Here is a 72,089-nt window from a genome sequence, read left to right as displayed (position 1 = left end):
GCCTTAGCACCTATAACAGTGGGTCATATGATAGATGCTCAATATATATTTGTTGAATAAATACAAAAGGGGTTCACTAGGGGAGTTCCCTTCGTGACTTAGCTGTTAACAATCCTGACTAGGATCCATGAGGATGCAGGTTTAATCCCTGGCCTCACTCAGTGGGTTAAGGATCTGGCATTGCCATGAGCTGTGGTGTAGGTCACAGATGTGTCTTGGATCCTACGTTGCTGTGGCTATGGCTGTGGCTGGCAGCCACAGCTCCAATTCAGTGCCTACACTGGGAACTTCCATAGGCTATGGGTACAGCCCTAAAAAAAGCCAAAAAAAAAGTTTACTAAATAAATGATAATTTGGATATTAATATAAAACTTCACAGGTATTGAGAATCATGGGAAATACATTTCTAGTATAATATCAAGTGGTTACAAAACATTATTTGCAATATAATCCCATATATGTTCATATATACATATAAATGGACAGAATAGGATCCTAGAAAGATGTAATAATGCTAAAATATTGCACTATTCATTTTTGGTAGTAGTATTACAGATAATTTCCTTCTTTTCTGAATTTCTGCACTGAGCATGCATTTTATAATTTAGGAAAAAATTAATTATAAATGGAAACTGGAGCCATTTAAAAGCTTCTTCTGACTTGTTTGACAGAGGTTTCTTCCATACTCTTAATTGACTGTCACTTTTAATCCCATGTAGCATTTTTCTTTTCTTGATGGCCCAGTAGTTGGGTAAAAGGACTGCCTCTACTAGCAGCCAGTTGTACATGTAAAAATCCACTCTAAATTCTTTCTAGTTTACAAATAGTTTTGAATGTAAACATAAATTAGGATTGGGCATATGGGTATCCTGCCTACAAGACCAGTTTTATTTGGGGGATAACACAAGTGAAGGCTCAAACAGAGGGAGATTACGAGATCATGGCATCACTCAGGTATTTTAATGCTTCTTGGGTATTTTAGTTTTCAGGTTTCCTATGGAAAAAAAAAATCCTAAAAGTAAAAGCAACTGTCTCTCCACCTTTGTATTTTGTGCCCTTGTGTTGCTGTTTTTATAAAAATTACATTCTCACCATTTCTGAGAAGGATTTATACCCCCAAATGTCATTATTGTACAATTGTCCCCTGGTGGTTACTTTGTTTCCACATTGTAATTATGGATAGCATTAATTGTTCATGAAACTATCATTTTTCCTCTTTATTTTTTGTGTATATTTCAAATACGGATGATAACTTCTCCATCTTGTGTATAGTGACTCCATTTCATGGTGGTATGACAATGCATTTATCTTTTGCACTGCCCTGCACAGGGATGGTGCAATTTGTAAGGAATTCACATTATTATTTTGGACCAGAGCTGAATGTTGAGTTCAGTGTAAATCTCCTCAAAGCACTTCTTGCCATAATAGCAACATTTTTTTTTTTCCAGCGATGCCATAATTCTGGGGGTTGCATTTGTTGCTTCCTTTGGCAACCAAATGTCCCATCATTGCAAATTGATGGCAGTAAAATTGACCTTTATTATGGCCTTTTTATTCGCTTAACTCAGAAGGATTTACAGCATTATATTTTGTTACCACATTGACTGTTAATGGGAGCTGTAAAAGAATGAATTCTACATATCCTTTTTATTTTCTAATAGCCTTGGCATTATTTACCAACTAGACTTTCAGATTTTTCAGATTTCTCTCTTGGACAATTCAGGAAGGGTTTCGTAAAACCAAATCTGCTTCCTTGTGTGAGATGCACATTTTGCTGTATACTGTCAAAATAATTAAATGCTTGTTATAAATTTGGGCACTTAAAATGACAAAACCATTGCATGTAGAATAATGGAAGAAACAATTCTGGGAAAAAAAAACAAACCCACAACCCCAAACACCTACAAGGTAATTCAAACTGCTTCATCTGTAAATAATGAGAATTTAATGAGGCTTATAGTGCAAAATTTCTCTTTTCTAAGTGGATAATACATTTATTATCATATAAGTTGTCTTTCTCATTGTGTCCTTAGAACACATAGTGGTCACAGAGAATAGGTTACCTTCTTTGGCCTCAAAGTTATGGCCTATGGAGGCCCAGCTCAGAGCTGCTCAGGACTCCTTTCAAAAGGAAAGGAGGCTGGAGTTCCCATCCTGGTATGCAGCAGAAACGAATCTGCCTAGGAGCCATGAGGTTGTGGGTTCGATCCCCGACAGTGGGTTAGGGATCTGGCGTTGCCCTGAGCTGCAGCTGTAGCTTTGATTGGACCCCTAGCCTGGGGATCTCCGTATGTCATGGGTGTGGCCCTAAAAAACAATAAATAAATAAATAAATAAATAAATAAAATAAATAAATAAATAAATAAATAAATAAAGGGAAAGGAGGTGCCTCTGGATTTGAAAGCCTGGGCTATGAGGGCTTCATGCGTGGTTATCAGAGAAAAGGAGGATAATGGTTCTGGAAGGCATGGGAGTGATGTGAGGGCCTGGATAGCTGTAGGCTTTGCTGCCTCTGGTTAGAGAGGCCTGAGTGTGAGATGTTGCCCACAGGAAGGAAAACCATGCAGACTGAGTCTACAAGTGCTCTGCTAATAAATCTGTTTCTCTCATCTTGCTGCCATCCAAACCAGTAACTCTTTCTCCAGTTTCCAAAGAGGCAGTTTTTTTTTTTAATTTTTTAAAATGATTTTTATTTTTTCCTTTATATCTAGTCTTTGTGATGGAGTATGATGGAGGATAATGTGAGAAAAAAATGTAAATATGTATGTAGGCAAATGTTTTAAAAACTATCCACTCTCTTTTCCTCCACAATGGCATGTCATTGACTGAAAGTTTTTGTTTTAAAACAGAATCTGAAATGCTACTAGATTGATGCTGGTTTGTGCTTTTTAATTGGTTGGCACTTTTTAATTTGATTTTTTAGTTTGGAAAAAGTAAAACAATTGCGTAGTTTTTTTTTTTTTTTTTAAAACAGCCTGGCCTGAATTCTTCAGAAAGTCAATACGAAAATTTGTAAAAGTCTCAAAACACTTAAATAAAAATAAAAATCCAAGTAAATGATACTAAAAAATGATCAAGGCAGTATTACAGGAGAAGCATTATTCTCATCTCTACCCTTTCTATTTCATTTTCCAGTCCCACACACCCTAGAGATAATCAGTAGTTTGTATTTGTTCATGTGTATGCACCACAGTTAATTTAACTAGCTCCAGACTGAAAAACACTTTGGCAATTTCCAAATGTTTGTGATTATAACCAGTACCGCAGGAAATATGTTTGAATATACATCATTTGTTATGTGTGTTGTGGTATCTGTAAGATGAATTTCCATGATTAGAATTTCTGGGTCAAATGCTAAATATATTTATCATTTTGTTAAATATGCCGAAAACTTGCCCTCAAGAGGGCATTCCCACCAGCAATTCAGGGGAATGGCCTTTTCCCTATAGCCTTACCAGTGAAGCATTTGTCAACAAGTTGGTTTTGCAAAATTGATAGGTAAAAATGGTATGCCAGGGTAATTTTAATTTTGTACCCTCTTACTGTGAATAAGGTTGGGTATCTTTTCATACGTGTAAATTTTCTTTATATGTCTTTTTTTGGCTTTTGTTAACTCTTTATGACTTTTGTCCATATTTTTGTTGGGCTGCTGGTCCATTTCTTAATGATTTCTAGGGTCTCTTTAAATATTCGGAATACTTTCCCTTTTAATATCATATGAGTTTGCATTTTTCCACACAGCCTTAAGGATCTGGTGTTGTCTCTGCGGCAGTGTGAGTTTGATTCCTGGCCTGGCAGTGGGTTAAGAATTTGGTGTTGGAATTCCCATTGTGGTACAGTGGAAATGAATCCGACTAGGAACCCTGAGGTTGCGGGTTCGATCCTTGGCCTTGCAGTGGGTTAAGGATCTAGTGTTGCCATGAGCTGTTCTGTAGGTCACAGATGTGGCTTGGATATGGTGTTGCTGTGGCTGTGGTGTATGCCAGAGGCTGCAGCTCCAATTTGACCCCTAGCCTGGGAACCTCCATACGCCACCAGCGTGGTGCCAAAAAGGCAAAAAAAAGAAAAAAAAAAGAATTTGGTGTTGTGGCAGGTGCTGCATAGGTCATAGCTGTGGCTCAGATTCAATCCCTGGTCAGAGAACTTCCATATGCCACAGGTGCACCAAAAACAAATAAGTGAATAAATAAAAAAGAACCTGAATCTTAGAATTGTTGAGATTCAGTGTACTACTATATGTAAATGCTTAGATCCGTGCCCAGCACATAGTGTTTGCTCATTGCTCTGCAATGCTGAGCAAATGTAAATGAGTCCCATGGTTTCCTTCTGCCCTGCGTTGGTTGGCTCTCACTGATCACAGCACCTCTGCCTGGCCAAGGAGAATCCTGAGCTTCCTTGCTTCTTCACACTGTTGCAGGATACAGCCCTTGCCCACCAAAAGTAGCATCCCTTTTAGAAGGTATTTTTGAAGATTCTCTCAGATACCTGCCCCCAGTGGACGTGTTCTGGATTTTTCTTCCCTGTTTCCTTCCCTGAGAGTGTCCTGTGCAATCTCAATTCTTCTCACAGCAGCCCTGCTCAGGGGAGACCCTCTCCTTCTGAGAGATGCCTTTTGCTAGAACTTTCTGACCTCTACCACTGCTAGACCTCCTCCAAACTCCTTTTTTTTTGCCCCTCGATAACACTCACCTTCTGACATAGGCTTACTGATCAGATAAAACTTGAGCAGTACCAATTTACAACTTGGAGTTTGTGGATTTTATCTGAATCCCAGCTTCACTGAAAATTTTTAGTTTCTCCATTATCTTTATTTCTCTGGATGATATTTCCAAGGAGAAGAAAGTGGGAGATTCCAAACTAAGCTTCCACTATGTGGAATTGGTTTTAGTTGATTGGTTCCCCCCTCCCTTCCCCCCCCCCCACCATGTATTTCTTTCAAGAACCAGGATTAGAGTTTAGATTTTTGGCATTTCCAACAGCATCCAATAGTGTAAAATGAATCAGTGATTGAATGAAAGATTTCTCATGAAAATTTCTAACTGAGAACATGTCCTCCTCCAAGTTCAGATTTTCAGCAGCACAGAATTCCAAGGGTCTGGGCCCCCAACACTTTGCAGGGCATCCTCTCTGAACTTCATGTGCAAGAAGTCCTCTCCCCATGTGGCTCCCACAGAGCAGGAGCTCATGACCTGGAAGTGACCAGACATTTTCTCTCTCTGATTTATTCCAGTTTGGGGAAGGAAGGACTCCCAGGGCATCGTCTCATCTGGGAATTCAAATCAGGGTTTACATTTTTCATTTGTCTTTTTTCCCATCTAAAATTTTTGACTATTTACATTTTTCTAGGCACTAGGCTGAAGGGCTGAACCCTTTACATCATTAAACTGTTCTCTTCACAGCTGTCCTCTGAGAGGCAGCTATAGTTATACCCATTTTATAGGTGAGGAAGTTGGCACACAGAAAATTCATACACCTTTCCCAAAGACATATGGCTAACATTGCAAAACTGGGATCTCATCTTTGGCAGACTGACTCTAGAGGTGTGTGACCCACAAATGTTTTATTCTTCAGTATTATTGTTTGGACACTTAAGGGAACTTGGACTGTATGAATAATCTTGAAATTGCAATTTGCTTTGGACAAGTGGATAGGAGGGCAAGTAGGATTCTAGAAATCTCCAAAAAGTTCCATTTGACTTTGGAACAGCTGAGGTAAATGTCAGTTGGTGTGTAGTCAGGAAAGCTGGATTGGCAGTGGACCTGGACTCAGTGATAATAATAGCTAATAGGTTGTAAGGGCTTACTACATGCCTGGTACTTTTCTAAGCATTCATGCATTTCCTAACTTCACCCTGACAATACCTGTGCAGAATGGGCCATGCTATTTCGGCCTCATCAGATGAGAAATCTGAGGTCCGAGAGAGCAAGCACCTTGCCCAAGGGCACATGGTAATAAGTGGCAGAGCTCAGAGAATGACCCGGACCACAGGACTCTGGAGGGCACATGCACCTTGCCCTATGAGGGCAGATGAATGTGAATGAGTCCTTGAACCCAGTACTCCCCATCAACCGACAGTGGACTCTTACTGACTACAAGATCTGATTCATAGCCTTGACTGGGAAAAAAACACTCTTTTTTTTTTTTTTTTGCTCAAAAGAGAATTATAAACACTTAGAAAATCACAACCTGGAAATGCGTGTACTTTTATAGAGCATGAAGTAATCCTCAGGGGAATAGTATGACCATGATTTCAACTGGAGTTGTTTAGAAACTGCTTTCATTAAAGAGCATCTTCAACTTTCAAAGAGAATTACACATGTAGACGGCAGAGACACAGCCACTCATGGCACGATACATTATATACAAATATTTTTATGATCTTCAAATGTCCATGACCTTTACCTCTAAAGCATATTCTCAGGCTTTCAACCAGTAATGATTTTCTGTTTCCACAGCAATCATTTCAGAAAAAACAATATGCTTCCAGTAGGTGAGGTCAAGGATTATTAGTTTATTTTCACTTCAGTCTTATTCTTTGTTGGTTTAGTTTCTAGTGATTTGTCCACAATAACAACACGTGTAACTTGGGGACTATCTGAGGAAGAAAAGAACCTGAAGATGGTTAATTACGAAAACAACCTGTTTCTTTCCACATCGAAGAATTGTCACCTAGTGCAGGATAGCGAAGATTAGGAAAAAAAAAAACTATGAAGGCTGAACACATCTGTTTCTTTGTTTGCTTTAAGAATAGAAGCCTCTTGTTTGTCTGTGTGTGTGTGTGTGAGTGTGTGTGTTTTCTGTTGACTTCGCGAGGTAAGGCAGTGAAGGAGGAGACCTGGAGAGGCTTCATAAAGTAATTCAAAATACAACACATTTCCTCCCCATCCACTGTTGTTTTGTTCTCTATTCAGCCTGCAACAGTTAGAAAGAGGCTTTTATGTGATGAGCCCTCGGCTTGGCCTTTGTAGCTCTACATGAGAAATGAGGACTCTGTCCTAGAAGGCTTACTGTCCAAAGCTGTAAAAAGTTATATTATACTCAACCTAATTGAAATGAAAAAAAATTCAAAATACATCTTATAATTTTTGTTTGCGGAACAACCATCTTGGTGTGAAATTAAATTGGCTGATTTAAGCACAACAGGTATGCATATATATCTCTATGTATGTTGTATATTACTGAGCTGTCTAGCATATTATATAGGCTATGGATTCAGGGGAATCAATTTTGGGAAAAATATAATACTTGCATCATTATGTCTAATTTTTTAAACTACATTAATAGTTGCAAAGTGGTTATCTTTTACTTTGGCTGATATATAGAGTATAAGGGAGGGGGTATTTAATTGACAGAGGTTCACATAAACTGAGTTAAATCAAGTTAGATCTTGAATTTTGTATATAGTGCATTTTCTTTTTGGCGTGTTTGCTATAAATTATCCCTTTTTATCTGTAACCCTGTTGTAATGTTTAGGTAGGCTAGGCATTGATAAGATTTTCCAATTTGTTTTAAGTATGTAGTACACTTAGGAATTTGCTGGAAGATTCCACTTGGCTGCCAACTAGTGGAGCCATCTATGTATTCACATCTCTGACTGTCAATCATGTTATTTACACATTGAGGCCTCTCCCTCCTCCTTTTCAGTGCCCTTATTTTCTCCACTCCAGTTCAGAGTCTGAAGATGGCAACTAATGAAAATATTTGAGGAAAATCTCACCAACAAACTAACCCTAGGCTTACTCAAATAGTGGGGTATTAGGTACTACTGATACCACAGAGAAAATATGTGCAGACTTTTCCTGCTAAAAAATACCTAAACAAACAAAAGTAGTTGGAGAAACAATACTCTTTGCAGGTGAACAGGAGCCAGCAATCAAGATAAAGCTACAAAGTGCCAGCTGAGGTATAGACAAGGTGTGGGTGGGATCTGTTCAGAGGGGGCCAGAGCCCTGTGGATAGGGGACAGAAGGCCAGGGAGAGCTGCTCAGAGTAAGAGGGGCTCACACTGGGTCCCGAAGGAAGAGTGAGATTTCCATGAGAATCATTTTCATTTCATTTAGCCAAAAGATTAATTTATGATTTATACTTGTAGTCTTTTCCATCTCAATACAATTTCCAGTTCTTTACAAGTTCATTTTCATTCCTGGTCCAGCCACACCAGCCTCCAAACAATATTGAATCAAAAGAAAGTTTCAATCTTTCTGCTCTTGCATTATTGAACACTCTGAATATTCCCCAGGCCTGCTCTTTCTGAAAACACTTTCCTACCATATGCAACTGTCTTGGAAAATCTACTTGTATGCAGTAGATTGCTGTTATTCATTATTCATTACAACATTATTTAGTTGAACAACCTACCAAAGAAAACTTGGTTCTGTAGGGGGAAATGTACAAACTCAGAGAACTAAATTATTTTACTATAAATGCTTTAAAAAGAGCAAGCTTTATGGTCCTCATTATTTGGTCTGTGCTGAGGAAAACAAGTTTTCTCCAATGGAAAATAAGCCATAAAGGACAGAAGCTATGTGATCCAGTGTATTCAATAAAAGTTGCAGATGTAGCTTCTGCCAGCGACACACTAAGTGAACAAAGATCATGAAAGTGTTTACCATCCTCAATCAAGTGATAAGAGTTTTGGGGGTAGCCATTTTGTGCCGAAGACTTTTCATTTCAGGAAATACATTTTACGAGCCTGGTTGTCAGAGTGCATTGACTCTGACATTCCCTAGCTTGTGGGCATGAATGGATTTCTTAGTAATGACTGACCCTGAAAATTTGCTGTGGTTTGTTTTTCCTTACTTCACGAGGAAATCATGAGCTTTTGTAGTTAGTCTCTGGTAGTAAAATGCCCAGTTCTGTCTCTTACTCAAACTCTAAGCCATCAGCTCAAATAAAATGTCTCTTCTCCCTCAGCTCCCGTCACTCTTTCTCTTACCCTATCTTCTCTTCCACTTCCTGTGGTCTCTCTAATTTGGGTACCTTGGGAAGTCTACTGTTCTCTAAGATGCCCCAGTCTGACCCATGGGAAATTCACCATCCTTTGCATGGACAACTCAGAATGTCCATGTTCAGGACATCTCAAAGAAATCACTTTTCTTTGTTATAACATCTGAGCATCTTGAATATGTAAGCACCAGTTCCCGTGTTCCTCAAAGCCCTGGGAACCCATGTAAAGAGCTCTGAGGAGTTCTGCTGAAACATCCTCATTTGCCTTAAGAGCATCCCCTTTACTTTGCCCGGTGGTAGGGGACAGAGCCTTGTGAAACACTAACACTTCTTCCCGAAGACATCTCTTCTACTAGCCTCTTAGTTCCCCTCAAAAACTTTTTATCTTCCCTTATACGGTCCAATAGTAGGTAATGAACTGAGTGTTAGAGTTGGCTTCAGATCTCTTAGTGTGTATTTTATAAATGAGCTGGTACCTCAATTTAAGATCTGAGAGGTTTGGGGGATGTACTTTATTATTCTTGGTCTTCAGCACAGAATGCCAGTTTTGCATTTTCCTCTTAGATTAATGGATACTGTCTTAAAAGCTAACTCTTTATGATTCTTTGTTAATGAGATGGGGAAGAACCATGAAAATTTTGCACCAATGTTGACTCTTAGTCTTATAAAAAATACTTAAGCGTTGTCTGACTTAAATATGTTAGGCAGTTTTCCATTAGTACAAAGAGAAATATAGACCATATTGGTTATTGTTTGTGAAAAGTATCTGTCAGTAATTTATTACCCAGCAGATATTTTTAAAAAATTAGACAAACTCAATGTGTTTTCATGTTAAAAGTGACATGGTAACAATTACTAAGAAATTAACACTTTTGAAAGAAATCGAAGCTGTGGAAAGAACACTGAATATGACTTTTTTTCATTATGTTTTCATTTTTATTTGGTAATCATGTTGTATAATATTTTGTCAGAAGCAATATGTGTGCCATATTTAACAATTTTCATATCTATTTTAGAAATAGAATTTTCTAACTTGTTCTGAAAATCTTACAAAGAAATAGATTTTTTTGTGTGTCTGAATACCTTGGCTAAAAATGTACAAATGCTCTATCTTCTGATCAGTTTTCCAGTACAACTGGGTGACATTAGGGAAGAAAATTTACAAACTGAATTTCACAATAGGAAATAGGTGGTTGGGCTTGAAAAGTGATTGTATGATTCATTAAGCAGAGCCTAAGGTGGGCTTGTGTCTTGGCTCCATGTGTCTTTGTGAGGTTAAGAACCATTGTAGCTAAGCATCCAATTAGAGTGAATTTCAAATCAGACCTTGGAATCACTGCCTCCCAAAATGTTAAACTAATATTTTCAAATTAATAAAATATTGAATCACATATTTTCATTAAAATAATATTATTAATGATAATTTTTAAGTGGCTGCAAAGAGTTGTTCTATAATGAAATAACATTTAAAATGATAATTAATGGTATATCATTATTTTTAAAACTTTTAAATGTGTTTTTACATTGGCATATTATGGGTAGAGCCAATCGTGGATAAAATAAGTGTATGAGTAAATAAATGTATATGCAAGCACCAGTATGTCCCCTGTTGTCACTGATGGGGGCCGATAGTAAGACAATGTTTGGAGACCCGTGGTCTCCATTAGCTGCAGAGACTGCTCTGAAATGTAATCACGTCTCTCCACGTCACTGGTGACTTCTAACCCTTTGCGGTTCACCACTGCTTACAGGAGAGATTCCAGTTCTTTAACAGGGACTTTCGTGGTCTGACTTTTGCTTATTTTCTCCACTCTTGTCTCTGGCCATGTTCTCCCTGTACCCTTCCTTCTGGATACACTAGGGAACGAATTGGTAGTTCCCTAACTGGACAACACTCTCATATCTCTAGTCTCCACAGTTCTGCAAATGTCACCATATCAGCCTGGAACTTATATTGGTACCTTACCAGTACTTCCTTTCACCCGGGTCTCTTTCTGAATCTAATGGACTTTGACATATTCCTCAATATATGGCTCACATAATATGCTGTGTCTCTGTACCTCTGGGAGCTTGCCTACATATATCAATACTTTATCACAATAATAAAACATTTGCTGACTATTTACTATGGGCCAGGTACCTGACACAGGTTAGTTCATAAGTCTCACAATAGCTTTAAGACAAACATATTGTTAGTAACCCCATTTCACAGATGGGGAAACAGAAGCCCAGGAGGGATAAATAACTTACCCAGGGAAATAGTGATATTAAGTAGCAGAAGTGGGGATTTATTTGGGCAATTTAACTCTAGAATCATATGTTTATTAAGTCCAAGTATAGTTGGCTGAATAGTTTCCTCAAAAAGATCTTGTCTAAGCCCCAAGCCTTCATACCTGTGGATGTGACCTTCTTTGGAAATAGGGTCTCTGCAGATATAATTAATGTAAGGATCTGATACCGTTGTGGATTTTGGTTACCATCCTGGGTTATGGTGGGCCATAAACCTAATGATGGATGTCCTTAGACAAAAAGGAAGATATATATATAGAGAGAGACAGAGGGAAGAAGTCCATGTGAAGAGAGAGGTAGAGTCTGGAGCTATGCTTACAGAAGGCAAGGAACACCAGTAGTCATCAGAAGCTGGAAAAGGCAAGGAAAAAGTTCCCCTTGGATCTTCAGAGGGAGCATGGCTCTGCCAACACCTTGATTTCAGATATCTGGCCTCCATAATTCTGAAAGAATAATTTTCTGTTGTTTTAAGCCACCAAGTTTGTGAGAATTGATGGTAACCATAGGAAACTAGGAGACCAATCTATTTTGCTTTTTAGAACTATTCAGTAAATAGTTTTGAATGAATGAATGCGTTTATTGAACGTCTGTGTTCTTGGCACTGGGCTGAACCCTGGGAATAGGGAGATTATTAAAACCTACTTGCTTGTCCTCAAAGATCTCACCATCCAGTATCTTCAAAGTCTCTCTCTGACTATTGCTTCTCACCTGGTTGAGGTCTGTGAGCTTTTGCCTTGTCTAATACAAGAGCCTGCTAACATCTCTTTGTCTTTTCTTCTCTTCAAATTACCTTCAACATTTCTGCCAGAGTTCCTTTCCTAAAAATATTTAAACTTTGTAGAAAAAAAACACAAAACAACTATTAAATACCTAAACTCTATAGTTTCTTTCCATTTTTCAGGAAATAAAGTCGAAACTTCTTAGCATATCATTCAAAGCCTCCTTCATCTGGCTGTTTTCATGACCTCTCTTTGGGCATCCTTTAGTGTAACTACATGAATCTAGGGCTCACCTGGTCTAAGCCACCCTAACCTTCACCCTGGACCTGGGAAACCACTGCCTCCTAGTAGAACTCCTGCCGCGTGAAGACTACTTCAGAACAGGTTACTCAAGAGTAGAGCTCCAGTCCTTTTTATGGCCTATAAATGCCCACTCCCGCACAATCCCTTAGTTCCCTCTGCCCCTGTGCCCTGGCCCCCAGAGAGGTCACGTGACATTGTGGAGACCATGCTACCTCGGGGCCTTTTCACTTACTGTCTCATTGCCTGAATTGAGTTTCCTGAGAAAGCCCCCTGGTAACTTGCTTTTGTCCTTAGTGTCTTTACTCACATTTCACCATATTGGGGGGGGTTCCCCCGCCACCACCCACTCCATCCCCTGGCAGTTTATGTCCCCTGCCTCTGCTTATTTTTTTCTCCTTATCACCTGCCACTATCCAATACACTATGCGTTTTCCTTACTAATTGTTTTTGTTGTCTGTCTCTCCCACTAAAATGTCAGCTCCGTAAGGGAGGGATATGTATCTGTTTTGTTTTTGGTTGTCTCCCCAAAGCCCAAAATAGGACCTGGCACATGGCAGGGTGCAATGCCTCTTTATTGGATGACTTAGGTTCTTGATGTTTGGTAGATCAAGGTTCATGGCACCTCAGAGAATAGCTCAGCACAGCTCTGTGAACAAGAGCAGGATGGATCAAAAGAGGAAAAAGCTGAGTGCTAGGAATGGAGGTGCCCAGCAGAATTGGTCTACTCTGCTGGGATGGATTTGCTGTAGATGCTGAGGAGATTGAGACTGATGGATGGAATTCTTCACCCAAGCATCCACCAAGAAACAAAAGGAGGCAGTCCTGGCAAATGATAGGAAGTCCTGATGCCTGCTGAAGTACAGTGGCATTGTTGAGAGATTGAAGAGACTTACAGGCAGTTGGCATCAGGGAAATCTGTCAGCAGGTGGCAGCATTCACTTCATTAGCCTGGGGCTCAGGCAGATCCTCAGGCTGTAGGTGGAGAAGAGAAAAACAGAAGGCAAAACACTAGGGTCTAGGGTCTGAAGACTTTGTGTAACTGTGTGGTCTGGACTGGATGACTGGATTGTTACAAACCTCAGCATTAGTAATGCATTAGAAATTCTGTTCTGGAGTTCCTATTGTGGCTCAATGAGTTAAGAATCTGACATGCAGTTTTGATTCCTGGCCTTGCTCGGTGGGTTAAGGATCTGGCATTACTGTGAGCTGTGGTATAGGTCACAGATGCAGCTCATATCCTGTGTTGCTGTGGCTGTCATGTAGGCATGTGGCTGTGGCTCCAATTGGATCCTTAGCCTGGGAACTTCAGTATGCCACAGGTGCAGCTCTAAAAAAGAAAAATAAATAAATAAATTCTGTTCTAAAGTCTGCATTACTTTGAGGGGGGAATAGGTTTTTGAGGGGGAAATGGTCTTTTCCTAGGGGAGCCAGGCCAGAGCTAATAGGAAAGAAATCTGAATGATGGGTCCCAGGAATGGGAGGCTAAATTCTTCTAAATACCCATGACCTAGATCACAGAGGTTATTGGATTAAGATGAAAAGTGGGCTCAGAGAGGAAGGCTGGCTGTCAGAGAGCAGACATGTCCTCAGTGCTTGCCTCACTCTGCTTCTTTCTCCTGCAGTGCTTTCTGATGCTTTCTCAATCATTCTGTTTCCAACTAACGAAAGTGCATGTGACCAAGGAAAGCCAAATCAGACCCACAGCTATATTTTGATTTGTCAAGGAAGTTTTTAAATTGACTTTGAAATCTTTTCAGTGGGGCATTGATGGTACAGTTTTGCCGCTGGCTCTAACCCTCTAGTGTTCTTCAGATTTATGTTACCTGGCTGGCCCTGAAGGCATTTCTTTTTGCTACCTCTAATTGTTTTCCCTACCCTACAAGGGCTAGCCCAAGCCTTTTCTGACTTCCTTCCTCTCACAATTAGTTGCTCCCATTACTTATTATTGTGACTCTATTTCACATGTTGTGAGTTTTTTTTTTTTTTCATTATGAATACCTGTTTACATAGAAATTTTCTGTTTAAGATCCCAAACTTGAGGCCAGGATCTAGGTCTGAGTCATTGTGTGCTGCTTCAGTGCCTAATAGAGCAGCTTGAACTTAGAAATGTTTGATAAATATTTCAATTGGATTTATTACTCTGAGTAAAATTTGCTCATCTTGGAAAATAAGAATTTTTCAGAAAGTCACTGGTTTATCCATTTTTGTATCACATTTCTTATTTATGTCATCGTTAAAGTTAATCACAGAGAAAAAGATCAATTTGCAAATGCACAATCCTATCTGGCTGCTTCATGATTCAAATAACTGAATCATGCTGGTTAAGGTCAAATGATGAAACTAATTGGATTGAATGGCCAGTCTTAAGTGAGCAATCCCTTTCTCACCAGCCCTGTTTGAGTAGCTGATGCAATCAGTTGTGTGTACATGCAACATCATATGACTTCAAAATTCAGTGGTATTTTCAGACTTGTGTAGACAAAGTTCCAGATTTCTTTGTTATTTTCTGTTTTTTAAGGGGTTAGGTATATACGGTAAGGGTGAAAAAGAAAGGCATATTGGCAAAAAAGCTAGAAGCTATGTCCTGGTCCTGGATATCTTCTACCCAGTGCCAGAATGAGTATAAGAGAAGTTTTGAGAAAAAAAAACAAAAACAAAACCAATCTGTCTGCATCTGTCTGCACTGATAACAAGGTAAACCTGTAAATCAGAAGGAATGCCCGAGGGCAGCTTTGACCTGCTTTCTGATCTCCAATTGGGTGGGGATGACATGGGCTATGCTCCTGAGTCTTGCACTTACTGCTGCTTCGTTCTCTAAATATAGTCTTTACACCCACCCATATTATTCTGGTGACAACTGAATGGGCCACTCTATTAACAGCGAGAGTTAGTTACATGGAGGCAGAGGCTAACTTATTAGTTAGTATGATGGGGAACAGTGGTTAAATGTCATACAGTTACCTTCCAGATCCTTCGAGTTTAATTGCACCATGAATGACTCCTCTCCACCCCTCATTGGCTTCTTGAAGGAGGAAAAAAAAAATGAAACACCTTTATAAATGAGGTCATTGCACATAATATTTCATAGGACAAACTCTCAATTATTCATCCAAAGAATGGATATATTTCAAACATTTTTATTTTGGAGGGAAATGAATCATACCTTTTCTTGATGAAAGTTTTTCTATGTTTGGCTTAGAGTGGTGACCAAATCAAATTTCCTGAGATCATCCCAGTGGATGACAGTTGAAGACAATCTGACCATCATGTGCTCGGTGACAGGGGAACCAGCTTGGGTTAACATAAGGTGGAGAAGATCCCATAATAAAGTATAGGCAGTTGGTTTTGTGTGTTTCCTATTCAAATATGAATGGCGAGCTCTAATTTTTTTTTTCCTGTTCATATGTTTTATTGCTGTGGTGTTTCCGTACAAGGTTCAGTGTGGAGGCTTTCTTTATTCACTGGGGGAAAACTGTAGCTGCTCATTTAATTGACCTCTTGAAACATAAATTTTACTTTCCTGGCAAAAGCAAAAAAGGGCAACATATTCCATTTCACTTATTTCCTTTGGATTTATTGGCTCCCTTTTCTGCCTTCAGGGGTCTGCCTGAAACCTAGGCAACTGTAGTTATTACAAGACTTTGGGGAGAAATCAGCAGTTGCAATGGTGATAATCATACAGTAAATAAAAGTAGGTTTTGCCTTTTATGTAGATTTTTGATTGGTTGTGAATGAACAAAGCTTGAAGTAAGAGCCAAGATAGAAATCACTTTCAAGGTGACAGAAGCTACTGGGTCTTTTATTTTACTGGGGGTTAATTCCATGTCTTTTGTACCAAGTGTGTCGAAAATTGACGAAACACTACAAAAGTGTGCTCTTTTCATGTGTGTGTGGGGGGGTGGGAAATCTTCAGAATTTAAAGCTGTAACAGATTTTTAAAAATTTTTATTGAAGTATAGTTGATTTACAATGCTGTGTTAATTTCTGTTGTGTGGAAAAGTGATTCGGTTATACATATATAAATATTCTTTTTCCATTATGGTTTATCACAGGATACTGACTATCATTCCCTTTGCTATACAGTAGAACCCTGTTGTTAATGAAGTTACAATATATCTTAAAGATTGTCTGATCCAAGTAAAAATGTGTTTAAAATGACACTCAAAGTTGTTTCCCAAAGTTACATTCATTAGAGTGTCAAGACAACACTGGATGTCTTGACAACGAGTCCAGTTCTATTTCTTCCAGGCAATGTTTAGATATCCTGCTATATTTCTCCTCAAGGAGAAACTCATAGGATCCCAAAGTGGGTCACCTTTGAATAAGCAGCTATTAGAAGGGTGAAATGAAACACATGATGCCAGGAAACCAAGTGGTGAACTCAGAAGACCAGTCTGGCACACAATCCCTATCCATCCTTCACTCCCATCACTGTATCCCACGGCACTTAGCATCTTTCTGTGAGGCTAGTAATTTTCTTTCTCAGTGCAATAGAGGGTAGGTCCCTGTGCTCATGAACCTTCCCTTGAGGGAACTCTGTCCTGAGGAAGAAGATGGGGATACCAGGGAGGGAGTGGAGATGTTGCTGGTCTCGCAAACCTGGGGATCCTACGCTGGCCATTGCTGTGGCCATACTTTCTGCCATGCAGTCTCCTATGCCTATGGAATTAACATTATAAAACATTCACTTCTAAGAGTTTTAGAGATAGTATCTGGAAGGTTTGCAAACCTTCTCCTTCTGGACTGCTTATTCTGCCAACTTCCCTTAACTCTTTTGGCTGGTGTAGCCATTTGACTTTTCTGCTGGGCAGGTAGTAGTAATTTGGGGGGTCCCTAATTAGATTCCAGCAGCTCAATTCCCTGGTTCATTTACCCTGAACCACCTTCAAATTGAATTGGTTTTTTCTCACCGCCAACCCAAGCAGGAGAGGATCCTAGGGAGTTACACAGAAATACCAGCCTCCTTCTCCCCTTCCCCAGCCTCTGACTCATCTGCCTGCCCTTTTGTGCCTGTCTTCCATTATGCCTTCACAACCACATGCTCTGCGCCTTCTGCTTAAGCTGTCTGAGCTCGTTTCCTCCATGAACCATCGTGATGTACAACACGTACAGTCCCAGGGCCAGATGAATGGTTTTCCATTAGAAGTACACTGTGCCATCTGGGGCACCTGGGAAGATAATGCCACAAAGACGCCCCCATCTTTCAAACACTCGGAAGGGAAGATTTGTACCGCTCTGCCTAGCTCGCCTTGACTGCTGCAGTATAACGTGCTGCTCCTCCGTTCTGAAACCTGCATTTTTTTCTCTCCCATCCTCTTTGCAGTATCTCACTGCACCGTGTGGCTTGGGGCGGGTGGTTTTAGAATGCAATTCTGGGTGCACCAAAAAATAAAACACAATGACGATGTGAACTGTCAACACAGATAAAAGGATTCCCTCCATTAAAGCAATCAGGTGAAATACTTGCTTTTAAAAAGGAACTTAAAGAACAAGAGGACTCTTTTGTTTTAGAAGAGACAGGCCCTTCACTGGGCCACGAAATTAGTGTTCTCTTTTTTTTTTTTTTTATCATGTTTGTTAGTTCTTCTGTTATTGAAAGGGATTGGTGGGGAGAAATCTTGGTTGCAACATAAGCATCCTTTGCTGATTTTTTGTATGTGTGTGTGCCAGTGCACACACACACCTCTCTTTCTTTAAAGCCTGTTAAGACAATGCAGTTGCCTTAAAAAAAAAAAAAAAAACCCTGATTAGTATTCTGCATAAGGTACAGTCTTCATTGCAGTAGATATATAAAATCTATCTTCACTTTCACCACCTGTCACCTTAGAATTTTAGAATGATCTAGCTTTGAGATTGCAGGAAGCAGCCTTTTTGATTCTCATCTTTACTCGCCACCTCCCCCCACCTTTGTCATTGGCACTGCATCTATGGTGAACTCCAGTCCATTTTTATTCCTTTGTCAAATGCTTTTATTCATGGGAAACTGAAGGCACATGTTTACTAGGGGATAGAAATAGAAACACAATGAAAACCAGTTTGATAGATGATCTAGCCTATTCTTCACACTTCCCTGTTGTTTTATTGATTTACAGAACACAAAGACTAATCCGAATTTACATTGCTTGTATTTCCCCTGATCTCAGAGGACTTGTTCCCCTTTGCTCAGATTAACCAAGCCGATTTTTTTCTTTGTATCCAGTAGCCTCTGTGACAGTCAAATAGCCTGTCAACTAATCAATTTATGCGGCAAAAAATAATTTTTACTTTAAACAAACATCTGAACATTGTGTTGACACAATTAAATGATTTCTGCGTTCTACCATATATCTGACACATACCCCAGGGAGCAGGTAAGAGCTACAGCTGAAATCACACACACGTGCTCCTGCATCAAATTAAATATTTTCCCCTTAATCCTACTACCAGCAGCTGTTAGGTACCGTGGCTTATTGCATATGGCCTACATAATGAGACCGATCCAGGCGGTTCCAGCTTCTCCACTGAATACTGAGTAGCTCTTTTCCCCCTAAGGACAGGAAGAGTTACTGGTATCGAAAGAAGTTCTCATGCCGGCGAAGAGGCTCGGCATACATGTTTGGAGATGAGGGAAGAAAGCATTTAAAGCCAGAGCGTCCACCTTGATTAAAATAAAAGGGACTGGCACCCTGCAAGGACTTGAATGAAACTGGCAAAGTCCCCAGAGTCACAGCAGGATGAGGAGGGAGATGGGGTAGGTAAGGTGAGCGAGGCAATCTTCGCTCTTTTGGAAACTTGTCAAAAAATTAGGTCAACATGATTTTGGATTTTAATGAAATAACTTAAGGGTAAGCCTGAGACTTGGAGGCTGCTAAGACTTTTATGCTAGAGTGGCTTGTCATGCTTGACGTAATGTCTGGCTCTGTAGGAGAGGTATCGAAGCTAATGTTCTCCATGGCTAATCGGCCTTTAACTGCTCCTGTCCTTTTAAATTCTCAGTAGCTGGAGCGTCAATATGGATGCGCCTATCTCTAACAGTATAAACACGGGGTAGGCTGCACATCGTCATTTCAATTGTCAAAATAGATGAAAGGATTTCTGATACTCCAATTAAACTAACCTGGAAAAATCATTTTAAAATATGCTCCATAAAATAACCTGAATGTTAAAACACCAGAACCTTCCAACTGTTTCCTCAGGCTGCGTCATTAGTTCCCTCCCCCTACCCAACACACACATACAGTTCTTATCTGATTTGATTACTTTTAGAATGAATTTGGTTTTGAACATGAAAGCTGAGGAAGCTAAATTGGAAGAATAATGGCTTGGCATTTTATGTCATTTGGTTGAAATTGCAGGTGTGGGAGTCAGGCCTGCTCCTCCAACTCGTGCTTGGCTATTTCCCCCTTAATTTACCGAATTTAAAATGGATTGCTGGTTCCAAATTACACTACACTTAAGGGACTTGCAAAGAATGCCTGTGATTTAGGATCCTACATTATTGCCTTGATGAAAAATTATGCAGACACACTCACAGCCCTACAAGAAAACTATTTCTTGTAAAACAAGAGTATTTGACAAACACCAGGAAGCTGAAGATGATAAAACACATTCTAAGCTCCTTTTCTTATTAATCGAGAGGGGATACTGCATTAATGGCAGCCTGAGGTACTGAATGGGAGAGAATCAGGGCAAGAGGGTATATGACAGAGGATCAAGGTGGTCAGAAAGAGTAATAATTGTGGTCTGGATGACTATATTAAAATTCTCTCATTTGAAGCCACATAGATTAAGGGATGCTTTTCGAAATGCCAGGATTGCAATTGCTTTCAAGTTTCCAAAGTAATTTTCATTATGACTAACAGTAGTATTTCCAAGTGGGAGGGGCATCTTCAATGAATGAGTAGCACTCAATCTCTATCAGTATTACTTGCTTAAAAGAGATAATATTGATTCCAAAATTTTGCATTTTACTCTGGCTTTAGCTCATCCTTTTTTCTTTTTTTTCTTTTTTTTGTCTTTTGTACTTGTAGGGCTGCACCTATGGCACATGGAGGTTCGCAGGCCAGGGGTCTAATTGGAGCTGTGGCCGCTGGCCTACATCACAGCCACAGCAACACCAGGTCAGAGCCGTGTCTGCGACCTATACCACAGCTCACAGCAATGCCTGATTCTTAACCCACCGAGCGAGGCCAGGGCTCAAACCCGCAACCTCATGATTCCTAGTCAGATTCGTTTCCGCTGTGCCACGATGGGAACTCCAGCTCATCTATTTTAATATTAATTTGTACCTGTTAGACTGATACACTAGAAATATTATATATTTTAGATAGTTCAGAGACAAATGTGAGGTTAAATTTTTTTGTTTCAAATTACTAACTTAATCTTGAGCATCCTCTTTTAAGCATCCATGCTCACCCCTGCCACACATTATGTGCCAGAAACACACCAAAGAGAGAGGAAAATAAAGTATGTTGTTTAACTTCCAAATAGGGTCCAGAATATGGTCCATCTTGCTGATATGCCAGATACCTGAAAAGAGAGAATCTTTTATGGTTTGTTGGTAAAGTGTTCCATAAAGTTCACTAGGTTAAGTTTGACAATGTTTCTCTAGTCTCCTGTGGCTTAGCTGATTATTGACCTACTTGAAGTAACAGTTAGTATAAAACAACTCTTTAGATTTATTAGTAGAGAGTTGTGACATTATCTATTTTAATGCTATCAGTTTCTGCTTTATGTATTCTGAGCTTTTATTGGTAGGTGTGTACACATTTAGGTTTGTTAGGTCTTCTTAGTGAATTGACTCTTTTTTTTTTTTTTTGGCTTCTTTAGGGCCGCACCTGCAGTGTATGGAAGTTCCCAGGCTAGAGGTCAAACTGGAGCTACAACTTCTAGCCTACACCACAGCCACAGCAAGATAGGATCCACGCCGCTTCTGTGACCTACACCACAGTTCATGACAACGCCAGATGCTTAACCCACTGAGGAAGGCTAAGGGTCAAACCCGCAACCTCATGGTTCCTAGTTGGATTCATTTTGGCTGCAACATGATGGGAACTCCTGAACTGACTCTTTTATTAGTATGTAACGTACCACTTTACTCCTGACAATCTTCGTCATTTTGAAATCTACATTTTCTCATATGTATACAGCCAATGCAGCTTTAAAAAAAAAATCAGTGTTTGAATGATATTTCTTCTATATTTTAGTTTTACTATATCTTTATAAATAAAGTGGGTTTTTGTACATAGCATATGCATAGTTTTATCTTTTAAATCTAATCTGACAACCTCTATGTTTGAATTGGTGCCTTTAGTTCATTTATAATCAAAGTAGTTACTGATATCAGTATTCTTTTATTATTTTTTGGTTTAGTCCCTCTGAATTTTTTTTTTCTGTTCTCTCTTTTACACTCTCTTTTAAGTTACTGGAAAAATTTTATTATCCCATTTAATTCACTCATTAACATTTTGACTATCTGTTTGTATTAAGTTTTATTTGTTGCTCTAGGGATTATAATACACATACCTAGTTTTCTAGTCTACTTATAACTCATATTTTATCATTTCAAGTAAAATGTAGAAGAAGGCATACAATGATATATGCCCCATCTACCCTTTATGTTGTACTTTTTGCTCATGTTATATCATCTGCATACGTTAAACTTTCCCCCCAGATAATGTAATATATTTTTTCAAGAGTAACACATATCGTAAAGAACAAAGTAGGATAAAAATAGTCTTTATACAAATATTAATATTTCTGTTGCTCTTTCTTTACTCCTAAAGTTTCAGGTTTTCCCTCTGATACCATTTCTCTTCAATCTGATAAACTTCCTCTAGCATTTCTTTTATAGCAGGTTTGATGTGAAAATTATTCATTTTATGTTGTCTGAGAATGTTTTAATTTCTCCTTTACCCCTATACTCCTGAAGGATATTTTCATGGGATATGGAATTCTGGATTGATAGTTGTTTTGTCTACTTTTTGGGTTTAGCACTTGAAAGGTATTATTTCCACTGTTTTCTAGCCCCCTGGTTTCCGATGAGGAATCTGAAATTATTTCTATGTATATGTGTTGTTTCCTGTGGCTACTTTCAGGATATTTTCTTATATTTGGTTGTCCTCAGGTTGATTATGATGTGTTTGAATATGATTTTCTTGTGTTTATCCTGTTTGGAGTTCATCTTTTTTTCTTTTTTCTTTTCTTTTCTTTTTAGGGCCATACCTGTGATATATGGAAGTTCCCAGGCTAGGGGTCAAATCAGAGCTATAGCTTCCAGCCTACACCACAGCTCACTGCAATGCCAGATCCTTAACCCACTGAATGAGGCCAGGGATTTGAACCTGCATCCTCATGGATACTAGTTGGATTCTTAACCCACTGAGCCACAAAAGGAACTCCAGTGTTCGTCTTTCTGTTAATTCTGTATGGGCTTTATTGAATTTCTTGAATCTGTAGGTTTGTAACAGCAATTTACCTTCATATGATTCACTGGGAAACATTACCTTTACAAATGCTATAGGTTTTCAAGTCAGGGAGAAGGACAGTGTGTTTCAATATTAAATTTTAAAAAGTGGCATAGGTGAAAGCTATATTGAGGATGAGAGGTATAGTTTTCAATTTTTAAAAGATAAAGCAAGGTAAGAAGAAAGTATATAAACAAAATAATATGTCTTCAGTCTTAGATGAGTTTAAAAAACATGCTATAATGAAGATATTAGATATAGAGTTAAAAGGACCAACATGACTAGCATGAATTCACTGTGGAAAAATCATACCAGCTATATCCAGTTTCTTTTTTAGATAGACTTTATTAGGCTGTAAATTGGGGAATTGATTACAAGTAACATTTTTCAGTAGCAGGGCAGTAGGTCAGATCTTCCATGCTATTCCTTTGGGCAAAAGAGAGAAATTTGGAGAGAGTATTACCATCATTAAAAGTATCATAACTGGTTTGGCAGGGTACTAATTAATTTGGTTTCATCCCTAAAAATCTGTTTCTTATGCATCTGTCATGACTTCTATTTTAAATGTGATTTGGTGAAACTTTTGAAGCCAGAAATTATAGGAAATATTTTGGATGACTGAGTCAAGATTTTAAAATAACATTTACCACTTAATTGGGGCCTATAACACACCAGGCAGTGTTCTAGGTGCTGAAGGCTGGAACTAATATGTAAATTCTCAAATTACCCAACTTCTTAGCCAGGTTCAAGAGAGTATAGCAGCAATCAATTTTTCTTTCTTAAGACTCACTTCCAGGAAATTCCCCTCAGGATTTCCCTCCTATCGCTTTGATCACTCTTTTTTGGCCTCCATTACTGTTTTTTCACAATATTGGAGGAACTAAGGACATTCTTTTTTTTTCTTATGGCCTAGGAAAATTTCCAGGTTCCATGACTTATATACATCTATAGCTTGAGCTTCCAAAGTTAAATTACCAGTCTAGACCTTTCTCCTGAACTCCTGGCATCTTTTTTTACTGCCTACTTAACATCACCATTTCAATGTCTGATAGGCACTCCAACTTAACATATCTAAAACAGAATCCGAATGCCAAGCTTCTGCTTATTATCAAATTTCTCCTCCTGCCGTCTTCCTAATTCACTAAGTGGTACCTCCATTCTTTTAACTGTCCTTCAAAAGATAATTCCTAAATAATAGACACTCCATCCCCTATTAACAAAGGAAAGTGAGACTCAGAGAAGTGAAAGGTCTTTGTCATGATTACATAGTCGTTAATAAGAAGTGTCAGGGTCAAACATGAGCTGATCTGATGCTCACTGTAACCAGATGTTTCCAGTCTTTAATAAGATTACATTGAAATTTTGTGCTTGTGTCAACACAGTAATTTTTAAAAAAAATCAACAAGCGTAATTCTGAAAATCATAGGTCTGTGGCAGAAGCCCCTGGTAAAGGACTTGGTTAAATATCAATGTTTTTCTGTAGGAGGTAGCTGCTGACACAGAATACTTTAATTCTGTGCTGTATTTTTTGAAGAATAGCCTTTAGGCTGATGGGGTTGCCATATTTGCAAGAACAGATTTGCAATATTTGTATTATTCTGGAGACAACATAACTAAAGATAACAAAAGTCACTCAGTGAGAAGGGATCAATATGATAGGGAAATTCAAAATCATGACTAAAGAGCAATTCTTCACTTTCTGGAGAGAATATGGACTGGGAGACTCTATTTTTAGATCTGCATTTCAGTTCTATTCAATAAATACTGAATAGAATCCTACTACGTTTCAATTGGGCACTGTTACGAGAACTAAAGATACAAAGATTGAAAAGCATGGCCCTTGCTTTACATTATCAAAGAATAGGTGTAGAAATTACAGAGAGATAGAAAGATTTGTCCTTTAGATTGAGCCAAAATCTAATGGAATTATTCAAGGATGAAATGAGCTAGCCTTTCGCCATCACTAAAGATATTCAAGCACATGCTGGAAGTCTACTTGGTGTGGGAAGAAGGCTAAAGAATTAAATTAACCATCATATGAGTGATTGAACTACAGGACCTTAAGCACTTCCAACCCTGAGGTGCAATGATTCTTTCATCTGTGCTATCCCTGTCCTTTAATACCATAAATAATTGAGACATTACTGCAAAAAATTGCATTTACATGGCAAATGTAAATCATCCACTTGCTTGGGTAAGGCTTGTCCTTCCTATTTCAAGCTAAGATTTCTCCGTGGATCTTTCTTCTGTTCTAGAGAAAAGTATAGGAAACATAAGCTAAAATAGGCACACCCATCAAAGTTATGAATGAAAAGGTTTCAAACTTATGAATGTCTGTATATGTATATGTTTATTTTTGTATTCTAATTGTATCTAGTAGAACCAGATTTAAAAAATACATAGGGAAAAGATAAGACCAAGGTTCTCAGAAACTATCTTTTTTTAAATAGTAATTTTTATTGTTTCCATTATAGCTGATTTAGAGTGTTCTTTCAATTTTCTACTGTACAGCAAGGTGATCCAGTCACACATATATGCATACATTCTTTTTTCTCACATTCTCATCCTCCATCATAAGTGACTAGATATAGGTCCTAGTACTATACAGCAGGATCTCATTGCTTATCCATTCCAAAGGCAGTAGTTTGCATCTATTAACCCCAGATTCCCAATCATGGACATGGAGAACAGAAACTATCTTTTTTTTTTTTTTTTAGGTTTATGTGACAGTAAACTAGGGACCAGTATAATTTTAGCATTTAATTTCATGCCACTGAATGTTCACTTTGCTTTGATCATAGCCATCTCTAATGTTGTTATCACTTTAGCATCAGGTGAGTCCACTTCTTTTTATGAATTTTATAAGTTAAGACACTCTGTAAGTCAGCTTTAGCAGGTGGGAAAAAAGCATAACAGTGAACTGACAGAAGAGTTTTGAAAATAGTGTGGCAGAATTTGATCAGTTCCCATGGTTTTGCAAGAACAAAGGGAAATGCTCAGATTTGGAGTTTTGAGAAAAATGATAAAGGCAAGAAGAGAAGGGCAAAGACTTAGTAATTTGAGGTTTATCTTGAACTCTTTTGAATATGATCATTCTAATAAGCCACATATGTAGTTTCATATCCTAGCATGCATTGTTTCACAAGGCATTTTACAACAGCTGCATTACTTTTTAAATGGTCTCTTAGTTGAGGGAGATGACGCAGCTTCAATATAGATTCAGGCTGAGCTTCTTGAACAGTGATTCAAAATTGATCAATAGCCAATATAAGTACACACACTCACATTATTGAGCAACTTCTATATGCTGCTATTTTCAGTTTCATAGAATGCCAAGAATTATTCTTGGAAGTTAGTATTGCGATGGCAGTTTTTACACGTGAAAACATGTAATCTTAGATAGCAAGCCAAGCCTGGGTTTTCTGGTTCCAAGTCTGCTGCTCATTCCACAGAATCTGTGAATGCAAATTATGGCATAGACTGAGAGTCAGTTTAATTTAGTGCTTATAAGATTACTGGGGCATTTTACTGCTTCTGATAACATAAGCAAATGAAACTGACAGTATTCCTGGAAATATATAAAACAAATAAAAAAGTAACTAACAAGTCAAATTGCCTGTCCCTGAAGGAAATGTAAAGGGTCCGATGTGTGATCTGGATTTCAGTTGACAGGCTAACACTATACCTGGATTTGGGGTGGGGAGGTTTGGTTATTAGACAGGGGTATGAGCTAGTTTGGACTAGTGAGGAACAGGTTGCAACTAAACTGAGAGCTCCTTCAGAAAATCCAAAATTAGATTTGGATTCAGGCCAAAACGGACAAACCAGGATAGCTGCATACTTTTCAGAAAATGAAAATGCAGGGTCCCTTGTTAAAAAATCAGAAAGAAGAGCCATTAAAAGAATTAAATACAAAGATTTGCTCCTTTCTTCTGTGGTCAATCTCTGGACTTGTCGTGGTATTTTTTATTAGCTATTTAATGTCATTCTGAATTTTAAAAAATTGAAATGGTAAATGGTAGAATTCATACTAGTAATTTATATTGTGCAATGACAGTTTTAAATGCAACTATAAGGGCATTTATTTATTTATTTATTTTTTGTCTTTTTGTCTTTTTGTTGTTGTTGTTGTTGTTGTTGTTTTTGTTGCTATTTCTTGGGCCGCTCCCGCGGCATATGGAGGTTCCCAGGCTAGGGGTTGAATCGGAGCTGTAGCCACCAGCCTACGCCAGAGCCACAGCAACGCGGGATCCGAGCCGCGTCTGCAACCTACACCACAGCTCACGGCAACGCCAGATCGTTAACCCACTGAGCAAGGGCAGGGACCGAACCCGCAACCTCATGGTTCCTAGTCGGATTCGTTAACCACTGCGCCACGACGGGAACTCCATATAAGGGCACTTAATGCATATGCAGAATTACTGAAATTATACAGGTCATATATGCATGTCTATTTTGTTCTTATCAGAATAGTAGAAACAAATTCACCTGTTCTTATTTCACTTCTTTCTTTGCTCACCTTCTCCTACTCTCTAGTTTTCCCCCCTGATGAGTAAGGACTGAAGGGAAAAGGAGCTATTTTATAAAGGAAATGTTATCTTCCCCTTTTCTTCTAGGTCATCACTTTCAGTGTAAATTGTTGGCTAAGACAGGGACGTAACATGAGTAAGAAGGATATGATAGGTTTCCTTGGTCTTCTGTGTTTCTTAAAACACAACTATCTTCTATTTAAAGCAAGTTCTGGTTCTAATGGCAAGTATGGCTTCTTGGAGATGTCAGCACCCCTGCTTACTCAGCTGTAGATATAACATACTTACCTTGTACTTGCTTTTTTTTTTTTTTTGTCTTTTTGGGGCTACACCTGGTGGCATATGGAGGTTCCCAGGCTAGGGGTCAAATCAGAGCTGTAGCTGCTGGCCTATGCCACAGCCACAGCAACTTGGGATCCAAGCTGTGTCTATGACTTATACCATAGTTCACGGCAATGCCGGATCTTCAACCCACTGATCGAGGCCAGGGATTGAACCTGCATCCTCAGGGATGCTAGTTGGGTTCATTAACCACTGAGCCACAATGGGAACTCCTGTACTTGCTTTGAGATTCACTGGATTCCCATGCATTGTGGCTCTTCTGGAATCGTGTGCTCATGGAACATCATGAATGCTACATGCTAATGGAGGCAGTGAGCAAGTGGAATCCACACACATATGGTGCAGATCTCCTCTGTTCACGGATGTGCTCCATTATCCCATCAAACTTCACTCATACAAATTCAAAGATGAAATTATTAAGATTTCAAGAAGGCAACAAGAGCTCATTAACTCACAGATAGAGCCCTTCCAGGCACTGAGGTCCATGTGACTGCTCTGATGGCACAGTTAGGAAGCTGGCCTTTCTTGCTGAAAAGGTATAGAAAAAACTCTCAGGTTTCTGGTGCCTGCCAAGATGGTGTAGGGCCTGGAAAGTCTACCTCTTCCAGTGACCATATCTAAAGATTGGTTGAAATACCAGTACTAACTTCCTAAGAACAGAAATGTAAACAATAGCAGGTAGACTAAGGAGGAAAGTCAAACGAAGAATAACTGGGAAGGTAGCTTGCCCACCAAGTCCTTTATTTCCCAGCTTTCCCAAGAGCAGCCAAATCAGGGAACTGTGTAGTGCATGCTGGCAGCAAAATCTCAAGAGAAGCCAGTCTTTCTGACAAGAGGGCTGGCACAAAGGGCGCCTGTCCTGACAGCCTGGGTGATGGAGATCTATTTTTTCCCTCCTTTTTTCCTCTCCTGGGCCTGCCCCCATTCTACTGCAGCCACAGATCTGCACTGCTGTGGTGGCACCTAAAACCTGAAGGAATGCCCATCCTTCTGGATTGGATTAACTAGGAGAATGTACATTTGCAAATGAGGGTTTGTAGGAAATATACACCAAAGTATTTGAGGGTGACAGAGCATCATGTTGGCTGTGACTCAGTCTGTGTTTTTTTCTACATTTATCTATGTACTTGGAAAGTCTAAGTTCACATAGATACATCCAATTCCAATCCAATACCACATGGTTTATTCTGGTGTTCTCTTTTTATTTATCATGTCCTTCTTCATAGTGAGAAACCTGGTTCCCATTGGCCTGGATATAGTCACTCCTTTGATCACTTCCTCTGTTTGAAATGCCCTGCTTGCCCTGTTCAGTTCCTGGCATCCTCAACTGGCTGGCCCCTCACCACTCATACTCTGATACCCCATGACAACTGCCCTCTCAAAACTTCCCCTTTCTCATTCTCAAATCCCAGCTCTGGGAAATTGGGGCTCCCCCAACCACTAGCATGGCTGTTTCCACCAAATGGATTTTGGATTACATTTTCCAGAAAGGAGGAAACAGAAAGAAGTATTTTAATTTTTCAAATGCCCTAGCTTTCTTTCTGTCCCCAGGATATATCCTCACAAGCATATACTTTCTCTAGTTCCTTTATATAGTCTCATTGTATTTACTGCCATATCCCAAGTACCTAGCAAAAGGGCTGAACATGCAGGGCACTCAAAAAAAGTTGAGGATTCAGTCAATGTGGCCATGACCTGACTTTCATGTTAGTCTCTGTTTTGTGTTTAAACATCTAAGCTGTGTGATCTGTGCTGGTGGATAGCACTGATAGGAAATACATAGCTTGCTATGTGCCCTATATTCTCCTAAGCTCTCTCCATGAGTTAATTTATTTAATCCACACAACAATCTATGAGATATGGACTGTTAATATCCCTATTTTACAAATGAATTTGCAAGGCAAAGAGATGTTACATAAACTGCCCAATATTACCTATCTAGTAATTAGTGGGGCTAAAATTTTAACCCGGTCTGTCATAAGCATCTCTGTTCTTAACTAGTATGAGTATAATTATGGCTTTAGTTCTCCCTTTCACCACAAGTTGCTCCACTACTCTTTCTATTTACACAATATCTTTGGAATATTTATGTAAATCATGTAGTTGTTGATACTGGATATGAATTTCGCATGGCTTTAGAATCATGATCTTCTCGTCTGCGCTCAGGACCTAATGATAATACATTCTCTCTGGTTTGGTTAAAACCCTGGGACCAGTACTAGGTTTGCTGGGATGGCAGAATGCTTCTCACCAGCAATTTTTACTTACCCTGTCAACCCCTCTAGTAGCCACTAGAGAAGTGGGGTGGAGTAGATATCCCTTTTAGGACCATATTCAATAGGAATTACTAATACTTTCTTCTAATGGGTTTATTTATAATCAGTAGGGTGCACATTTCAAACTAGTGCTTTAACCACGAGTATCAGATCATCCAATCTTTGTGATATCTATTGTTCCTTTCTATTTATTGTCTCAATTTTGTCTTATATAACATTAATTGGGACTTCAGTATTGGTTGAAACTCCCTTTTCAGTATTTTTTTCATCTGAAATGATTGAATGTTTTTAACTCTATTGATCTCATTGGGACGCCATGCATAACCCTTTCCACAGTAACAGGTACGGAGGAAAATCTGGGAGTATTCCTCTCTATTTATCTTCAAGTTGGTTTGATTAGCTCAACTGAGAATTCCCATTCTCATATGAGATATAACCTCCTTAGCCCCAAACCTATTATTTATAATGCGTTTATTCTTCTTTCAGTCAAAACTGCAGACATCATTTGGAATTAGGAATGAATGGAACTCTTATTCCTCTAAGACTTTCATTTTCATGCCCAATACTTCCAAGTTCCTAGGTACTCATCCTATATCTTCCTTGGAAGTGTTCATTTCCATATAGGGTTTAGTACCGGACACATAGTGGAATATATCTCACAAAATTCTTTATTACATGCCAGATGCCTGTATAGACACTTAGTAAACTATCATATTCCTCAAAACTCAGTTTTCTTTAACAACTACCACAAGTTACTTCCATCTAGAGTTTTGAGTCATTTTGTCTTGCCACCCTTGAGAATTCTTATTGTTAGGAGCATCTTCTCTTACACATGAAAATATGCTTGTAGAGACACTCCTCTCTGCCCTGGGCCTGGTCTGGATGCAGTACATGAGTGTTCTCATCAAGTGTGAGCACATGGCCTAGAGGAGGGGAGCTGAGCGACAGCATCTTATAGAGATGAAATAAAAAGCGAAGGAGACCATCAGATGGATTTGTCAGCAGGAAAGGGATAGACAGGATGGAGAAAGCCAGAGCCCAGCTGAGAGGAGCAGAGGGTGGGAGGAATTGTCTACATCCCATCCCCCCAACTCGACAGGGTTTTTATCAGGAGCTGACAGGCTCTTCAGAGGAAGACAGGACAGCTGCTGTTAAAGCTGCTGACCCAGTGTGGGCACTCATCATGTAGCTTCTGGGGTACTGAGTTTTTTCCTCTTTTCTTTCTGTACCCATGCCACTACTACCCAGGCTCAGGGCTAACTTCTCTCCCTTTCTTCATTGTGGCATCTTGGAACATGTGTGCTTAAAGGAAACCTTAATATTTTCTTCTACCTTCAAAGAGTCCCTGCTGCTTAATCCTGATCAGCTCCTTTAAGAATTCAAACGGCCCCCTCTCTGCACAGGACACAGCTATTGAAGGTCTGCTCTCTGACTCCCTTCCTTCACCACAGCCTGTGTCCTAAATCACTTGTCCTGACCCATTTCACACTGTTTCCCATCTTCTGATGTTATTATTTTCCACTTCTGACCTTGTTTCTCCCCCGGGCCTCAGAACTGTCCTTTGAGCTACAAACTCCACTTCTTTTCTTGATTATGATTTAGTTTTGTTTGCTCCAATGTCACTGCCTCCAGCAGTAAGCAGCCATCCTGGTTAGCCCAACCCCAGAGACCATCCACTGGCACAGCTCCCATTGTCTCTGTGTCCAGGGAACACTCTTGAGCCCTCCAAGTGGATCCCAGCCACCTCTCTCCTATTGAGAAATCTGCCATCCTCTCACATTAGCAGGAGTGATGAGAGAGCTCTTCCATGGGGTCAGCTATAGCATTTACCACTCTCATGGCGGCTGTTTAACAGCCTCTGGCAAGAAGACAAACATAGACACCCTTCCTCGGCAGGGCACCAGAATGGACTCCTTCAGCTTCTGTACCTTCGTGTTGTCACGTGTAGCTACTGTTCTTATGGTTTTCCTTGCTGAGTCCCTTAGTAGACTAGCCATATAATACAATGCTCCTGCATCCTTGCTCTCATAAAGTTAGCTTTAAAAATTTTTCTTCTTCATGGTGTCTCTCATTCCTTTCTCTATTGTTCAGGGACAATGTACGGGGAAAAATATCAGCAAATTTCCACAATTATCTTTAGCCTGATAGTGCATTTCAGCAGATCATACATTGTCAACAATGCAAAGAGCCCAAATAATCTTGGAAATGCATAGGTAATCCACAATCTTTATCTTCCCTTTAATGTCAGCATTTTTTTTTAACTCACTTCCCATCTTAATGGTTAACAGGAAACAAAGAGGACGTACTTGACTTTCATTCGTTTCCTGTCTCATTTATAATTGTAGATAGCTAAAGAGATGAGAAGGATGTGTGAATTTATTCAAGAAAATATAGTGTTTCTCCTACATACAAGACACAAGGCTAATAGGTAGCTTCACGGAGTTGAGACAATAATACCTGTTTTCCAGATCATGGCCCAGTGGGGGATGGGGAACTACAGTACAATAAAATATGACATAATATTGAGAGAAGAGTACTTTAAGGGCATATGAAGAACATTTAAAGCTACTTGAGGGAGAAGAGGGCTTAGGGAAAGCTTCTAAGAGGTGATAATACTTGTGCTGAGTCATTTAAGGATTATTAGGGATTGACCAGGTAGAGAAAGATGTTGAGTTTAGACAGAGGTAATAGCACTGACAAGGGTTGGAAGCAAGAAAAACTGAGGACTATGTTGGGATTGCAGGAAATTTGATGTGTGTCTGGAGAATGGGGAATATGGAAGCACTGAAAAGGAGTGAGAATAGGAAGAGAGTTTGGGGCTGGATCATGGGAGGCCTTACCTGTCTTCTTAAGGAATCCGGGCTATAACAGATGGGCTGGGATGCCATGGATGGAATCGAAGCAGGAGAAGGGCATTGTGACGTTTACGCTTTCAAAGGGAATTGCAGCTTCAATGTGGCCGGTGCTTTAGAATGGGGCAGGTCTTGAGATAGGGAGATGATTATTTAAGTTCAAAGGGGGAAAAGTTAGAAGGGTCTGAACTAAGGCAGAGCAATGAAAATGGAAAGATCTGAGGAAGGTTAAGGGGTTATGCCTGAAAGACTATGGTCTTATTCTGCCTGTGTGAGGGTGACAGAGATGGAGAAATAGAGAATAATTCCCAGATTTATCTCTTTTCTGCTTAAGTAACTGGATGGGCTTTATAATAATAAAGGGATTGTGTTGCAAAAAAAAAATAGCTGACATTTATTGAGTACTTTCTATGGGCTAAGAAGTTTAGGTATATTGCCTCACTTTATCTTTAAAATAATATGTCAGAGTAGATACTATTAAGCACATTTTACAAATAGGAAAATGGAGTCCTGGAAAAGGCAAGTTATCTTTCCCAGGATCACACAATAGGGGGCCCAAGTGGGAGTTGAATGCAAGTGTGGATATCTCCAGAATTTGGTGTTGTAGCCTTATCCTATTTTGTGTACAGGAGATAGATTCTGTTCAGGGAAGAGGTGATGTGTCCTGTTTGGGATGTGCAGGTGGATTTCTAGCCTGCAGTTGTGATCCAGGTCTGAAGGTCAAGTGAGTGATTTGGTCTGGAGACAAAGTTATCTAGGGAAGGAGCCAGAAGGACAACCAGGAGTCCACTGAATTATCCCAAACTGTGACCTGACCTGCTCCTTAGTTTCCTATCTTTTGTTATTCCTGGGAAGAAGGAAACCACGAGCATCTTCAGCAGGGTCAGACCACACTGTCAGAGCCTGCCCCTTAGCCTCAGCCCAGCTCATTACCATGCCTCTGTGACAGGAGTGGGTTAAGTTTGCTCCATTTTCTCTTTTCCTTATGATGATTCTTATCATGAGAACATTAATCTTGTGCTATTTTCTGTTTTCATTACAATCTTTGTCACACAAGTGGAGCCTCAGAATGTTAATGCCTCATATCTTCTGTGAAGGATAGTAGAATTCTCCATTGCTTTGACCTTTCCAATGTTCTGTATTTCGATTGGGTCTGGAAGTTGATGATTAATGATAATTACAATAATTACACCAAGGGACTCGAAATATAAATTACCAAATGTTCAAAGGAAGCCACTTGAAACCTTTAATAGAATCTTGAACAATCTCTGTCCAAATGTTCCCACTTCCTCCATCAGACATCCCTCGGTGAGTAGGGTAGGAGAGATTCAGCCTAGGTTACAGCCAGAAGAATAAAAGAGCTGTGATTTGTGAGCCATGTTTTAGTTATATGAAGGGGGAAAAAAAAGAAATCAATTTTTAAATCAATAGAATGGTCCTTCCCCCAAACAGCTTTGCTTAACAAAGAGTGAGCATTCCATAAAACAAGACTTTGCTTTCGCTTCAGATCATTAACTACGATTCCCATTAGGCAGGAGGTGCCACGGGGAAAGGGGATATTTACTTGTCTCCTCTGCTCTGGTTTCTTAGCTTTAATTTTAGGGAGGTATAGCTTTCTAGTATGGAGAGGTTAATACACAGTCTTTGCACCTTTGCCCACAGATGACACTCAAATCCAGCCCAATATTAATACAATCATATTCTAGGTGAGCCTTTGCAGGGGGCAAGATGCAGATGGCCTGTGGCTTTTATTTTTAAAATGAGTAGTAAGAAGCACTGGAATGAGGTTGCATTTTGAGGCCCTTAGTCCTTTTCTTCCTGGTGCAATAAACTCAATCTTATGTTGTGGTAATGTCGCAGCATATATAGACAATCCCAATCTCTATGCAGGAGGTTGGAGAAGGTGCCATCATGTCAGGCAGGCTTCCAAAGGGAAGAATTTACAATGACAAGACATCTATTGGTGGGTTGCTATGGTGATTGTTTTTATATGATGATAGGATGCAAAGAACCACCTCGTGCTGCAATTTTGACACACCTGAATACAGGCAGCCTGTTGACTTTTGACTATGTCGGTGTGTCATGTATACACTAATTCTGACAACATCAGCCAGATTCTTAGCATTTAGAAGTCTATGTGTTGAGACCAATGTGTGAGAGTGATGGGAAGTCTTCTTGGTGGATCTCCAGACATATATTGGACACTTAGAATTTTCATTGAGGTCACGATTTACTGAAGCTGAGTGTTAATGTGAAAGGCTTTGCAAAAGACAAGGTGCAGATATCTTGAATTTTGTTTTGTTGAACTTTGAAAAATAATAGGAAGAGTTATGCATGCAGCCCAGGGTGGGCTTTCTGGCCGGTAGACAGCAGCTCTTCCTCTTGTCTTTGCTCTGGGATCTCTAGGCACCTGGAAGCACCACCTGTATTTCCAGAAGCATATGCCTCCATGGCTGGGAGGATTCTCAAGTCCAGGTAAGCTGGCCCCTAGTTCAACAAATGGCTTTGGTATTTTGGGATGTGATTCCTTTTTTCCAGAAGATCCTATCCGATCCCAGAGGTTTTTTAATGAATCAGTCTGGAGCATACCTAGGCAATTTCAAGTAATACTTAACTTTTAAGAGTATTTATATACCTGAAAACCATGGTGCTGGATGTGTCTGTGCATATGTTGCATAGATATTTCTATTCATCTTAAAATTCCCCCTTTGAGAGGTGCCACACTTCTTTTTAGCTTACATTATATCCTAGACGATATAGGTATGAGATCAGAGTTTTAATCCATGATGTTAACTGGAACATGTCCATCTGAATCAAGTTTTGTCACCTTTTTTTGGACACTTCTGTCCTGTACTTGGCTTTGGTAGCAGAAACAGAGCCTTAGAAGAATAACTTCAACCTAACTTGGATGCCTAACCAATTAATAAATCAGTCCAAAAGCATCTGGTAAGTTCCTCTGTTCAAGTGAGGTATGCTTTTTTTTTTTTTTTTTTAAACTTGTTTTGCAGTTATTCAGATAAACATGAACTCAAGAAAATTCAGACTGTGACAGTTGATCTTATAACCTGGGCAGTTACTACTATATTAAATTGCATCCTGATTATTTGGAAAGCACAGTGCTTTTCATCAGCTATTGAGGTCATGTTTGTGGGGTCAAGTATCTCATTACACTTGTATTTTCTTCCAAATGAATTTGTACCTTTATTTTAGTATGCTGGTTGTTTTTCTGGCCTGTTATTACAGCCTATTATTGCAGCCTTAAAAATTACTCCTATTTCTACTCCCAGAAGTTAAAAGCAATATTCCTAAATATATATATATATTTATATATATATAATATTGATCTAATGAAAAAGAATACTAGTTTCCCATTTTTCACGAATATGGGGTGTGTGTGTGCATGTGCACATGCACATACCTGTATTATGAGGGAGAAAGAAGAGAGTTATGACATATTTGTACTTGAACTCAGGGTGATTGAAGACAGATTCTCTTGTCTTCTCTCCACAAGAGTGGGAAGAAAGAGGGGTCATAAGCAAAAGGAATGACTAGGTGCTTATATTCAGGAAACAGAATAGCCTCATGTTCTAAGTGAGGGACAAACAGCCCAGCCTGGATGTTCTTGGCCTGTTTTGAGGTCAGTTTTGGCATGCTTAAGAGATTCCATGGCTCCTTCTGCCCCACCTATGTGAAAGTTGGTGCCGGCAGTGTTTGGGTGTGGCCACAGTCCCCTGCTGGGCATAAGCTAGGCTAAATGGGGCAAGAGGATGAACTAGTTTCCAATACTGACTCTCTGCCTTCACTCTTTCCTGCCCAGATCCTACAGGGTGTAATAATCACTGCGGATCGATTCTGCATCTTTTGGGGCTGAGTGAAAGCAACTGCAATCAATTAAGGTCATGAGGATTTTATTTGTGTTCTTTTGCAGCAGCCTCTAAATGATACCCTACCGTGAAATAGTTAATTCAGCTGTCAAAATGGCCCCCCTTAAACTGAGATAAACTGACTCATCGTGTTTCCTGTTTTTTCTTTCACCTGCCCTGTTAGATCAATCATCCTGAAGTCTTTTTTTAAATGATCACCATATGTCAGTGCCAGCATCATATATGTATACGTGATAGACACATTTACCTGTGTCGTGACGTTTACAGTGTTACAGAAGTTATGCCACGTGTGTACTTTGTGTAATGATTGTGGTTTGTGGACCTATAAGAAATAGGAAATAATCACCATCACTAGTGAATCCTCCAGACCCAAGTTTGTAAATGTGGCATTGACCTTCCAGAGTTATGTATTTTATTCATTTATGGAGCTCCCGATAGCGTCCTTCTTCCAAGGCACGCTTTAGTAACAACATTCACCCCGTGATTCCTCTGAAGGCTGAAAACTTGAAACATTGAGCAAACTGAGAAGTCAAAGTAAAAGCCCCTGGTCCTCTTGATCATTAATCACTGGCTGGGGGTGTGTGTCAGAACTCAGTGCTGCTCTGATTTTGCTCCTGTGCCCTTGGGGCAGAAACCTCGTCTTATTTGTGTCTTCTGGAGCACCCAGTACACTGCCGGAGCTCCATAAATAATTAATCTCACCAATAGTAATGGGAAGCAGAGGCTTCCAAGAGCCTTCCTTTCCCCTGTTCTGTGAAACGGGTGTTACGGTATTTTGACTATCAAAACAATGATTAAGCAGCTTTGGCACATTTTATGTTTGGGCTAAATGCGATTTTGCTAATGCACCATCTCATTCCTCCCTCCCCCAACACTCGTATTTTAATGATTTCTAATTAATATTGTAATATTTCTTGAATAATTCATGTTTTTAAACAAGAAAGGCTGGCATAAATTTATGTCAATCTGTTTGTGTATTGCAGCACTGTGCATAACAAACAAACACAGTCTGCTTTCCTTGGAGACTGGGCTGGGGTAGGGGGAGGCACTGAAGAGCAGCATCTGAACAGGGAGCTGGGACTTACCCCCCGCCCCAGGTTGCCTTCTGAGGGTCCCAGAAAAACACGCTTGTTTTTGCTATCCCCCCTTATCATGTCATCTTTTTTCCGGACAGGTGCCTGAGGTCCTGGAGCTACCCTTCATTACCCTGAGCCCTCCTCTCCTCCTCCCCTGCTGCTCCCCCAATTCCAAGTCCCTTCACCTCCAGCCCCACCTCAAGCTTGTCTTCTTGGCACCACTCTGGGCACTGCTCAGGGGTAGGCACAGACTGCAGTAAGATTGGCTACTCAGGGCTAAGGGAATAACAACTGGGGGTGGGCTTATTCATTTAGCTGACGAGTATTTAATGAGCACCTGCTACCTTCTTGGAACTGTACAAAGCTTGAGAGAACCAGACGGATTAGTAATTGGGTCATCTTAGCTGAGTAACTCAATGCTTCTTTCTAGGAGCTCCTGGAGAATCCATCCTGGATGCTCTGGAAGGCTAAGGGGGTTTCTTTGGAAAAAAGGCCCACTCTGTACAGCTATACTGATTCTCCCCGCACACAGCCCAGGCCATGGTTGTGATATAGTAGAAAGCCATAAGTAGATTTTGTGCCTTTTTTTTCTTTGCTTTTTTTTTAGGGCTACACCTGTGGCATATGGAAGTCCCAGGATCGGGGTCGACTTGGAGCTTCAGCTGCCGGCCTACACCACAGCCACAGCCACAGCAACATGGGATCAGAGCCGAGTTTGTGACCTACACCACAGCTCATGAAAACACTGGATCCTTAACCCACTGAGCCACAATGGGACCTCGCTAGATTTTGTACCTTTAATTTGCATTTTGATCTGCAGGAACAGGCAACCTAGAGACTAGAGGAAAGATTTTAGAGTAAAAGCTTGGTCCCACCCTGCCCCTGCCAACCCTCCTCCAAACTCCATGTGGTGGTGATCTCCTTTACTTTGTTCAGGAATAAGTTCACATTCTATTAAATTGAAACATAAAATTGCTTAGCATCCAGAAGCAGGATCTCACTTTCATACAGCACTTTCTCCCACTCTCAGCTTTTAGGAAGCCTGCTGCTTTAGAGTGTTGATTCCATGGGACCTCTGCTGTCATGTGACTTTCATTTCCCCCCTTCTTCCTTGGGACTGGAGAAAAGACTTTAATATCCATCATTTCTGCCTGTGTTACAGCACAACGAGTGCTGTGTTGACCCTGCTGCTGGGGCCATTAATGTGTGTCACTGTTAATTAGCAGCCAATGGAATACCCAACCCAGTGACATGGTTCACTGAGATGGATGTGGTTGTTTTGACTGCATTGCTATTGCTAGGCGAACCATCATTTGTACTAATGATTTCCAAGTGGGTAGCAAAAGCGTAGGAGGGAAATGACTTAATTTGATCCCCCCCCCATAGCTTCTGAATTCATTGTGGTTTTTACAAAGACAGATTGTTATTAACTGACCACATCAAGATATGGAGTGTTGATGGGGATGTATCTGGTATCATCTCCGGGAAGAGAGATAAATACCTGCCCTCTAGAGGGAGGACTGCAAATAGCCTCTGAGGACACAATCATCCTGCACACTGGAGGGGTGCCCACTGCTGCTGCTTGTCCTAATGACACTGCAAAGTGGAAAGCAGAGTTGAAAGTAAAGGCAAAACAGTAGGAATATGTTGCAGGTAGGAAGAAGAGAAATTTGGCTTGTCTCTGCTCAAAGGGCATAAGAAGTCAGGATGGAATTTATAGGAGATGATTAAATCTTCTGAAGGGAAGTTGAGCATCTCAGTAACTGAAAATTTTCAGAATACATATTTTCCTTCTTTTCTGCTCCAAGGTTCCCTTGACACTTGGGCATAATGTTGTTGTATCCAACCCCTAGGGCTAGGATTAAGAATGGGCATTTTGCTAAAACTAGACTAGAACCAGAACTCACGTGTCTAAGCTCAGTTATCCTTCAACATGAATGGCAATTTTGGTGTGTGTCCCTATCTGCTCTGCACACAGGGACACTTCCATGCTTCTGTCCTTAAACTCTTCATTTAGCTCCTCTCACTTTTGGCATTTAGCTACCTGGTAAGAAGACTGTATAGAAATATCAAAATTTGCATCCATCTTCCACCTATTCAAGACTCACTGTCTCCTGGGTTTGAGAATTCTCACTTAGCTCCTTTAGGCTATGCTCCTTTTGCCATTTCTCTCCCTCGTGGGTCTTCAACCTTGCCAGTTTTATTGGTCTCTCTCATTTCTCTCATTATAAAGGAAAAACCTGAATTTTACCTACTGTGTTTCTTGAGGTAGAAATGTCTATTTCCCCATTCCATTCCTAGGAAAGTTTTTTGAAATAACAATCTGTAGTGAATATCTCCACTTCTCACTCTACATTTGTGCTTCCAACAACTAGTGCTAGGCTTCAGCCTCCGGCTCTGTCACTCCAGCAAAGTCTACAAAGAGACTTTTCATAGCCACAGTCAGTGATGGATGTTCAGTTCTTATCCAACCTGGCTTCTCAGTGGACTCTGACCAAGCTGGCTACTCCCTGTTCCATGAAGTTCTTTCCCTACTTGGTTTCCACGACACTTCTCTCTCCAGAGTGGTTATCTTATACCTCTGGTGCCTCTTCTCACCTTGTCTGTGGGATGTTCATTCTATACGCATCTCAAAGATGTTGAAGCCCGTGACGGTTCTTCCTCCTGCTCTCTTGTATTTCTCACCCTTGGGGTCTTTCAGAGAAATCTTATTCAAGGTTTTAGTTACCACAATACAAGTTGGCATTGCCTTCTTGCTGCTTCCCTAACCTTTTAAAAATCTTTGACTCTTAACATTTCGTCTAAAAGCATAAGACCGTTTCATCAGGACCCCAGATCTTTTCCTCTGACTTGTTATATTCAACACCAAATAATAATTCTTTTCTCTGAGCCTAAAATCTGATCTCCCTTCAATATTTCCCGTCCAAGGACTGACTACCACCTACCCAGCTGTTCCAACTAGAAACCTGGTCCTATCTCATCTCTTGTCCTCATTCATCACACCCAGAACATAACTAAATCCTCTTGATTCTGTACTTCGTCATCATCTTCACTGTCACAGCTCTAATATGCATCCTCCTTGTTGTAAAATAATTTTTCTAACATATATATATATAATTTTCCTGCTCAGAATTATTTAATTTCTCACAAGATGAGCAGCTGTTTTGGTCCTTTTTGGCTCTCCAACCTCATTGCCCACCATTCCTTTTCCCATCGTGTATGCCCCACCAAGCTACTTGGTAGTTCCTGGATGGTGCCAGAGCCTTTCATTCCTCCAGGCCTTTGGCCATGTTGGATCCTCTGCCTGACTGGCCTTTCTTTCCCTGGCCAGCTCCTGTCATTCCATGTCCCAGCTAAAAAGCTACCTCATCTACCAAGCTTTCCCAGGGAAGACTGAAGGCTCTTTATGTGTTTTATTCTCCTTAGATGCTGGGGTTATTGTTTTTGTTTTGTTTTCTGCCTCTTCCTACCTACTGGACTTAAAGCATTTTGAAGGAATGAATCTTTCTTTTTATATTTGTAACACTTGCTCACTGCCTAACACAGTATAAATCCTAAATAAATGTTTATTAAAGTTACATAACTATTCCAATCCCCCCCCCAGGTCATGCTGTGTTTTCATCAGCTCTGAATTCACAGTTTATTAAGATAAGTACAAAATCACCTACAATTCCCAGATAAAGAAAGCTGGGTTGTGGTTATGTCCTTGTCACTTAAAAGGTATGTTACCTGGGATAAAACATTTGATCTTTCTGGTCCTCAGATGGGGGAGAGCATATGATCAAGGTTTCCTCCTGAGGAGACCAGGGTTTCTTGAAGGCAAGACTGAGGGTGAGGATGAGGGACTCTGGGCCCTTCTTACTTCTTTGTTTCAAAGAGCAGCTCCACTTTCATCAATTTTATATATTACGATCCCATGCAGAATTTTCTTTAAACCAAAGATTCCACTGCTAAAATATAATTTTGAAACCACTTCACAGGGTTATCTCTAATTCTCCTCTAGGTGAAAAAATGTCTGTGATTTTGTGAGCTGCATAGTAATGTTGGCCTGACAAAGCACATCTCCCAGCAGCACAAAGGAAAGGCATTACATAATCTTTGTATAAACATTCAATTTTACACACTCCACATAAAAGAGGGAGGAAAAAGTGTAGGGGTAGAAGGATAGAAAGGGGACAAAAAGGGGGAAAGGGGAGTTAGGAGGGCTGTGGAAGGGGAGGCAAAGAGAGAGAAAAGGGGAGTTAACTGGAGTCAGAGGATTTCAGGCTCTTGCACTCCATAAGCATCTGACCTGGAGAGAGCATGTATCTCAGAGCACAAATGAGCCGGGAGAATAGCACCTGCTATTCCCGGATGCCTTCCAGAGCCTGAGCATCTCACGGTGCTGAGTGTTCAAAGATACACATTTTTTTCATGCAGCACAGACCCCAAATGCAAGCCAGCAACTTCATTTAGTGTTCAGTCAAAGAAAAGGTGGTTCTGTTCCAGAGTTGGAGGACAGACTGCCTTGGATTTCAAAAGACATTTCCTGGGCTCTAAAATGATGTCTTATGAGCTGTGTTTTATGTGTGGTTAAAGAAGTATTCAATTTTCTGCATAGAACTGAACATAATACAAGTCCACTCTATGACATGTCTGATAATCTGGAATTGTGTGGTTTTTCTGTGTTATTGTAAATTACCAGGAATCTTTTCTATGTGGAAGCTGCTTTACATGTAAACTAGAGCAACATTTATTTCCTTAGTGTAATAGTGATTAGGATAAACTATGTAGAATGTGCTGGAATCTGTGGTGGAGGTGCATGAATATGGGACCAAGGGAAAGCTGCAGATGGCTCTCAGTGTCAGCTCTGATTTACACTGTTACATTTAAATGCAAGAAGGAATGTTGACTCTAAAGAAAATCAAATACATTAAAACAAAGCCCTTTGCATTTTTAGAGCCATAGACAAAACATGCCTGAAATCTATATCCTGTTTAAATGTCCTTGATAGAAAAGATAATAATTCTGCTCAATCATGGAATTGAGGGGAAAACAAATCTAGATACCAACAAGGACAGAAAAGGAAATGCTAAGTAATAATTTCATAATATAGAAATGTTTTTACTGAAGAAGTATATTTTAAAATCACATTGAAAATGCCGTAGTAAGTTGAATTGCCCCAGACTTTGAAAAGTAATATGAAGATTGGCTGTAATTTCAGTATGGGGGATAGGTAGCATGTTTTTCAGCTACCTAATTTTATAGCAAACTCTATTATACACCTTGTGAGGTATCTACCATACTTTAAGGAACTTACATTTTGTCAGTTTCAGTCAGGACACTACCCATCAACACTGGCCTTGGAAGATTCAGAATAGTTAAACAATAGCAGATTTGAAATTTAGTATTTTGCTCTGTAACACTTGCCAGCTGAGAAAGTGATTTAGTGTAAAGTTTTGTTAGAGCAATTTATGTTTATCATTTGAAAGTCTTTACAATGTGAGCATGCCCCAAGCTGGCAGGTAAATCAAGGGAAGGTCTTTCAAAAGAAGCAAAATAATGTTTGTTGTTTTTTTTTTGCAATGCATAAATCCAACTTCCCTTGAAAACATCACAAAACACTGGAAAATCATTCCCTTAATTTTTTTTTTTAATTGGAAGAAGCTACATTTCAGAAACTTGATTTGCTGAGACAAAGCTAATATGGCACAAACAATCCAATCTGGGGAGCACAGGAGAACTCATGTAGGTGAGAGGAAGTCCATGCTGTAGTTGGTTCCTGCAAGTCCAGCACACCTGGCTCCTTATGATGAAGAAGGCGAAAGTTTCTCCTAAGTAGAGAGACCCTTTCCTAAGTAAGCTCAGTTCCTCCTGGTAACTGAGGTCAAGGCATGTCTTCCTTCCTCCTTCTTCCATGATCTTGCATGTGCTGTCACTCCATTTAGAATCTCATCTCTCTTCTGTTTGCACAAACCTCACCTTTGCTGTCTTCAAAATTCTAATAAGGACCCAGGTTGTTGGAAACCTTTCCAAATTATATTTCAGGTTATATTTCTTCTTCCTGGTCAACTGTACTTTGCTGCTTTTTTAGCATGTGGGTTTCTTTGTAAAATAATCACTGTTGGATAGTTTGTCTCTAAAGGGTATACACTGATGGTTTTGTTCCTTAATATATATGTTATTATTATGTTTGTGATGGAAATTCCACTGTTTGAAAAACTTTGCCAGGACAGGCATCTTCTCTTTCCTTTAGCAAGGCAGAGTATATAATGGATAGAGGGTGAGATTAGGGTTCCAATCATCCTAATTTAACTTCTTAGTCATGACTCAGATCAGAAATATCTACCCTTTCAGAAAGTACTCCTCCATCTAGAAGAGGTCCATTTTATGCTCTCTCAAGTACTTGGTATTTTCCTTTAAAGCATTTGTGTGACTTTTTATTTACTTGCATAATTATTGAGCAATTTCTGTCTTTCCTCCTAGACTCTTACCACCATAAAAGACCATGACTGGCCACTTTAATCCATTCTACATCACAGACCCTGGCACATAGTAAGTGTAAAATAAAGTTTTAAATGTGAACTACATAAAGATTTTGCTTACCACTCATCCTTTCCTATAACTTTAGGATGCAGTCAAGGCTATTTGGTAAAATAATTCTGAACAAATGTCAGAGTCTTTTAAAATAGTTTCAGGATGGAATATTACCACAGAGAATGAATTTAGAGATTTCCATTTTAAATTTTCAGGCAGTTCACAATACATGGAGCCCTTAGGGAGATGAGACAGGTCCAAGGAACAAGGTGCAGCAGTAAGAGAGAGTCGGTGGGACTAGGAGGGGTGAAGAATGGGGTGTGATGTGCAAGCATCACTCCTTCCCAAGAGGGATGGCAATCTCAGATCACATAGGCAATATCATCTTTAATTGTGAGTGTTAGGCTCTAAAAGGGATGTTGACGACCTACAGCATAATCTGGAGACAGTAAAATCTGGTAATGTCATTGAGTAATGTTTGGAAAGAACTCTTTTAAAAGAATTAGGGTTGGGGAACAGGTGCATTTTTCCCAACCATTGAAAGAGTTAATATAAAAGAAGGGTTAGCCTGTTGTATGGTCCCTAAAGCAGAATAAGAAACAACCCATGACAGTTATACTGAGTGTCAATTCAGAATTGTTTGGGGATGGAAGTGAAAGTGGGTAAACAGTGAACTTATTCCGCCGGTGTTTACTAAGGGTCTGGGGGAACATCTGCCATTGCACTGGGGGCAGTGCCGGCCTAGATGGGAGGCACTGGGAAGAGACCTGCTTTTGGTATTAGACACCTTGGATGGCAGTCATTGAACCTGCTAATCCTCAGTTTTTGCTTACCTGTAAAATGGAGAAAAAAGTACCACCTATGTCACAAAGCTCTGTGAAGATATGATAATTTATAGAAAATTGAAAGCATTTCATGAGTTTAAAAACTGTACTGGATTAAATAAACACTAGACATTATTAAATGAAGATAAATCTATAATTTTTCCTTGATTTCAAATTTTGACTTATATACATACAAGCCAGGGATGTCCTTTTCTCCTTCCAAATGCCTTTGACTCAGTCCCTTCCATCTACAACCTAACCCACCATGTACACCCAGACAACTGGAAGAAATGCGTTTTTTTTTTTTTTTTTTTTAATACTGCATTTGGTACTCCAAATGCACAAAATATCAACATGTGCGCCCCCCCCCCCAAAAAAAAAGCATTATGTGTTTTCCAAATCCATTTCCTAGTCCCTTTTCTGGGCATAGAGGCAGATTTGGAGTTAGGTGGTTGTTATTTGATTAAGTTTTGGTCAATGGAATACGAATGGAAATAATGCACACCTGTTTCTGGGCCTGTTTATAAACCTTGCTCATTATTCATGATTTATGTTTCTTTTTTGGGGGAACTCTTGGAGTGTGGATGTTTAAAATGTTAGTCCAGCAATGTGGAAAGAGACGAGATCTCTGATCACCATTTGGAGGACCATCACCCCAGAGGGCAACCTGACACATCAGACTATGACTTGAACAAGAACTAAAGTTTTGCTGTATTAAGCCTCTGAAATTTCAGTTTTATGTATTTATTTGCCAGAGAACAACCTACTTTATCTTGACTAATACCGAACTTAGTACCAAAAAAGAACAGGAGCTAAGACAAAAACTTAAAACATAAGATACTGGTTTAGTGTTGGAAGGTAGTGGCCTTGATATGAGAATTGATCTTTCTTATAAACTATTCCATGCTTAGGCCTTAATCCTAAGTCATATTATCATTTTAAGACCCTCAACTATTATTGAGGTTAAAGGGAGACTAAAATTAATGACAAAAAAACAGCATTTATTGAACCTATAGTATGTGCCAGGCACTGGACTACAGTGCATGCATTAGCTTAATTAATCCTCACAACAACTCTGCATTGGAGACACTGTTATTTTCCCTTGTTACAGATAAAGAAATTGAAGACTAGAGAAGCCCAAATCTACAATGGTATACCTGGAAAGTTGAGTTTTCTTCATTCTAAATTGTCTGGGGATAGGCAAGAAAAATATCCTAAGAGAAAGTGCTTATTAACCCCAGTTACAACTTAATCTAGTAAATTGGAAAGGAGCAGAACTCACTGGGGATAGTTAATACCTTAGCAAAACCATAGGTACAGTAGTTGGATATGCTTCAAATTGGAGAAAAATAAATCTCACACACACATACACCCACATAAGAACAAATTAAAATTAATTATGCATCAGAACACAAGTAGTTAAGATTTATGGGCTCTCAAAAAGAACATATAGGACTTAAGGAAGATGGGCTTAGCTACAATCCTGGCCTTTGGGTAGAACTGTACCACCCAGTATCATAACCACTTCTATGTATGCCTCCAGAGCACCGAAATGTGTCTAGTTATAATTGTGAAAATATACACCAGATGTCAAAGACTTGTGAAAACTATGTCATTTAATGTTTTTATATTGATTAAATAGTAATAGTGTCTTTGATATATTGGGTTAAATTATAGTTAGTTGTACCTGTTTATTTTTATCCCTTTAACATGGATAATAGAAAATTTAAAATTATGGCTGTGGCTTACATTTTATTTCTGTTGTACAGTTCTGGGCTAGAGCTTCAGGACTTGGGCAAGCCAAAGTAACCTGTAGAGTGTTTCTGTTCTAGAAATAGTTCAGATTCTAGTGATGGTGATGCTTTGTATCAATCTTAGATGTTTCTGATATCCTTAGTTGGTGTCTGGGTCTGTTCTTCTTAGGTGCCTCTCCTGGTCTCCAGACATACAGACTTTCTCAGACCTTCTGATAAATAATGCACTTGCTTTATATGGAACACTCCATCAAAAAGTAGCTATGGTCAGACCAGTGCTTCTGAAATTTTAAAGTGCCAGGAAATCATGGGGATGGGCAGAGGTCTTTTTAAATGTGGCGTTAGTTCTGGAAGGGGCCTGAAATGATGCCAGGTTTCAGGTCTGAAGACCACACATGAAGAAGCAAGAGGCTAGGACACAGACCCAAAAGACTCAAAATTTGGGAATGAAGAAGAGGGGCAAGGTGATTGTCATAAAGTCAGAAAGAACCCTGTATCCTCAATTAACTTACTCTTCTTTCACCTCTTGGATTGAGCTGTATCTAGAGAAGGTGAAATGAACAGGCCACAGCACAACTAATCTGCTCAATTCTACTGTTTCAAAGATTGATGGAGACCATTGTGCAATCAATTTGGTCATGACACTGGGTATCAGTCACAAGCATGACTGAAATGAATGGAATCACTTTACTCCAATCTGGTTTTCTCTCATTGTGTAAACTTAGCTAATCCTGAGGGCTTGGGGTCAGGGAAATCAGTGCTACACCCAAGTCTACTAACCTTCCTGAGATAATTTATTAACAAAAAAAGTCAGCATATTCATGCATATTAATTATTATGAGACAATCAATCAGTTTGCCTGCCTTACTCCTGTTCTCTAATTTTCTGTTGAAGTAAGAATCACAATTTCATATTTGTAAAAATGAAATTTTGTTATAATACAATGAAGATTAGTCCTCAGATTAATTTATGAAATAAGCAAAAAAAAAAAAAAAACTTCTTATGGAAAGTCAAGGAAAGTTGTTTGGAGCAATTACATAATATTTAGTATGAGTTAATAGTCTCCTAATATGGCTACGTGGAAGCCCTAGATGGTTTTGCAATTTTTAAAAGATTTTAAAATAATCTCATTACTTAAGTTTCAGTTTATTCTTCTTCAGAATGTCAGTGCCATGTGGATATAGAGGCATAGTCAATCATGTCATATCTAAGAAATAAATTTTACATGACACTTGGGGTTTTTTTGAAGTTCTCTGGATAGAAACTTTAAATTCCTATGACCTTGAGTCTCATTTTCCGTCACTCATAACGTCAAATTACTTTACTGTTGACTCTTTTTCTTGTTATTCCTGCAGTGGCCTCCTTATTTGAATTCAGATCTGGTTCAAAACATTGGCTGCTACTTTGACCTACACTGACATTTCAAAGGCTGAAGAATAATTAGTGAAATAAAAACCTCATAATTACTTTCTAACACACACCCACACAAAGCCTTTTGTTGAGCTGGCAGAATGGATTGGGATTTTTGTTGTGTTGTGTTTTGTTCTAAATGATTGAGCATGGAACTAAAGTGAAGTGACAGACATTTCTTGAATGCACAAAATGATCTGAAAGCTAAGATACTCAATGGTTCACCTAACAGTATTGAAATCTCAAGAATCAACTTCACTTAATATCTGATTTTAAACTTAAGCTCTAACAAAAAGTAGTCTCTGGAAATAACTTTAAGATAGCATATGATACCATGTTAACAACAACAATCTGGTTAAGTTCTTTTGTTGGCTTTTGGATACGTTTAAGATGACTTGGCAGCGTTTTGTTCTGATTCAGATATTTAGCTCCAGCTACTAGTTCAGTTAGCCTAGGAAAATGTTTGCTACGGTATAAACATGATGACTATCTTTTTCTTTTTTCTTTTTCTTTGACTTTTGTCTTTTCAGGGCTGCACCTATGGCATACGGAGGTTCCCAGGCTAGGCGATGAACCAGAACTGTAGCCGTGGGCCTACACCACAGCCATAGCAATGTGGGATCCAGCTGTGTCTACAACCTACACCATAGCTCATGGCAACCTGGATCCTTAACATGCTGAGTGAGCTCAGGGATCGAACCTGCATCCTCATGGTTGCTAGTCAGGTTCATTAACCACTGAGCCATAATGGGAACTCCTATGTTTGAGTTGTACTTGCCCTTTTCTTGGTGGTTGTGCTTGTGGGTGCCGGTCTGTCCATATTTGTGGTAAGAGAATGAGATCTTGCTTGTATCTAGCTTCCTCAGTCAAAAGAAGAGACACTCAGAGATGTACTTCCTATTGTGGGTTGGGTCCCATGTGAAAGATTCATCATTGGGTCTTTGTGGTACACATGCTGTTTCTACAGAAAAAAAAAATACAGCTTTGAATGCTAGCGATTATCTCATTATAAGACCTTCTAGAGTCTTACTTATCTCTAAGTCAGGCAATCTGTCCTGATATTCTTTGTAGCACAGGTTTTGCTTTTTTTGTTTCTGATTATGCTTTATTTCTGTTATATGTACTATCTGCACAGTGTCTTTATAATAATAGCTAATGAAACAAATATGTTGAACAAATAGATTCTTTTGTAAACAAAACACAATCCGAAGTGGTATTTCTTATGGCCTTCTATATTGATACAATGACTCAGAACCCCAAGATTCTTCTTGTATGTGTGTTATATCTATTGATTTAGAAATTAAAATTCAGGAATTTAGAATGGCACAGAAACATGGTAACAAATGTTTAAAATATTTTTCAATAGTAAATGGTAAGATACTTTTGAAGAAAAAGTGAAAAGAGTGTCATTGTTTTACATGTTTGCAAATTTCTTTAATGTCTGACTTGATAGAAGACAGCAGGAAGATATCATAGGTCTAGCCTCCGGAAAATTCAACTGCAAGGGATAATGAGACAGAAAAAGACAAAGTGTGTCTTAGTGTTATTATGAAAATGGTTTTGACCTTGCGGACTCTGTGAAAGTGTCTTGGAGGACCCCAGGTGTCCTTGGATCACACTTTGATAACTACTGAACTGAAGATGAAACTTCATGCTCCTATGACTGAAAAACTCTATTAAAAGCCTCAGGAAGATTTAAAGTCCTGCCTCAAACAAACAACAACAACTACAACAAAAACCCAAAAAACTGCTTTAAGAATTTTAAGAATGTGCTTATGGGGAGTTACCATTGAGGCTTAGAGGTAATGAATCTGACTAGTATGCATGAGGATGTGAGTGATCCTTGGCCTCATTCAGCGTTAAGCTGCGATGCAGGTCACAGAAGTGGCTCGGATCTGGCGTTGCTATGGCTGTGGCATAGGCCAGGGGCTACAGCTCCAATTGATTTTACCCCTAGCCTGGGAACTTCCATATGCTGTGGGTGCAGCCCTGAAAAAAAAAAATAGAAAAAATGTGCTCATGTGCTTCACAGTTCCTCTCATTTAACTGTAGGTCTCCTATGAATATTAATGTCTTAGCCTACAGGAGCTTTCCAAGAACCTCAAGGTACAAAAGGCCTGATTGTGTGGATTTTGTTTAGTGGAATGAAACCAACCACTTTATAGGAAGCCCATCAGTTTTTAAGAGAATTACACGATAGTAAAGATTGTCACCTCGAAGTAAAAGGGTCAGAGAACACAAAATGAAGGGGCCTGTGAGGTTCTCAACTCCTATAGGCAGGAAACAGGCTGAGAATAATACTCATGTACAAACACAGACCATATAGCATGAAAAATGAAGGAAGACTCAGTGGGAAAAAAAGAGCCCAGACGGCAGAGCTATGGAGATCATTCCCAGAGAATAAGGTCCAGCTCTAGTCAGGAAACTGCCAATACCTGCCTGGCTGGATTTCAAAATTACTGTTTTCTCCCTTTTCGACTAGTTCTACAGCTGTCATCTTATGTCTCTCCCACTGTGGTATGGTGCTTGTGTGCTTGCAGATATCTTGTCTCTTTAGTTCATAGGGCTTGAGCTTGAGGAAGACTCTATGTGAGGAGTAAAGGAAACATAGCTAAGGAGACTTGTCTGTCTCTCAACATTTATATAAAGAGAAACTGGAAAGTTTGCTATGAATAGAGTAAGACTGTTAAGGGAGTACATCAGTATATTTTTCATGTGGGAGTGGCATGAATTGTTTAAGACCATGAGGCAGGCTGTGGTAGGCAACCTCCAAGTTTGTTCTCAATAATCATTGCCTCTTGGTGTTCTTGCCTTTGTGCAGTCTGCTCCCTCATTTATTAGAGCTGGTTCTGTATGGCCAATAGAATATTGTGGGAGAGGCAGTATGTTTTCTGAGGCTAGGTTATTAAAGGAATTGAAGTTTCATCCTTGGCGATTTCTTGGATCTCTCACTTTGGGTGAAGCCGGCTACCCTGTAGATGGCCTGTGTGAGAGGAACCAAGGCTCTGAGTGGTAACCAGCAGCCATCAGCTAGTCCTATGAGCAAAGTAGAAGTGGATTATCCACCTTAAATTTTCAACTGATTGCAGTTCAAGCCAACATCTCACTGCACTTCCTAAGCCAACCACCCCCCAGTTGAGCTGTTTACAAATTTCTTGAAGAGAATGAATAATTATTGTTATTTTGAACAGTATGTTTTGGTGTGTAATGGGTAATTTATACATGGGTCAGGCATGAAGGATTTTTATGTAATGTGCAACATGAAGCAGGAGTATTGACTACAAGTCAGGCTTCAGGCAAAGTAACACAAACTTTGAAGGAAACATCTTGTATCTTTACAGAGAATCAAAGCTCTGGCTCTATTCCACAAATATACAGGGTTATGAGTCTTCCCAAGCCTTTTAGACTTTCTGGGACTTAATTTATTAACCTTGAAAATAGAAGACATTAATTACACCATCTCAAAAGATCCTTCATAATTTGGAAATATTAGATTTAGTAAATCTATTTCAACACAACAAAAATACCTCTTAGAACATCTCCGGCATTTCCCCCGCCCCCCGCTCTTGGGGGATTTAGCATAATTTCTACTAACTTGAATGAGCTGCCATATCTTATGCCATCTTTTCATCTTTACCAGTTGAAACCTCACACCTAAATCCAATATAAGTATAGATATTTTTGCCCCAGTTAAGAATTAAAAATACAATATGTCACAAAATTTGTTTTTAATTTAAAAAATACAGTTTATGTTTCAGTTGCACCATTCTTCACTAGACTTGGATTTGGTTGTTATTGTTTGAAAATATATTACAAGCCAACCAAATGTAGAGTAACATTTAACAGTATTTGTAATAAATGGAATAAGAATGTTTGGTTGGAAGAATGTGGTTAATTCTATCATCATCATACTAATATTTATAACTACATTATAAATTAATATAATATCCATCACATGTAATATATCAATTTGAAATAAATCAGGAGATTTATTTCAAATTATTCAGAGTGTTTATTATGTATGTTAAGTTTTTACTCAGTAAATGATAGATCTTGAAGGTAATTTGAGCATTTAAAAAATTTCTGTCTTTATACAGCAAGGAAAGGTAATGAAGAGGAACTACTGTCCTTTCATATTAGGATCTCTTTAATTCAGCAATAAATATTCACCAAAGTGCATGTTATCTTGAGATAAGGTCACTTTGACCATCTATTCCATTAAAAATATGTTTATTTTACTTACAGGTGTCATCCATTAGGACAGGCAATTGACGTTTCAACTAGCGGCCTTTGTCAAGGAAATAAAACCTACTTTTAATGGAACGGAAGTTTCTAAATGACCCGATCTCAAAAAGCCTGCACTTTAGTGGATTTTTATTTATTATAAGCTAGTCAGCTGAAAATGCAATTTGTTCTGCAGAAGATGATCTGGTTATTTATGAACACCATTATATTAATTGTGTTTATCTAATTAGGAAAAAAAACTAGGGTACTTAAAAAATCATGCAGGCATTCAACAGTTTCTTTAATTTTCTTTCTTAGTTTTTGTCCCTCCTTAAAGCTCTTTTTATGCTTTTGTCTTTTCCCCTGTTCCTGTTTATTTTGTCTTTTGCCTCTTATTTTGTCTCTATTTCTCCATCTCCTCCTTCTTTATTAAATTTAAATTATTTTTCCTTCCAGGGAGAATTCAAGAGGTTATAGTATGCATACCTTTCCCTTGTACCTCTATCTCTTCTTTTCCCTTTTCTTCTTCCTCCTCCAGCATCTCCTTTCCATTTACCTCTCCATGTCAGACAAACATTCTATACAGTTGCTCCTGAGAGGCAGAATGACCACATGTTTTCAAGAGTGAGCTGGCTCTAAGTCCAAAGAAATACAGAGACAAGTTCTCAGCAAAAGAATAAGGAAAAACCAAATATTATTCTACAACCCTTAGATCATCGAGCAATATTTAATCTTAGTATTTCACATTCCATTGATTTTGATGACCATATAATATCCAGAGTTAGATTTCTCCATGCTGCTTAAAATCAAACTAATAGCTGACTTTACTTTTTTTTTTTGTATTAATAGCAATTGGTTAGCAATCTCATCACATACTTGGACTAGCTGATGAATTAGTTACCAATGGCTACTTCTGATTTGTTTAAAACCCTAAAATGGACTTGCTCTAGTGAGACTATGGTAACATAAGCCCATGGAAACTAACAATTCGAAAATCTCAATGGCATAACACAATGAGAACCTATTCTTTATTAACACAATATGTATCTCTTTCTTTCTCACTGTGGGTTAGCTGGAGGCTTTGGCCATTATAGATACTCAGGGACTCAGGTTCACAGGAGCTCCTTCTCAACATGTACTTCCATTGGTTTCTGGGGTACATAGTGTGCTTGCTCTTATATCTTTCATCCAAGGGTAACACTCGTTTACTTCTGTTCATATTTCATTGGCCAAAGGTAGTCACATGCCCTCACCTAAATTCACATGGATTGCGAAGTACAGTCTTTTTTTTTCTGGCTTTTTCAGGGCCACACTCATGGCATGTGGAGATTCCCAGGCTAGGGGTCAAATCAGAACTAAAGCTGCTGGCCTACACCAGAGCCACAGCAATGCCAGAGCTGAGCCATGTCTGCGACCCTATACCACAGTTCATGGCAACACTGGATCCTTAACCCACTGAATGAGGCCAGGGATTGAACATGTAACCTCATGGTTCCTAGTTGGATCCTTTTTGGCTGCACCATGACGGGAACTCCAAGGGAAGTACGGTCTCATTAAGAGCCTCAAAAGAGCTAAGAACAGAAGCATTTATACATTGGCCTTATTCATGACACAGGAGTCTAACAAACTCATGGAATCACTACCACTTAGGACTATGTGTTACCACACCATCACAAGGACCCACCCTTTGATGTAGGTGCACTTTGGGTTATGGATGCTGAATTGTATGCCTTTAAGTAGCAGTGCCTGGAAGAGGACACCTAGGGATGGTTCAAAGTGAGACACTGGCATCTGCAAAGTCTCCTTAAGCTGGGGCTCGCCTTGCCCACATACATGATGTTTTTTATGCTGTCATCTATATGTTTCGGATCAAATTAACATAACTCGTCTTGTTTAAGTGCCAGGTTCTTGGAGTTATTCCTTTTGTTTTTGGTAATGCCATGAGAAGAGCAAATTGGTATGGTCTGAATGGTAAATGGATCAGATAGAGACCTAATCTCCTAGTAGCTTTATAATTATCAGATACAAAGGTACTTCACATTCCCTATTAAAATTATTTCCAATACTTTTATATTTTAAATTATAGAAAATGGATTTTTTTCCCATTATTTATTTGGATTGGATAGTGCTGGAATACAGTGAGCATATTCATGTATCTTTATATTGCAGCACCAATCATGATATGTAAAGCTTTATTGCTTAGGTTTTCAACACAGAAAATTACATCACTTGAAAAACAGCAATTTTCATACTTTCTGATATCTATCCTTATACTTTTTGTTTCAGCTCATTACATTGGCCCAAATTTCCAAAACTATGTTAAATAAAGATCAACTACTAAACATGTTTACCTTGTTCCTGATTTTAATTAAAATGTTAACATTTCTCCAAAATGAGTGTGGTAGGGTTTTTTTTCTTACTTACCATCATTTTTGAATTCTTTTATCACAACTTTCACTAAATGTTTTTGTACAAGTTTTTAAACCTAAATGTATTTATACAAAAAACAAATTAATTTATGAAACCCTTTTATAAGGCATTTGATTTGTCTTATTTTGACCATGGATTTGATATATAATACTTTTTTATTCCTTATCAAACATTTTTGTTTTCTTTTTCTTATAAAAATCTTATTCTGTTTTGCTTTCATTTAGGAATAGACTATTGAATATTTTGAATAAGAATTTAATTTAATCCTACTCACATTTAATGTAGGATATTTACTAATGTGTTATTGCGATATTTTGATAAGACTGTAGTACTGGGTAACCATCTTTGATAACTTGTGAGAAGCAATATATTCTGTAAGGCCAGTGGATTAATGCAGTTTTTGTCATGTAGAGAAATATAAAATAGAGACAAGAAGCTTAAGGGTAGTTTTTTTGTACAACCAGGTAGATTCTAGATCCTCATAATGTCTTTCCTAATTGAATGTAACATAATCCTAACATTAAAATACATCTTAGAGTTTCTGTTGTGGCTCAGTGGGTTAAGGACCCACCTATTATCCATGAGGATGTTGGCTCAATCTCTGGCCTCGATCCGTGGGTTAAGGTCACAGATGCATCTCAGATCTGGTGTTGGTGTGGTTGTGGTGTATGTCGGCAGCTGCAGCTCTGATACGACTTCCATATGCCACAGGTATGGCCATAAAAAGGAAAACGAAACAAAACAAAAGCAAAACACATCTTCACCTTTATAATTAGCCTAAAGTGATGCTTGGAACTGAGTAGGCAGAAGCCTTCCAAAAGTATTTACATCTCCTAGTAAACATCATTTTCTTAGTTTAGGTTGGGAATCTCTAGAGGAATACGCCACAGTTTTACTTTACTTCTGATTCTTGTAGAACTAGTAAGTATACCCATGCTGATTAGTTTGCCTACTTAAAAATCTGCTTTTGGCAATAGTCATGGCTAGGGTTTGGTCAATCACCATGTACTCGGGGAGCTTTGGGTATCAGCAGGATGGTACGTGCTGCGTAGGGAATAGAGGCCGATGAAAAAAAGTCATTCCTCACTCCAATCATGAAATCCCCTAGAGGACCAGGTACTTCTGAGAAAGAACGGAGGCTGCTCTCAATTTAGTCAAAGTTCTGCTCTAGAGTAATTAGGAAGAAAGACTGGTTCCAAAGGAGACCACCATGCTAAGGATCCTTAGAAAGACTAGGCCTATATCAATCCGTTTTAAGATGACTCTGTCTCAAACAAACAACAGACAGGAGAGGCGGAGGGCCCTCTGAATGGAAAGGGCAGAGCTTTCTCGGTTTATTGTGCATTAGTATCTGCTGAGGGCCTTGTAAAGCTTCTGATGCCTAGACCAAGTCAATTAATTTAGAATCGCTATTGAGGGTACCCAGGCATCAATAGTTTTTAAAGCTCCTCAGTTTATTCCAGTGTGCAAGCAAGTTTGAAAACCACTCCTCTAGGTTCTTTTTCAGATTTCCCACATCACCTTGAGGGTAGAAAGGGGTTGCTTTTACAAAAAGTATCCTTGTCTTGTTCTCATCCAAGACCTTATGAATCAGAGTCCCTAGATCTGTACCTGAGCCCCTCAAAGAATCAGTTTGAATAGTTAAAACAGCAGATTTGCTATCTAGAAACCACACAGCAAGTACATTTGTAATTAACTGAGGTCCTTATGGGAGTTAACTTTTCTGATAAATGTTGAGAAATAATGATAAATTCCTCTCTTAGGGTTGTATTCAATATTGTGTATAATACATTTTCACATGGATGATATTATGTGATGCTGACAATGTTTTCTGAAACAGTCACAAGGATTATTAGTGCCATTTGCACAGGTGATTAAAAAAAAATCCAGACAGAAGTGAAACAACTTATCTAAAAATCACTCAACTTTAGAGACTGGTACTAAGGTTTTCTATATCACTACCATACCACTTTTATGCATGTATGAGTGTGTAATTTCTGGATTTTTGTCCTATGATAGGATGGTAACCTACCATTTATGTATGCTAAGGTCTGTAAGGCAAACTTGTGCTTAGGTACAATATTTCTTGATGATCACCTAGAGAAATTATGTATTTACATTTAACCCTTCTGTTGCCTGAGGATTAGTTGATATGCAGTAGTAATTTCAAAAGGAAATAAACTTGATGTGACATATAAGGACCAAAATAAAGATATCAGTAATATTGATAACTTTTTGAGAAGTCACTCTATGAAAGTGATTGGGTTAAGACTTTTATTTGTACTAAGCTTACTTATTCCAAATAATAATATGAGCAAGTATCATTACCCAGTTTTATAGGTAAGGAAATTGATGCTCAGAGAGATAGTGTATCCTTCGCCAGATCATCAGACATTGGTAGAAAGGAGATTCAAACCCAGATTTAGCTGATGCCAAAGCTTGTGCTCCAACCACTAAGCAAATAACTTCAAGGTACTACTAATAGATAAGCAGGACAACTCACTGGAAAAAGTACCAGCATATATTTTTCTAGTAGCTAAGGAGAAAGCAGCCATGACAACTGAATTGTTTAAAATTTCATGATTGGGACCCATGTCTTTATGTGTCATTATGTATACTCACAGAGAACGTGATACAGTGAATGACCAATAAGGCAGTACCCCAAGTTTGGTGTGTTGCAGAATCACCTGGAGAGCTAATAACACAAAATCCAGGCTTGTTGAAACAGGATAAAGCCAAGGTCTTTGCATTTTCATCAGGTTCTTCAGGTGACTCTGCTACCCGCCCCCGCTTCAGAGTTTAAAACTACTGAGATAAGGTATTAATCCATGAATCACTTATGCAAGTCTCAATTCTAGAAAGCTATCCAGGACTGCAAGTAAAATAAGTAGTGGTAAATAAAGAACCGTATATAGATGTGAATATATAAAAGATTACATTACAGACTTTAAGTTGTGCTCTATGGGACAGAGGTTTTAGGAGCAGTTAATATCTGGTCTCTGGCTAAAATGTGTGTCTGATCCTTTTGAGATATGCTACAGGCCAGATCTTTTTTATGCATATGCAGGGTTATATGCTGCATATGCAGCATATAAAGATGCTTCAAGAAATACTGAAATAAAAAAAGTAAGTTTAAGAGTTCCCATTAGAAGTTCCCATCCTCACAGAGACTATTTAGAGTGGGTTAAGGACTCTATGTGGTCTCCGTGAGAATGCAGGTTCTATCCCTGGCCTAGCTCACTAGGTTAAGGATCCAGTACTGCTGCAAAGTAGGACATAGATTGCAGATACAGCTCAGATCTGGTGTTGCTGTGGCTATAGTATAGATCTGTAGTTGCTGCTCCAATTTGATCCCTAACCTGGGAAATTCATATGCTGCAAGGTGCAGCAATTAAAAAAAAAAGTACATTTAATTAGTTTTTATTAACCCATGTAAACTTATAAATTTATTATTAACCCAAAGTTATTTGAACTTACTTTTAACTGCATATCTATTAACATCCTCAGGGCACCAGTTTGAGATGCATAAGTGTAATAATAATAAAATAAAGACATATTAAATACTATTTAAGAAAACGCCTTGGAGTTCCTGTCATGGCGCAGTGGTTAACGAATCCGACTAGGAAACATGAGGTTGAGGGTTTGGTCCCTGGCCTTGCTCAGTGGGTTAAAGGATCTGGCGTTGCCCTGAGCTGTGGTATAGGTTGCAGATGCGGCTTGGATCCCACATTGCTGTGGCTCTGGTGTAGGCTGGTGGCTACAGCTCCGATTAGACCCCTAGCCTGGGAACCTCCATATGCTGCAGGAGCAGCCCAAGAAATGGCAAAAAGACAAAAAAAAAGAAAAAGAAAAAGAAAAGAAAACGCCTTTTTTGAAAGACTTGTAGTCATTCTTGTTATACGTTGCAATTAAAAATGTACTGAAGTACTGAAATATTAGCAAATAAGAAAGTTTATAATAAAGGGAAATATTAAACTAATAAAATATTTTAATGAGATGTGTAGTTGTGATGTGGTGACAGGATGCATAAGAGAGGAGGAGAGTGAGATACATACCTTCTGAGATTTTAATGAGATTCATGAAGAGTTCCATGTAATAAGACGTATATGTTAAAAAGCTGTAATGAAGTGAATACGTGGGGTGGTTTAATGAGCTGTCTCAGGACGTATTCTGTAAGATGGGCATCCTTCAGGGCTGAAATGAGATGGGTGAAAGGAAAAGTGTAATGAGCGGGTCACATAAAGGAGAGGCCATATAATTAGATGCATAAAAGAAGGGAGAGTATATAAATTTTCCAAATATGTAAGATATAATGGGAGCTAGGTTTTAATGTAATAAGATGCAGAAATGAAATGACAATGAGATACAAAAATGGAATCGTGTAATGAGATATGTAAGGACTGTGTAATGAGATGTGCATGTTTAAGGGCTGTGATGAGATGCAAGATGGGAAAGGTGTAATGAGATGAGCACGTTAAATAATCTAATGAGGGGCATGAAGGAAATGATGTCATGTCACATGAAAATTGAAGAAAGTAATGAGATGTGCATTTTAAAGACTGTAATAAAATGGATAAAAGAAACTAAGGAGAATGAAAAGATGCAGAAATCAAATCTTATTATTAGAATGTGAAAAGGGAAGAAAAAGTAATAAGAGGTGTTCCACAGCCACCATTTCCAAGACCATACTCTTCCCTAAATTATTTTGACTTGACAAATATTTTTGCTATTCAACTACATTCTAAACATTTTATATGGGAATATAAAAATATGTATGATTCCTGTCCTCAAGGACCCACAAGTACATATGGGTATCTAAAAATAAGGCAATGTGTCACACTTTTTAATCAAATATTACAAAAGTTAATAGAAGAGAAATTATTTTGGAACAGGATATTTTACATATCTCCTGAATCAAATGTCCCTTTGCCTGCTTTTCAAGTTTTATAATTCTACTCATTCATTTCCCCATGCCTTTGACCCCTAGGTTTCCTCCCATACTATCTATTCTTACATAAGTAGATCCTAACTTTTTTTTTTTTGGTCCATTTACATATCCCATCCTCAAAGTGGCCTATTCTAATCTCCCCTCAGCTTAAAAACAAAACGGAACTTTTATAATACTTTATGCTTTTCTATGGACTATATCACAATATAGCTTAATCTGGTGAGTAATAGGTATTAATTATCTTCCTGTCTGTGTGCTCCTCCTTGTCAAAGCTAAATCTACATCAGTTTTATTTTACCCACAGAAACTAAAACTTTGATGCTTTTTCTGTGATCCTTGAATGAATGCATAATTAGGTAAGATATATACCCTGGCAGACTCTATTCATGAAGATACAAACAATAAATAGATTCTTAAGGTTGGTCCAGTTACATTAGATAGAAGTTATGATCAACCCACTTGGAGAGAAGGCTCTCTCACAAAATCAGAATTATTCAACATGAAAGCAATGTTTTCATTCATGAGTTTGCTGAAGGGATTTGTTTTTGCTGTAAAGACACTGACCGCTGAATGAGCATGCCCTGTCTTGTTTTTCACCAGATATCTTTTTTTTTGCTTCATTTATAAGCACTTCAGTATTTTCAGAAGCTCAAGTACTATTTTAATCAGTCTTGGAAGGAAATAACAGAGCGATTCATTACTGAACTCATCAACCTGAGGAACTATTGTTTCAATTGTCATCCTTGAGTATTCTTCATTACAAGCAGGACTTCACATGATAACAAGCCCAGATGGAACTACAGCGATCTAACTTTTTATTTGATTTTAATGTGTACTATATCTAATTCACCTGGGAGGTTGGCTGTGGCATGAAAATCTTGTTCAATTATTTACAAACTTCATGCAGCTGTGAGGTGCATGGTGCAGTAATCCCAATCATTTATATAGGATTTCTTCCCCCACAGGTCATGCATATGATGAAATAACATTCATAACTGATCAAAGCCCCAGAGACAGCCAGAGATCACAACACATGAAGCATATATTTGTTGTCAGATGATTGAAAAAATTCATCTTCACTCCATCAGTACATCGACCTTCTGTTTTCTCTTGCTGATTTTCTCAGCAAAAAAACAAAAACAAAAACAAAAACAAAACATGCTGACCAGCCTTGGTATTCATGGCTTCAGAATCCCTCTAAAAATCTAGTTATTACTTTTCCAAACTTTTCCCACTTTTCCCCCCTCTACACTTATTCTCTCTGACCTTTGTGTTAATAACTGATGAAAACTGTCAAATGCTTCTCCAACCAACATTTTTCCACATAAGCCATTTCTCTCTTTCTCTGGACAGGTTCCACTCCCATGGGGTGGTTTATTTCCTCCCATCACACTGAATAGCAGCTACAGCACTGAAAGTTCTGTGAACTAACTATACTTTCCTTCCCATGCTCATTTTGCTCTCTCTGTACAGTCTTAAATTCTCATCTACTAGAGACATCCATGGAGGTGGTATACTCTGACTACTGCAGTACTTCATGTAAATAGCATGTGCAAGGAAGACTCTGGAATTCTTGGCCAAGAGTCATGTCCACTACTAATATGTATTATATTCCATCTCTTCACTTGTAAACAATCAATGGGCCTGACCCATGTAGATAAGGAGCTACTCTTGCTGACTTGCCCTCCAAACCCTAATCTATTAGTTTGTGGGTTTTAGAAAAATATTTTATTCTACAAGTAGAGTGGGCCAGTTAATTCTGACTCCTGCCACACTTGTGTCTCTAGGTGCTGGTCATCATCTCATTTTCCATATAGGATAGTCATGGAACACTAATCCATCCTTTATTGATTTATTTAAGATTTTGACCACACCTGTGGCATGTGGAAGTTCCCAAGCCAGGGGTCAAATCCATGCTATAGCAGTGGTGACACTGGGTCCTTAACCTGCTGTACCACAAGAGAACGCCTAGTCCCATCCTGAAGCTAGTGCAATATTTAGCTTTCTGATTAAATTTTAAACTTTGGCCTGTATATTAATGATATCATTTCTGCCAAAATTTCAATATGCTATCCCTGATTTTACCTCAGCTTTAATGACTGATTCTTATATATCCTTTGCACAATCATTACTTAAATGATTTGCCTACTAGCCCAGTTCTTCAAGGAAAGAGCTCTGATCTTGACCCCTAGAATTAGTTGAAAACACTTCTCTCTCTCTCTGTCTTGTGCTCGCTTGCTCTCTCTCTATATATATATATAGCTATTTGCTATATATTTTAAATACCACAGTGTTATATGCTCCTGTATCAACCCTTTGATATCTTGTTCTTCCTAGAAATTATAAAAAAAAATTAAAAATATTATCAGAGAATTGTAGTTTAAGAAAATCATTTTAGGAGTTCCTGTTGTGGCTCAGTGGTAACGAACGTGACTAGTATCCATGAAGACTTGGGTTTGATCCCTGGCCACACTCAATGGGCTAAAGATCTGGCATTGCCATGAGCTGTGGTGTAGGTTGCAATGTGGCTTGGATCCAGCTTTGCTGTGGCTGTGGTGTAGGCAGGCACCTGTAGCTCCAATTCAACCCCTAGCCCAGAAACTTCCGTATGCCGTAGTACAGCCCTAAAAAGAAAAGCAGATTTAAACTTTCATCTTCATTTAAGTGCTACAAATTCTTAAGAAATGGGCAGAACAGAGGATTTTACATTGATTACAAAACTTGCTATTATATGGTACTTAACATATAACAAAAGAACTGGTGCTGTATACTGTTTGTGATCAGATGCCTATAGCCAGCATGCACAAGGTCCATGCTGCTCCTCAATCCATATTTCTAGGGGAGTACTCTCACATTGAGATGGACCCCTATTTTCATTGGAGTATGGATAAAGTTTCTTTCTGTGGCTCAGTATCATGAAACTCTCTTGCCTGCAGATTTAAGCCACATTCTTGAATATGTCATTTTTTCCCCATATGCTTGAATTCTTGCTTATCTTTTAATTAGTTCAGAGTCTGAACAAGTAGATGTGATTATTTATCAGGTCTTTTGCTAGAGAAAGACAATATGTGGGCAATTCTAAACCAATGTGACATGTAAACAACAATGGCAATAGTAATATCTATTTTTTTCTAATTAGAAAAGATAGAATTAAAATATTCGAAAAAATTGGAGTTCCCTGGTGGTGCAGCAGGTTAAGGATCCAGCTTTGTCACTGCTGTGACTTCAGTTGCAGCTACTGTGCAGGTTTGATTCCTGGTTCTGGAACTTCTCCATGCCTGGAACTGCTCCATGGGTGCAGCCAAAAAAAAAAAAAAAAAGAATATTAGGAAAAATAGCAAGTACGTTATGAAAGTAGTCATTGTTATAACTGTATAATCTAATTGCATTATTTGGGAGGGGGTAATATACTGCTTAAATCTAGAAAGTTGGCATGTTAAAATGTAAAGGTAAATACCTAAAGAAAATAGAAGAAGAATATTTAATTTCCAAACTAGTATTGGAATATTTTAAGATGAAAACAACAAAGACATTTGATTTATTGAAAAGAATTCGAGAAATGAGAGAAAAATATAGAGAAAATAAGAAAAATAACATGGTAGAAATTAATCCAAGCAAATAGGTCATCCCAGTAAATATACAAACTTTCCACATAAAGAATTTTCATGGTGAATAAAAACCCTACAAAATCTATTTAATGCTCTTTATAAGGCATCAACTTAAAAAAGAATAACATAGAAATATTGAAATACATGAGTTGTAAAAAATATGTGCTAAATACTATTCAAAGAAAGCTGATATGCCCATGTCAGTCTCAGATAGACTCCAGGGCAAGTACTGGAGGTAAATAGGATCACTACATATTGATGAAATATTCATTTACTGGGAAGATACAGTGACCCCAAAATTGCTTATACCCAGTGACTTAAAAATACAAAAATTTAACAAAATTATAAGAAAACAATAAATCTACCATTGTAGTAATGATTATAACATTTCTCTCTCAATAACTGATGAGTAGAACAGCCCTAAATCAGTAAAAGGGAAGATGATTTAAACTGCAAAATTATTAAGGGCATTGACAGCTGCTAGTATTGTGTCCTATACAACTTTGATGACAAGGTTTCAGTGGAAATTAAACCCAGATCTTTGAGCCCTATGTACTCTGATGGCTCTGAATCCCCTTATATCCTAGGTTACCTGTCTTTTAAAAAAAGTGTGTGTGTGTGTGTGGTTTTGCATGTTTATTTTGTAATCAGCATTCATTCCAACTCTTTTATTTTTTTCTCCTGGTTCTCAAGGACAGGAAATGTGGCAAGTATATTTTCTTAACTCCTTTGCCTTAAGATTTCTAGCTTAGATTCTACCAAGAGAATCATCCTGTGACATTTTGAAGATACTTGAAATAGAAGCCTTCACTGGTCTGAAGATGATGTTATGTGGGCTCTGATAGAGAGTAGAGGTAAAAAAAGAAAAACACGGAGTTCCCGTCGTGGCACAGTGGTTAACGAATCCGACTAGGAACCATGAGGTTGCGGGTTCGGTCCCTGCCCTTGCTCAGTGGGTTAATGATCTGGCGTTGCCGTGAGCTGTGGTGTAGGTTGCAGATGCGGCTCGGATCCCGCGTTGCTGTGGCTCTGGTGTAGGCCAGTAGCTACAGCTCCGATTCGACCCCTAGCCTGCGAACCTCCATATGCCGCAGGAGCGGCCCAAAGAAATAGCAAAAAAAAAAAAAAAAGATAAGAGCAACCAGAACTCAATAGTAAGCAAACAATAAAAAATTAAACAATAAAACCAAAAAAAAAAAAGAAAAAGAAAAAGGAAAACACTTTGGGAAAATTCCTCTATTTACTTATCAAATTACTGATTTATTATAAAATGATGTAAATAAGGAACAGTCAGAGGAAATGCATAGGGCAAGGTATGGGAAAATACTAGCCTCATATGGAGTCTTCATTACATAGACTCGAGTGGTGGAATTATGTGATTGAACTTAATCCCTCAGCCTCTCTCCGCTCCTGGGAGGTTGGTAGTGCTAAAAGTTCCAACCCTCTAACCAGGAGATTAGTTCCTCTGGTTTAGGGGCTTTCCAAAATTCACCTCACTGTTAAAAACTCAGGTGTGGTTGAAAGGAGCTTGTTAGGAATAACAAAAGATATCTTCGACACTATTATGACTTAGGAAATTCCAAAGTTTTTAAGAGCTCTTTGCCAGGAATTGGGACAAAATATATATTTTGGGGGGTATCTAGGTCTTCTGGGAATCAGTTACCTCAGGGATGCAGGAAACTGAAACCATGATTTCAGTCATTCTTCAACATCCGGATTTCCTAAAAACTTGCAATAATTTTCTTCTTTGACCTTTGATCTATCAGGTTGTCTAGTTGTTTTGGAGAAACCTAATTCACCACATTAGATTTCTTCCTGCCTGAAATTCCTAGGAAATACCAAAAAGAGCAGTTCTTTTAATTGATCCAGAGAGGGGGACTCCTTTAGTAATTTGTCTTCCTTGAAATCCAAAGTTATAATTTGTACTGCCAACAAAAGAGTGTCACTTGCCATCTGTTCTACAGTCACTAGCCCCTGGAGTTGCTGACCTTCAACACACCCTGAAAAGAATTCAGGGGGAAATGGGGAATCAAGAACTCTGTGCTCTGAGAAAACTGGCAGAACAGACCTTTAGATAGATATTTTCAAGAGAAAATTTAATGAACCCTAGTTCCTGCATCTTCCCATACTTAGAAAAGCACTAAAACCATTAGCTAAGATATCTGTTCCTTGTGGCTAGCAACAACCAACGGCCTTCTACCAAGATGTGTGCTTGGTTGCCCATACCCCTTTTGTCAAAATCACATAATTAACTGACCCTCTCCCCTTACCTCCTTGGAACACTTTATCAGAGCTATCTGAGATGCTATCTCCTGGGCTACATATAGTCTTCAGTAAGACACTGAGTAAACTTGCCTCATAGCTTTACTGTTGTGTGTTCTATTTCGGGTGTTTTTTTCCTTTTTCTTTTTTTTAAAAAAATTTTACAGCTGAATCTGTGGCATATGGAAGTTCCTGAGATAGGGGCAGAATTAGAGCTGTGGCAGCTGGCCTATACCACGGCCACGGCAATGCAGGATCTGAGCCACACCTGCAACTTATGCCACAGCTTGTGGCAACACTGGATCCTTAACCAATTGAATGAGGACAGAGATTGAACCCACATCCTCATGGAGACTATGTCAGGTCCTTAACCCACTGAGCCACAGTGGGAACTCGTGTGTTTGTTTGTTTGCTTGTTTGGGTTTTTTGTGGTCAACAGTTTTGGTAACCATGAAGGAACCCAGACCAGACTTCTCTTCTTCACCAGAACCCTATAAGGATCTGGAACCTTGGTACTACCAAGGCCCCTTATGCCCAATAGCCTCCTTGGTAAGCCTTGCCTCGTACTGGATTTCCCAATTTTGGTTGAAGATTCTGAGTTTATTCAGAGGCTGTTAAGCTGCTCTCTATGAGGGGTAGGTTATCTCCGAACTTGGGTTCAAGAAGAGGAACCTATATGTTGTTATGTGAAAGACACTGAGGTTACCTCCAGTTGAAAAACAACTGGGATTATTTTGGTCTGCTTTATAGTACAAAGGAGGCTTGGGCTGGGTGACTAGGCAGGAGGCTGACCTGATGTCTTTCCTCAGTGTATCTACCTAAACAGAATTTGTCAGGATAAAAGTGAAGATACCATGTGAGAGCTTTACTCCAAAGAAGTAAAGACAAGCATCCCCCTCATCCGTTACCCCTTTCTCAGGCAACCAAAAAATTTATGAGCGTGGTGGAGACACAGTCCTCATACCATGCAACGATCCCATAGGGAAAACCACTCGTTAATTAAAAACTGCTTGTCTGGGGACCATATCTGAGTTGGCTCAAGAACCCCAGTGACCAAAGAGAGAAATTGAGAACACACATAAGAGATGAAACAACTCCATGGTGACACCTAGAGGAATTAAGCTTAAAAGTAGAACATTGGCCCACCATACAATTTCACTGGTAAATTTTACCCCAAACAAACTCTACTTTAAAATTGGAAAAAAGCGACTAGTCACTTATGATGGGGCATGATAATGTGAGAAAAAAGAATGTATACATTTATGTGTAACTGGGTCAGCATGCTGTACAGTAGAAAATTGACAGAACACTGTAAACCAGCTATAATGGAAAAAAATAAAAATCATTATTTAAAAAATTGAAACATATAAAATTGGGAAAAAAATTTCTCAAATAGAAGAGGCGTATCAGAAAGCCTTCCTCCAACTAACATCTCATCCACGTTTACATATGTATGGAAATTATACTGGAAATTATGTAATCGTAAATTAAAGGAAATCTTACCCTTGAAATGGTCAAGATGGGGCTCTTTTTTTGAAATTGACTGGTTTAGCTGACTTGATAAAACATCTTTTCAGAATTCTCCCCTCCCTCATATTCTCTGAGCTGTACAATATATCCTTGTAGTTTATTTATTTTATATTTAATGTTTTGTAGCTCCAAACCTTGTGACACCTATCTTGCCCTTCTACCCTCCCATCATTTCACTGGTAACCACTAGTTTGTTCTCTATATCTGTGAGTCTGATGCTGTTTTGTTATATTCATTTGCTTATTTTATTTTTTAGATTCCACATATAAATATTAAACAGTATTTGTCTTTCTCTGACTTATTTCACTACACATAATACACTGCAGGCCCATTCATATTGTTGCAAATGGCAAAATTTCATTATGTAATGGTTCAGTAATATTTCACTGTGTGTGTGTGTGTGTGTGTGTGTGTGTACCAATACTGCTTTATCCATTCATCTGTTGATGAATACTTCTGTTGCTTCCATATCTTGGCTGTTGTAAATAGCATTACTGTGGACACTGGGGTGCATATATCTTTTTGAATTAGTGTTTTTTTTTGTTTGTTTGTTCCCCCAGATATATAGCAGGAGTGAAATTGCTGGGTCATATAGTGGTCCTATTTTTAGTTTTTTTTGAGAAACAATACCATTTTCCACAGTGGCTGCACCAATTTATATTACCTCCAACAGTATATTAGGGTTTCCCTTTCTCTATATTCCTTGCCAGCATTTGTTATTTGTGTTCTTTTTTGTGATAGTCATTTTGACAGGTGTAAGGTAATATATTCTTCTAGTTTTGATCTTCATTTCCCTGATGATTAGCAATGTTGAGCATCTTTTCATGTGCCTATTGGCCATCTGCATTTCCTCTTTGGAAAAATGTCTATTCAGGTCTTCTGCCCATTTTTTAATCAAAAATTTTTTGATCTTGAATTGTATGAGCTGTTTATATATTTTGGATGTTAAACCCTTATAAGTTGTGTCATTTGCAAATACTTTCTTCTAGTCCATATGTTGTCTTTTCTTTTTTTTTTTTTTTTTTGGTTTCCTTTCCTGTGAAAAATCTTTTAAGTTTAATTAGGTCCTATTTGTTTGTTTTTGCTTTTATCTCCTATGCTTTGGGAGAAAAATCCAAAAATATATTGCAACAATTTCTGTTAAGGAATGTCCTGTGTATGTTTTTCTCTAGTTTTATAGTATTTAGTCTTACATTTAGGTGTTTAATCCATTTTGAGTTTATTTTTGTGTATGATGTTAGAGAATATTCTAGTTTTACTCTTTTACAAGAAGTTATCCAGTTTGCCCAGCACCACTTATTGAAGAGCCTGTCTATTCCCCATTGCATAATCTTGCCTCATTTATCATAATTTAGTTGACCATAACTGCATGGCTTTATTTTCGGGCTCTCTGTTCTGTTTCATTTATCTATGTGTCTGTTTTGTGTCAGTACCACCTGTTTTGATTATTGTAGCTTTCTAGTGTAGTCTGAGGTCAGGGACTGTCCAGCTCTGTTCTGCTTTCCCATTACAGTTTTGTCTATTTGGAATTTTTTGTGTTTCCATATAAATTTTAAAATTATTTGTTGTAATTCTGTTAAAAATTCCATTGGTATTTTGCTAGGGATTGCATTTGTAGACTGACATGGGAAGTATGGACATTTTAACTATTCATTTTTCCACTCACTGAACATGCTATATCTTTCCATTTGTATGTCTCCAATTTCTATCATCAATGTCTGATTATTTTCCAAGTTCAAGACTTTTACTCCTGAGTTATATTTATTTCTAGGTATTTTATTCTTTTTGATGTGATGGCAAAAGGAACTGTTACCTTAATTTATATTTCTGATCATTTGTTGGTATATAGAAAGTAACAGAATTCTATATACTAATTGTGTATCCTGTCCTAACGTTATGAAATTTATTGATGGGCTCTAGTAGTTTTTATAGTGGAATCTTTAGGATTTTCTATTTATAGTATCATGTCATTTGAAAACACTGAAAGTTTTACATCTTCTTCTCCAAAGTGGATTCCTTTTACTTGTTTATTTATGTTTTATGCTATGGCTAGGAATTCTAATACTCTATTGAATAAAAGTGATGAGAGCAAGCACCCTTTTATTGGTCCTGATCTTAAAAGAAAATGTTTTTAGCTTTTCAACACTGAGCATCATGTTAGCTCTGGGTTTATCATATATGGACTTTAATATATTGGGGTATGGTCCCTCTGCACCTATTTTGTGAGAGTTTTAACCATAAAAGGATGCTGACTTTTGTCAAAAGTTTTTTTATGCATCTATTGAGATAATTAAATGTTTTTATCCTTAAATTTTTTAATGTATTGTATCATATTGATTGATTTGTGGATATCGGGCCATTTTTGTGTCAGTTGTAACTTTTCCTTATTCATTTCTGATTTTACTGAGATGTGCCTTTTTTTTAAATATTTTTTTTTATTTTCCCACTGTACAGCAAGGGGGTCAGGTTATCCTTACATGTATACATTACAATTACATTTTTTCCCCCAGCCTTTCTTCTGTTGCAACATGAGTATCTAGACAAAGTTCTCAATGCTATTCAGCGGGATCTCCTTGTAAATCTATTCTAAGTTGTGTCTGATAAGCCCAAGCTCCCGATCCCTCCCACTCCCTCCCCCTCCCATCAGGCAGCCACAAGTCTCTTCTCCAAGTCCATGATTTTCTTTTCTGAGGAGATGTTCATTTGTGCTGGATATTAGATTCCAGTTCTAAGTGATATCATATGGTATTTGTCTTTGTCTTTCTGGCTCATTTCACTCAGGATGAGATTCTCTAGTTCCACCCATGTTGCTGCAAATGGCATTATGTCATTCTTTGTTATGGCTGAGTAGTATTCCATTGTGTATATATACCACTTCTTCCGAATCCAATCTTCTGTCGATGGACATTTGGGTTGTTTCCATGTCCAGGTTATTGTGAATAGTGCTGCAATGAACATGCGGGTGCATGTGTCTCTTCTAAGTAGAGTTTTGTCCAGATATATGCCCAAGAGTGGGATTGTGGGGTCATATGGAAGTTCTATGTATAGATTTCTAAGGTATCTCCAAACTGTTCTCCAGAGTGGCTGTACCAGTTTACATTCCCACCAACAGTGTAGGAGGGTTCCCTTTTCTCCACACCCCCTCCAGCACTTGTTATTTGTGGATTTATTAATGATGGCCATTCTGACTGGTGTGAGGTGATATCTCATGGTAGTTTTGATTTGCATTTCTCTTATAATCAATGATGTTGAGCATCTTTTCATGTGTTTGTTGGCCATCTGTATATCTTCCTTGGAGAAATGTCTATTCAGGTCTTTTGCCCATTTTTCCATTGATTGATTGGCTTTTTTGCTGTTGGGTTGTATAAGTTGTTTATATATTCTAGAGATTAAGCCCTTGTCGGTTGCATCATTTGAAACTATTTTCTCCCATTCTGAAAGTTGTCTTTTTGTTTTATTTTTGGTTTCCTTTGCTGTGCAAAAGCTTTTCAGTTTGATGAGGTCCCATGGGTTTATTTTTGCTCTAATTTCTATTGCTTTGGGAGACTGACCTGAGAAAATATTCATGATGTTGATGTCAGAGAGTGTTTTGCCTATGTTTTCTTCTAGGAGTTTGGTGGTGTCCTGTCGTATATTTAAGTCTTTCAGCCATTTTGAGTTTATTTTTGTGCATGGTGTGAGGGTGTGTTCTAGTTTCATTGCTTTGCATGCAGCTGTCCAGGTTTCCCAGCAATGCTTGCTGAATAGACTTTCTTTTTCCCATTTTATGTTCTTGCCTCCCTTGTCAAAGATTAATTGACCCTAGGTGTCAGGGTTTATTTCCGGGTTCTCTCTTCTGTTCCATTGGTCTGTCTGTCTGTTTTGGTACCAGTACCACACTGTTTTGATGACTGTGGCTTTGTAGTATTTCTTGAAGTCTGGGAGAGTTATGCCTCCTGCTTGGTTTTTGTTCCTCAGGATTGCTTTGGCGATTCTGGGTCTTTTGTTGTTCCATATAATTTTTGGACTGTTTGTTCTAGTTTTGTGAAAAATGTCCTGGGTAATTTGATAGGGATTGCATTGAATCTGTAGATTGCTTTGGGTAGTATGGCCATTTTTACAATACTGATTTTTCCAATCCAGGAACATGGAATATCTTTCCATTTCTTTCCATCTTCTTTGATTTCTTTGATTAAAGTTTTATACTTCTCGGCATATAGGTCCTTTACCTCCTTGGTCAGGTGTATTCCGAGGTATTTGATTTTGTGAGATGCAATTTTAAAAGGTATCATATTTTCGTATTCCTTTTCTAATATTTCATTGCTGGTATACAGAAAGGCAACTGACTTCTGAATGTTAATCTTCTATCCTGCTACTTTGCTGAATTTATGAGTCAGTTCAAGTAGTTTTGGGGTTGAGTCCTTAGGGTTTTCTATGTATAGTATCATGTCATCTGCATACAGTGCCAGTTTTATCTCTTCTCTTCCTATATGGATGCCTTTTATTTCTTTTGTTTGTCTAATTGCTGTGGCTAGGCCTTCCAAAACGATGTTGAAGAGCAGTGGTGAGAGTGGGCATCCCTGTCTTGCTCCAGATTTGAGTGAGAAGGCTTTCAGTTTTTCCCCATTGAGGATTATATTTGCTGTGGGTTTCTCATAAATGGCTTTGATTATATTCAGGAATGTTCCCTCTATACCCACTTTGGCGAGGGTCTTGATCATGAATGGATGTTGGACTTTGTCAAATGCTTTTTCTGTGTCTATTGAGATGATCATATGATTTTTGACTTTTTTTTTTGTTAATGTGGTGTATGATGCTGATTGATTTGCATATGTTGAACCATCCTTGTGAACCTGGGATGAACCCAGCCTGGTCATGGTGTATAATTTTTTTTGATATGTTGTTGGATTCGGTTGGCTAAGATTTTGTTGAGAATTTTTGCA

Source organism: Phacochoerus africanus, chromosome 9, assembly GCF_016906955.1.
Source record: "Phacochoerus africanus isolate WHEZ1 chromosome 9, ROS_Pafr_v1, whole genome shotgun sequence".
Lineage (NCBI taxonomy): Eukaryota > Metazoa > Chordata > Mammalia > Artiodactyla > Suidae > Phacochoerus > Phacochoerus africanus.
Note: the sequence above shows the minus strand (reverse complement) of the source record.